This window comes from Pinus tabuliformis, chromosome Q, assembly GCF_031772625.1.
Source record: "Pinus tabuliformis cultivar Carrire ecotype Pingquan chromosome Q, CPIR1, whole genome shotgun sequence".
In the NCBI taxonomy this organism is placed as follows: Eukaryota; Viridiplantae; Streptophyta; class Pinopsida; order Pinales; family Pinaceae; genus Pinus; species Pinus tabuliformis.
The window spans coordinates 1264772402-1264844490 of NC_142296.1; the positions used below are offsets into that span (position 1 = coordinate 1264772402).

The following is a 72089-nucleotide window of genomic DNA, read 5'->3' on the forward strand; positions in this document are numbered from 1 at the left end:
CAAGGAGATTCAAGCATAGAGCAAGAACATATATTCTTTCAACATGGGTCTACTTTAATGTAGTCAACCTCAATTGCGGCTTCACTTTGCCTGTATTTGAGCCCAGATTTTGCAATTTCTTTGGTCGCCACACCACTGCTCGACTAGGTAAGTATCATTTGCTTCCACTACCAAAAACAACTAGACTACCATATCACTAGAGGATTGGGTTCGATGAATGAACCTGCCTATTTGTCACCTGGGTGGTGAGCTACAGAGCCCGGGAGTGAGTTTTCTGCCTTGTTTTGGTGAGCTACAGGCATCGAGTCGAGCCCAAGAGTGAGTAATGCACCTTGTTCTGGTGACCAGGTGAGCTGCAGGGGAGTGTCGGGTCGAATTGGCTAGGGAGCAGCCCGTGGTTATTTCCGAATTCTCATTGGGAAGGTGCATTAACTCCTGGTGGCAAGACGACGATGGACTCCACAATTCTTGTTAGACGTGGACTTTAATGCGGAGGGTGGTGGAGCTCGGCGGAGCTCGCGGAGGGTGGAGAAGGGCGGAGAAATTACCGGAACCTGAGGTTTTTCCGGGCGGTGACAGAAACCGGGCAATTCCTCTGCCTGGGTAGACTACTCCCATATTATTAACCACCTCACTCAAATTCAATAAATAAATAAAATTGAAAAATAATATCAGTTTATTTTTATTTTTCTTTAATAAAAAATTAAATAAAAGTAAATAAATAAAATCAGTAATATGATGTCTACTTGAACATTTCAAAATTATTTATTATGACATAAAGGTATTACTTGAACATTTCAGAATAAAAATTATTAATTTGGATATAAATACTTTATATCAATTAAAAGAAACATTTCCTAACTCAGATGAGCACAGCGTGGAGTCAACCCTGGTTCAAAATATGGAGTCGAAGAATTTAAGACCTCTGAGGATCAATAGGGATCTTACATGTCATCATGTTCTTGAATTCAAGAAAATCCAAGAGCCCGTTGGAATCCGAATCATATGTACATATCATCTTCTGGCAGTTTTCTAAATTTTCCCCCTCCATGAATCCCAGATTACAGAGCACCCGTTGAAGCTCAGTGGAGGATATGAAGCCGTCCTTATTGATATCATAGACCTTGAAAGCCTCCGTCAAATCCTTACACCCATCGCCACTGCCCAATTCATCTTCTGATCTCATATCGTCGAGAAGAAACTGACAAAGCCCAACAAATTCATCAAATGTTAAGCTACCCTCTTCGCTCTGAGACATTTGTGCAACCACACATTTTAAGTCTTCTTCTGAAATATCGATTCCGATCCGACTCAGGGAGCGATACATCTTAGTTACAGTCAGCCTGTCGTCGCAATTTTCATCGATCGTTTCATACAGTCTGTGAATTTCGTCGATATCAATAGAAAGTGCCATTAATGCTGTAAATTATCCGGAGGAGGTATTGCGAGAAGTAATGAAAATTGCAATGCCAGAATTCCCAATATATAGGAGAAAACTGATCATTATTTCATAGGCGATATCGGCTCTTGGGCTCTCTTTCGAGGTAACTTGGGAGCAATAACAATCTCATTATGCTTCTAGTGACCATTGACGGCATTAGGAAAACTGGGGAAATGAAATTATGAAGAACCTCCTGGAAATTATTCCACTACCCGAGTTTTATTTGGTAACCCGATTTTTGAAGGTTTAATATAGGAAGAGGAAAAGTGTATCCAAGCCATGGGAAAATTGATGCAAGAAATGGAAATATATGAATAAAATTAGAGAATCTCCAAGAAAAATTATAAGGATTGACAAAAGAGAGAGCCTCGTATTATGAGGTATATTTCATTAAGGACACAGATTGAGAAGATACATAGATTGACCAGATACCACCTCTATCAAGATCTTGCAATATATGGGAGTTACGACCGAACCTCACCAACTATATCCATGTCGGATCCTGTGACTCTATCCTTTCCTCTCTTCAAATAGTGTGGAAAAAAAATAATGCTAGAACCGAAATCGAGGAAATAAGGAGTAAGCATAGTCTAGTTAACTTAATGAGATATTATTAGACTATGCTTACTCTTACATAGTCGAGATCTCGGAGTGAGGAACCTCAAATTAAAGATCTATCAAGTCTTTGTAGGATCTTAAATTGGAGCATATGTAGAACCTCTCATTGATTCCCACGACCCTACTACCCGGTCAATTTTCTTTTACTTCATTCCATATTCTCCCAGCTGATATCAAATTTTAATCTGTTGTATGAATTGAGTGTTCAATTTCATTGGGAAAAAGCCATTTATTCTCCAACAATGTCTTTGTAATTTGATCCAATAACATTCTGTTAGATAGGAACAGATTTGATAAATATTGATAACTCTCGAATAGAGTATTATAAAGAAAAGATTCATTAGATAATAACCTATTGGTTCCGAGCCATCTTTGGCGATGAATTAACGATTGGAAGCGGTCAACCCTTTCTCTCGAATTTTCAGTCAACCAACGGTTATATGAATATATAGGAAAATATGGCTGCATACGTTCCAATTGGATACCAATCGCTTGAATGCGTTTGAAATGCTCGATATGTCTATGTCTAAGAGACAATGGTTTCCACCAATTCATGACCAAAACCGAATTGATCGTGGATTTTGAATCATATCTACGAAAAAAACTTTGGATACTTTTTTTAGGGAAAAAATCAGCGATAATAGGTATTGAAAAATCAGTACATGACATTTTGATGAATCTAAAAGAAATTTTATTTAGAAGTGACTCGTACGGAATCCGAGAAGCTTCTATTTATATTGTTGGACCCAAAAACGTAACTGCTCAAGATATCATATTACCACCTTCTGTGAAAATAATTGATACTACATAACATATAGCTAGACTTACTAAATCAATTACTTCTGATATCAGGTTAGAAATTGAAAAAAATCGTGGATATATTATACATAGTCCAAATAATTATCAGGACGGAATTTTTCCTATAGATGTTGTTTTTATGCATGTTCGCGATGCGAATTATAGTATTCATTCCTATGGGAGCGGAAATGAAATACGAGAAGTCCTTTTCCTAGAAGTATGGACGAATGGGGGGTTAACTCCTAGGGAGGCACTTTACGAAGCTTCTCGAAATTTGATCGACTTATTTATTCCCTTCCTGCATGGAGAGGAACAGAACATCAATGGAATGAACAATAAAAAAGGGTCTAATATGCTTCCCTTCCCCCTTTCGCACGTATTGATTGATACGGGGGAAACGAAAGAAAAAATAGCATTTCAACTTATTTTCATTGACCAATTAGAGTTACCCCCCAAAACCTATAACTCCCTCAGAAGAGCCAATATACATACATTATTGGACTTCTTAAATTACAGTCGAGAAGATTTAATGAGAATTGAACACTTCGGGAAGGAATCTGTCAAACAGGTATTGGAAGTTCTAGAATTTTTTTTTGCAATTGATCCACCCATGAATTAGTTTCGGGTTCATAAAATGGTTGGTTTCATTTCATCTCTTCATTTCCTTTACCCAAGTTCTTTTGGAGAGTCATGAGAATCTTTGACATATCTCTCTTTCGTGGAATATTCGAAAGAAATATCTGACAAGATGGGTATATCTAGGGAGATATAATTTGTCTTAAGGCAACTACTCCCTAGATATATGAATAAAAAAATTGAAATATTTTTATATTCGACAGTTGGATCAAATTGGATTGGAAAATACCTAAAGTTAAAGATTCATCAATAGGCAACGCTGCCCCAATACCTAACCAAAGGGCTACTGCAGTACCGATCAAGGATACTGTTGTAGCTACTGGACGACAAAATGGATTCTGAAATTGATTCACATTCTCTAGAAAAGGCACCGTCAATGATCCCGCAGATACTAAGCCCATTAAAAGGACACCTAATAATTTGTTAGGTACTGTACGAAGTATTCGGAATACAGGGAAAAAATACCATTCGGGCAATATCTCCAAAGGAGTTGCAAATGGATTGCTGGTTCACCAATCATTGATGGTTCTAGAACCGCTAAACCTATTGTACATGCAATAGTACCTAAAATTACTACTAGAAAAATATATGAAAGATCATTGGGCCAAGCGGGCTCTCCATAATAATTATGTCCCATACCTTTAGCTAATTTAGCCCTTAATACAGGATCATTTAGGTCAGGTTTCTTTGTTATTGGGATAAGTAGATCTTTATGGATCTATCCCTCGAAAGAACCGGACATGCCAATTTTTATCATCCGGCTCGAACAATAACTGGAGGAAGTATATATCACTTATTTTTCCCGTGATGGAAGACGGATTGGAAAAATAGGAACTAATAATGTCTATGATCATCCATCATTGGTCATTTTATTATTCCAGTTAAATGCTCATGACCCAAGTAAGCTCACAAATTCGATCATGATCGATATGCCTTTTGGACCATCTTAGTCCTTGTAATTTGTGTTTATCACCATGAATAGACCTCAAAAGTTTTTTAGCATACAAGGTATTGACTTATTATTGATCCGGCCTCTCTCCTTCCTTAGATCCCTTCTTTCCAATAGTTTTCCCATAGAAATGGATGCAAGGGAAATGGATGCATTTTCACACTATGAAAAGGAGAAGTAAAGTCATATAGTCCAATTACTGAATATATGAAAATATTTTCCCATTGTCCGGATCTCACGAAGCCCTTCCTGATTCGGATTCGATCATAGAAAGAAATCTCTTGGAACGGAACAAACTGACCAATGCCTTTCCACCCAGGTGCTAAACTTCCTATTTCTAATAAGGAAATTGGGACAGAGGCACATTTTATCAGAAATATTTATGTGGTAGATCGGAGAAAGTATCTGCATGGCCTAATCAATAGTTCAAGTCACACACTCCCATAATCCATCTTCTCCGTCTGAGAATCTACTCCAATTATTTGTTTGTATTGGATGAATAATACTCCAAAATCGAAAGGAGAAATCCGAGGACCATATTTTCTATGGATATTTCCATTTTTGAATAAGAAATATTCCTGGCGATGATATATTACTGTCGTTATTCGGAACAATAAGTTATGAATAGTTATTTTCAATCTATCTTTCCTCTCTATAAAGGACCTGGAATACCCTGCTTACGGATCATTAGAAAGTGCATTGGCATAAATACAACAGTAAGAAGGGGTAATATGAAAGTGTGTAAACTATAAAAACGAGTCAAGGTAGATTGACCCACACTAACACTTCCGCGTAATAATTCTACCAGAGGAGATCCTATTATAGGAATAGCCTCAGGCACACCAGTCACAATTTTCACTGCCCAATAACCAATTTGATCCCAGGGCAAAGAATAACCAGTTAAACCAAAAGATACGGTCAACACAGCCAAAATTACACCTGTGACCCAAGTTAATTCACGGGGTTTTTTGAATCCACCTGAGAGATAAACACGGAATACGTGCAAGATCATCATTAGAACCATCATACTTGCCAACCATCGATGAATTGATCGGATTAACCAACCAAAGTGAACTTCGGTCATTAGGTATTGAACAGAGGCAAAAGCTTCTGTAACAGTCGGATGATAGTAAAAAGTCATAGCAAAACCAGTAGCTACTTGTACTAAAAAACAAGTAAGTGTGATCCCCCCTAGACAATAAAATATATTGACATGAGGAGGAACATATTTACTGGTGATATCATCCGCAATCGCCTGAATCTCGAGACGCTCTTCGAACCGATCGTATACTTTATTGAGATAGGTAAACTGAAATTCCCCCTCTGAAAACCGTACATGAGAATTTCCCTTCATACGGCTTGAACAAGAACACGCAAATGCTTTTGGACACGAATAAATAAATTTGGGAAAAGAGATACTTGAGGGTTCGTTGCCTGATCGGCTAGAGAAATGAAGATCATTCGAAACAATCCAGCATTTCTATTAGAAGACTCTATAGTGCCAAAATTTCAAAAAGTGCCAAAATTTCAAGTCGGCTCATCCCTATGATAAATCACTATAGGCCCTTTGAACGATCTTTTACCCTATTCGTGTGATCAGTTCCCTAGAAAAGAACTAATATAGACGATTTATAGGAATTATCTTGTCGAGATCTCAATAGATGAATCAATCCAAACCTCAGATTTCAATTAGACCCCGATGATTTTATCAAATCCCCAAAAGGTTCTCTGGGTAATAACCTTTTCAACGGGAGAACGCTCCTTTGCTGACATTATTACTAGTATTAGATACTGGCTTATCCATAGCATTACCATACCTTCTCTATTCATTGCAGGTTGGTTATTTGTAAGCACGGGTTTGGCTTATGATGTGTTTGGGAGCCCCCGACCAAATGAGTATTTCACAGAAAGTCGATAAGAGGTTCCATTAGTAACTGGCCGTTTCGATCCATTAGAGCAACTCGATGAATTTACTAGATCTTTTTAGGAGGCACTAATGACTATAGATAGAACTTATCCAATTTTTACAGTTAGATGGTTGGCCGTTCACGGGCTAGCTATCCCTACAGTTTTTTTTCTTGGGATCAATATCGGCAATGCAGTTCATCCAACGATAAACTCTATACTAAAGGAAGAGGAAGTATGTAGATATGACACGACCGAACCCGAACGACCAAAATGTTGAATTGAATCGTACCAGTCTCTACTGGGGGTTGCTACTAATTTTTGTACTTGCTGTTCCATTCTCCAATTATTTTTTCAATTAGGAACAATGATAATATTCTCACTCCATTCGAAGAGGTCCAATACGCATAATTATCTATGCTATGACTATTTATGTCTCGAGTATGACCACTTAAGAAAATGTGAAAGGGAGTAAGAGAAATGGCCGATACCACTGGAAGGATCCCTTTGGTTGATAGGTACTGTAACTGGTATTATCGTGATTGGTCTACTGGGTGTCTTTTTCTATGGTTCATATTCCAGATTAGGGTCATCCCTATAGTAGGAGAAACCTCTGAAATAGTGCAATTCTGGCCACGTTAACATAAGGACTCAACAATTGTCTGCTGGGATAATGGATCTTCAACTCTCTGGATTTTTTCCCTAACTTCTTCCCCGATTTGTTCCTTATCCACTCTACCAGAATCAGACGTGTCATAATAATATTTAGGATAAGCGGGTATTTCTTTTCTTTTAAAAAAGAAAAGAGAATGTACATTCGGTTGTATCCTCTTCCATATCATAATTTTCCGTCTTTTAGCACGTATGGATCCTTGGATTAAGTTCCGACGATAATCTGCCTCGGCAGAATAATGGTTTTGAACTACTCCTATTCGTCTTTGCCCAATATCAAAGGTCATTGTATCTTTGACCTTTCTTGAAAGAATCCTATTCGATGATAATAGAACTCGGTCTACATCATCATATTCACTTATCATCAAACCAGATGACCATCAAGGCACATGTTTCCGAATTTCTCTAATTTGGAGAGGTTTATTTAATAGTATTTCCTTGTAAAGGGCAATAAAATCTTTCTTTTCCATTGAATAACACTTATCACGAGGTATACCCACGCGAGACATTCGTAGTATTGTCCACTCATATTGCGCCAAACACTCGAAAAGGAAACACAAATTCTCGTAAACGAAAAGATATTCCTTCTTAAACAGACAAAGAATCAAATCCATTCTTATGATACCTGCGGGCGAAGGTTTTATAAGACGGTCAAATCGGGTGTAAACATAAACTAAAAAGTTTGTGTAGATCGGTCCATAACATCTAGCTACTTGCAGTGGGACATATATAATGGATGATCTCAAGGCTAATCCCAACCAATATGGTGGATTGATTTCTGGGATCTGGATCAGATAAGAGAAAATTTTCAATCTAAATCTATTTAAAGCATATTTGGGTTGAGGAGTTCCGGGATTAGAGGATATAGTGACCGGGACAAGCGAACGAACAGTATATGTAGGTAAGGGCTCCCAGGGTAGTGGAAAGCTTTCGTGTTCCAATTCCTGCCAAAGATAAGAGATATGGTACCCATACCCAAGTGGATCATTCGGGAATCCCTCTTTAGGGTCTCTCATAAATATCTCTATGAAATCCGAAAGATTCGAAATGATCGAATCGTTCAGCATTTGGGGGGACTCAAATTGGTTTATTGTTCCACGGAATGCCCCATTAAGGAATGGATCATACATTTCAGTAAAAGAATCCCCCTTAGAATTGGAGAATTTCACTCTCCTTTCTATAACATTTTCAGCGGGAGATCCATGGCTTAGAGCTTTCACTCGATCCGAAAATTCATTCCCTAAAGAATCTCTTTTTCTTTTCACGGTATGATTCCATCTATAATAAGGATCCTCAGATGAGCAAGAAGTATATAAAAAATCTCTATATCCACCGACGAGCTTTTCCCCAAGGACCAATACACTAGGTAAAAACGTAAAAGAGATTATTTATTTTCCATCACTTGATTATGCACCAAAAAATTATTGAGAGACTTCGGTCCTCACAGGACCTAGGCGAGTAAATGGGCTATTTCCAATATATCGTATCGGTTGATAAACCCTATTATGATCAAAGCACATAATGGGCCATGGTTGCTGCCGGAAAATTATGATATGGAAGAGGATACAACCGAATGTACATACCCTTTTCTTTTTGAAAAGAAAAGAAATACCTGCTTATCCTAAAGATTATTATGACACATCCGATTCTGGTAGAGTGGATAAGGAACAAATCGGGGAAGAAGTTAGGGAAAAAATCCAGAGAGTCGAAGATCCATTATCCCAGCAGACAATTGCTGAGTCCTTATGTTTAACGTGGCCAGAATTGCACTATTTCAGAGGTTTATTATTAATGGCTCAATCAAATATTAGAAAAAGTATTATATTACCATCACTTATTATAGCCAAAAATATGGGTCGTATTTTATTATTTCAAGTCCCCGAATTTTACAAAGATTGGGAAGAAATGAGGAGAGAAATGCATGTCATATGTGCTTCTGATGGTACCGAATTGTCTAAAACAACATTCCCAGACAAATGGGAAACACAAGGTATGCAGATAAAGCTTCTATTTCCTTTTCGTTTGAAGCCTTGGCATAGATCCAAACCCCAATCTGCAAAAATATTGCGTTGGAGTTATTTAACGACCTTTGGATTAGAAACTGACATACCTTTCGGTGATCCAAACTCAAAGCTAGGAATTTTTTCCAAATTTTTAAAACCCATCTTCAAAAAAGTGAAGAGACGATTGATGGGATCTACAGGAATAAGACGCGTTCCACGAGTTGGATATATAGACAAGAGTGAACTTAATGACCGGATACAAAATAAATTACTAAGTGAGACTACCCCTATGGGTAGTGCAAATGATTCATCCAAAGTTAATGATCAATTTGGATATGAAACCTAAACAATTAATGTGAAATATCAAGATGATTGGATGACCACAATGAAAGAGCGGATTGAATCTATCGCGATCATAAATAGCTCTCCTATAACTGGAATGTCTCTGGTGGATTCATAGATTCATACCGGATCGAAGGGAAGTTTTAACATATTGGGATCAACATTAAAAAAACGATTGGTTCAGATTCGACGAATACCTGGTTTATTTCGAAATAAAAGTGTACAATTAATCTGAAAAAGGTTCTATTCAATGAATTTTTTTATCAAAAGAATGGACCGAGATCTCTTAACAAGTTTTATTAATTTCATTGCGTCAAATATCAAATTTTGGATTCAATCCGCTTGGATTCGATCCACGAGGAATATAACAACAATTTACGGACGAATATTCATTATCAATAAAGATATTTCAAGAATCATTAGAGGTAAAATTACCAACTACTATTCAATCAACGAAAAAATACAAGATTTTGAAATTCGTCCTGATCAAAACATGTTCTCAATGTCCCAAGCATATATATTTCACAAGATATGGCAGATAAGGGCATTAGATATACAAAGAATATTGGATCACGAAAAACCACAAGATCTGAAAGAGAATGACTGGAAACAATGGTTGAGATGTTTTGACCGGTACAATTTATCCCCACAGATATGGTCTAGGATAAACCCAAATAAATGTAGAAATATAGTAAATAAGCAATGTACGTGTTATGAAGAACGATTCGTTCCTTATGAACAACAAGAAGATTCTATATTTGCGACTGTGATGGAACCTTTTTTGGGACTACTTCGGAAAATGAACAAACGTTACAGATACTAACCCAAAAAACTCAACAGTTACACCTACTTGTTCAACACTATACTTTGATTCTGCCCTCCTAAAAGGAACATCGGCTTTCACAATTCCTTCTTTGTCCACCAGAACTACTGGAAATGTTTCGAAAAAGGTAGGCATACGACGTACAGAAAGCTCATTTCCCTCCTTATCTTTGAAGATAGGGTGTCCTAACCAACCAACAGCTATTCCATCTCCATTTTCCATTGCACCTGCTTTGAATAACCCCCCCTTAGCTGGATTATTACCAATGTAATCATAAAAAGCGAGTTTCTCGGGAATTTTGGACCACGCTTCTGATAGGCTTAAATTTTCGGCCAGACCGGCACGAACCCGTCGATCTATTTCTTGTTGGAAGTATCCCTGATCCCACTAGTAACGAGTGGGACCGAATAATTCAACCGGAGTAGTTGCGGAGCCATACCACATGGTCCCAACAATAATGAAAGCTGCAAAAAACACAGCAACAATACTGCTGGATAGGACCGTTTCAATATTCCCCATGCGTAATCCTACGTATAAACGTTGGGGAGGATGAACACTGAGATGGAATAGACTTGCTAATATACCCAAAATACCTGCTGCTATATGATGAGAGAGTAAAATTTCTTTCTCGTTCTAACATAGAATGCATTACATTAAAATAATCATCTCCTAGAGGAGCATGCATAATGGCATGGACATTTTTGAATGAACTAGCTACTCGTAGAGTTCCAATATGAGCAGGACCAGCATACATCCAATGGGCTAATTTCATAAATTGAACCTTATCTCAATCTTTGGAGGAAAAAAGCAAAGTTTCATCATTGGATGACAAATGGGAAATTCATAGAAAATTGCAATCTTCACCATGTAATAGTGCACCTACACGTCTCCATCTACGTTGTTCTTCGACTGGAAGGCCTAGAGCCAACTATCGAGACTTTGGATTGTCCGGACACATACTCCGTGAGATGGCCCACGCATGTTTATTGCCCGGGATAAAAAAAATCGAGTTGGTAGGAAAAGAAAAAAAGTAATTGAAGTTTCTTGTGATAATGGGATATAGTACCCCTATCCCTATATAGGGATAGGGGTACTATATCCCATTATTGTTTTGTGTACCCATTCTGATTATGATATAAATCAATGGTGCGAAGTCGAGTAGTCTGGTAGCTCGCAAGGCTCATAACCTTGAGGTCACGGGTTCAAATCCTGTCTCCACCAGACTAGAACATACAAAGTATTTTGGTTCGGAAAGGATTGCTCTCTCACTTATCAATTTATAATTGTATTATAAGTGAGGAAAAGAAACGATCAATACATGAACTATTCTTTTTCATATTCCATGTGAAGGGCGGGTAGCGGGGATCGAACCCGCATCTTCTCCTTGCCAAAAGCTCTATTGCTATTTCTGAGGGTAATCCACATTGGTACAATGATAGAAAGGGACCCACCACAATAACGGAACGACCTGAATAATCAACTCGTTTGCCTAGTAAATTTTCACGAAATCTTCCCTCTTTGCCTTCGATCACATATGAGAACGATTTATAAGGCCTATTATGACTGTCTCTCATTGGTTTTCCGCAGATACCATTATCGAGAAGTGCATCTACGGCTTCCTGGATCAATTTTGTTTGATAAATAACAAATGACTCAGATCCACTTCTTGCTAATAAATTTGTAAGAGTATTATTCCGATTGATAACTCTTCGATAAAGTTCATTTAGATCTGACGAGGTAATAAGTCCACCTTCACCTAATTGAACGATTGGCCTCGGTTCGGGAGGAAGAACTGGTAATAGGCATAAGACCATCCATTTTGGTTCTATATTTGTTCGAAGAAAATGTTTAGCCAATTTCATGCGTCCAACTAGAAAATCCTTTCTTCTTCTAATTTTTTCATCCTCCCATCTATCCACAGTAGATTCTTGGTTCTCTTCCAATCTATTCCATTTCAATTCCACCAAGTTCTTCCATTCCATATGTGAACGATCTATAATCATTTGCAGATCCAGACCCATTATTTGTTTCCCGATAGCATCTCCCCCAGTAGCTATTTCTCTCTCTTTAAATGTTCCAGAACCCTGAGGAAAGAGGTAATAAGGACGAGCAGAGAGGTAATGAGGAATAATCTCTCTCCAGGATTGAATCTCATAATCGAATGTACCCTGTGATCTCAATAAAGTTGGTTTGTTAGCTATGGGCCTAGCAAGAAAAAGATTTGGATAGGTTATTCTAAGATTTCCCCCCCCCCCCCCCCCCCCCCCCTTAAGGATCGGACGTGAAAGTTTCCTCTCATCCGGCTCAAGTAACTAAAAAAATAGATGCAAAAAACTCTTTTTCGCTCTGAAGAGAGATCGCTACTCTCTGCTCAAGTTCCAAGAGAAATTGAGTATTCCTTTATGTTATGATTCTACAACATAGATATGGAATTATTGAGCAGTCTCCTCCCTTTCGAACAATCCTTTTCTTCTTGAAAGACCTTCAATTAGGGATTTACTTGTCTTTATCTCGTTCCATTTGATCCTTTAGGTTCCTGCTTGCTTTGCTTTACTTCGATGGTTACAATACTATAACCCAAAAAGAACAAAATTTCGTAAACAACATAGGGGAAGAATGAAAGGAGTATCTTACTGCGGCAATCTCATTTGTTTCGGTAGATTCGCTCTTCAAGCACTTGAACCCACTTGGATCACATCTGGGCAGATAGAAGCCGGATGAAGAACGATTAATCGTTATGCCCATCGTGGCGGAAAAATATGGGTACGTATATTTCCCAACAAACCTATTACAATGAGACCTGCAGAAACACGTATGGGTTCCGGGAAAGGATCTCCCGAATCTGGGTATCTGTCATCAAACCAGGTCAAATACTTTATGAAATGGGCGGAGTATCCGAAACCGTCGCTAAAGCAGCTGCTAGAATAGCTGCATACAAAATGCCTATACGTACTCAATTTGTTACTACTTAACCCAACCCATCCATACAGAATCAAAGAGTTATTTTTGGTGGAAGAAGATTACTAGTTCGTAAGAACTCTTCCTTTTTTTTCATGTTATCTGCCGAGGTAAAAAATATTTTGGAGGAAAAATGATTCAGTCTCAAACTTATTTGAATATAGCGGATAACAGTGGAGCCCGAAAAATAATGTGTATTCGAGTTCTAGGAGCAAGTAATCGTAAATGCGCTCATATAGGTGATGTTATCATTGCTATAATTAAAGAAGCAGTACCTAACATGCCCCTGGAAAAATCGGAAGTAGTTAGAGCCGTAGTTATACGCACCTGTAAAGAATTTGAACGTGACAATGGAATGATGATACGATCTGATGACAATGTAGTCGTTGTCATTGATCAGGAAGGAAATCCAAAAGGAACTCTAGTTTTTGGTCCGGTTGCTCAGGAATTGAGACAATTGAATTTCACGAAAATAGTTTCATTGGCTCCCGAAGTATTATAAGTACTGATAGATCTTGTAAGAATCTTTGACTTAAGGTTCATCAAATGGTACATGGATCAATTAAATTCATTGCACCTCAGGCATATTCCTCAAAGAAGATCGAAAATGCCTTTTATATCGAGACCAGGAATTCCTAAGAATTCGTTCGTCATGGGTAATGATACTATTACCAATCTAAGAGGCCTCCAACACAAAATGCCCGAACAATGGCGAAGGAGACCTTGGTAAGCACAATTTAAGGGTTACATCTTATTATTCCTTCATAAGCTAGTGATTTGATTAGACAACTTGAATTGCATACCAAAAATATGGGTTTCACTTTATTAAAAAAAGGGGTTCCATTGGTTCGTGGATTGGGGAAGTGGATTAAGGAATAAAATCCATATTGAAATTAAAGGAAACCAAAGCATGGAAGTCTTGGTTACATTAGAGTAACTACAATGCACAAAGAATATTTAAAATTCATTGAATTAAAAGAGTGTACATGGAAGGAGGGGGTCATAACCACCGTTACAATAAGAAGTGCACCAAAAAGGATTGCAATGCTAAGATGTCCACTAAGTAAAATTCTTTTAAGAAGTTGCAAATACAATCTATTAGTAGGGGAGAATTTAAAGTATTAGTAGCCACTAATGATGTGAATTGATATACAAACATTTTCCATTTGTCATACTCATGTATCAAAGATAGATGAAGGGGAGGATGTGTGGCTATTCATTCCTTTTTTATATCAACAACTAATGCATTCCCAAGTTTTAACTAAGGTTTAAAACTTTGGGAGTTCATGTATCATTGATCTTTCTTTGCATTAATTTGATGACATGGGTTGTTGGAGTATACCATTGTGGAGATGTGGGAATGGAAGGAGTTTGAAGGTGAGGCCTTGCCATCAAGCCTTTATAAAATAATATATAATAATATAGGTAACACATGAATTAAATGATTAGTGAGATGGGTGAGCGATAAAGAGATTTAAGGAAGAAAATATTAATCAATCACATGATTATTTAATTAAATCTTAAATTTTGGTTGGTTGATAGTTTAGAATATTAATGGTGAAAGGCATTTATCAGAGGGAATCATAAAGGAATTGTTGAGAATCACATTTTGATTTTGGGAAAGAAAGGAAGAAGAAACTAGAGAGCTTGAGAAGAAAACCAAACATTGAGTGATAGGTGCTATAATTTCCTTTTTCTTTTGTAAACCCAATTGAGACATCTTTTGTAAACCCCACTAAGACTTAGATTGGTGTGTAATTTTAAATTCTCGAAGAGATAATTTGGCCCAAAGATTATATTTTCTTAAGTGCACTTTGTGCATTGTTTTTAAATGCTTTGAATTTTTAATTATTGCTTTGTTAAGCCACCCATTGTTTGTTTGCTTTATTTGCATGTTGTGTCCTTCCATTTCAATTTTTGTGTGCTTTTAGAAATTAGATTTGTGATGATGGTGTGTTGCATCACTTTGGACCTATTGAAGTGGGTCTTGATTTATGCATGCAAGAGAGAAGAATAATCTCAACAACGAAAGCTTGTTGGGTAGAATTCTTATGGAAAGAAAATAGTTCTAACAAAAGGAAATTGTTAGGTAGAGTTATGAGAAGAGAAATTGTACTAGTAAAGAAAAAAAATAGTAGACAAAAGAAGGGTAGAAATACCATCACAGGCTCAAGAATAATATAAAGGAATTGCAAATCAGATTACCAAGATGTTGAGGGCCATGTTGATGAGGATGGATGCCTAGAAAGTAACTCAAAGAAGAGGATCTACAACAAATATTCATAATGTGAGTGATCATGGCTAGCGCCTTGAATGTCCACACGCAGTTGAAAAAATTGAAGCTCTAGGGGAGAGAGTTATAAAGTCTTTAATATAATGAGAGTTAGATCAAAGATAGCAATCATATTTAAGGAGCATAAACCTAGAAATAGTCATTAGGTGAGTTAGGAAGATGGAGAAATTATTAAATTTAAACTAATTAGAAACCCCAAAAGAGTGAAGTATGCACACACCAATCTAAAAGGGAATACATATATGCGATGGTAAAATTTGAAATTGGATAAACAAATCAAGAAAAAAACAAAATTAGATCATGGGAGAGGATGCTTGCCAAGCTAAAGGGTAAATTCATTACAATGAATTACACTTTAAACATCTTTCTGAAGTTGCAAAATCAAGAGAAAAATATATAAGAATGAAATAATATATTTAATTATTACATTAGTTCTCCATTAATTTGAGCAAAGTGGTGAGGTGATGAGGTTGTTACTCGGTACATTACATATTTAGAATGGCAAACTATTTTTCACATTATGGGTGAATTTGGGAAGCTTCTGGCGTAGTCATGAATTCTGGGAAGTTTGCAGTATATACATTGGATCAGAGTCGACATTGGTAATGGACATAGCGAACCTTTTTGGGGTTTTATCCCTATCTTTGAGTGATGGTTTTTGATATCTGGGTTTTTTCATCCAACCAAACAGATACGCCTTAAGTGACTGGAAATGGCTGGAGATGAAATGTGAAAATAGGATGGCAGCGACTTAAGTGACTGGAAATGGCTGGCGCTGAAATTTGATAAAAAATGGCAACCTGGTGTAACAGATGGCTATCTTTGGGTGGTAGATTGGTGCTTAAGGCAATTCGATATATTGGATGCAGATTATATGCCTACCAGCGACTGCCATTTGCTAGATCAAACCTATCATGGCTAACTTCCTTTAGGAGGGTACAGGGGATAAGAAAATCTCATAAAAATTTGAAGTTCTTTCCAGATAGGTGTCAGCAGGCGGGTGGGGAATTATTGACTTCGACATATTCAATTGGGCTCTGTTGATAAAAAATATGTGGAGGGCAGTCAGCGTGGAGGGTATTTGGCATGTAAAGAGAAAATACATGAAGCAATATTCTCTGATATCCTGGATTCGAGCAAGTGCACCTGTTGAAAAGGAGGCATCTATGTCTTAAAGGAGTTTGATGAAAGTAATCCCCTGGTTCATGAGTAAACTCATCTGAGATGGGTTGTAGGTAATGGAGAGCTAGCCGAGATTGGTTTGGCTGCCATCATCGGTATGCAGAGAACAAATTAAATCTGTTTATCTGGTTTTTTCATTAAAAAGAATATTAAAAAAAATCAATTTTAATTTTTTATTATTATCATTTAAAATTAATAAAAACTAAAACATATTATTTATTTATTCTCTGAATTGGCAGTTAGGTTTGTGATATGGTGTAGCGAAATGATACTGAATGTGTCTTATTTTCAAGTCTTCCATAACTTATAAGGGTGCATCTTTGAATATAGTCTGACAACCACCTTAGTCATGGCAGTCTAATAGCACTACCTCATTATGTAATTTTATATCATAAAGATCATATATATAATTAAAATAGCGTTCAATAAATGAATAAAATAGAGAAAGGATACCACGTTCTTATCTTTCTATATCTGATATTTGGGATGTCAGTTATTTTCATTTTTTTCTTTTCAAGAATTGAATAGAAGTAGATAAATAAAACCAGTAATATCAGATCTACTCGAACATTTCAAAATTATTAATTAATTATGATATAAATAATTTATATCGATAAGAAGAAAATTTCCAAATTCAGATGAGCACAGAGTGGAGTCAACCCTGGCTCAAAATATGGAGCCGAAGACTCTAAGATCTCTGAGGATCAACAGGGATCTTACATGTCATCATGTTCTTGAATTCAAGAAAATCCAAGAGCCCATTGGAATCCGAATCATATGTACATATCATATTCTGGCAGTTTTCTAGATTTCCCCCCTCCATGAATCCCAGATTACAGAGCACCCGTTGAAGCTCAGTGGAGGATATGAAGCCGTCCTTATTGACATCATAGACCTTGAAAGCCTCCATCAAATCCTCACACCCATCGCCATTGCCCAATTCATCTTCTGATCTCGTATCGTCCCGAAGAAACTGACAGAGCCCAACAAATTCATCAAATGTTAAGCTACCGTCTTCGCTCTGAGACATTTGTGCAACCACACATTTTAAGTCTTCTTCTGAAATATCGATCCCAATCCGACTCAGCGAGCGATACATCTCAGTTACAGTGACCCTGCCGTCGCAATTTTCATCGATCGTTTCATACACTCTGCGAATTTCGTCGATATCAATAGAAAGTGCCATTAATGCTGTAAATTATCCGCAGCAGCTACTGCGAGAAGTAATGAAAAATGAAATGCCAGATTTCCCAATATATAGGAGAAAACTGATCATTATTTCATAGGCGATATCGGCTCCTGGGCTCTCCTTCGAGGTAACTTGGGAGCAATAACAACCTCATTATGCTTCTAGTGACCATTGACGGCGTTACGAAAATTGGGGAACTGAAATTATGAAGAAGCTTCTGGAAATTATGATGAAGCTTCTGGCCGGATCCTGCGCCGTCGATCAGATGTTAGGGTTCTGACGGTCTACCAAATCGTGTGGAATGGAGACAGTGAGAAGAAAGAAGATTCTGGGAAACTCAGCAATGAAAAGTCAGGCAGAAGTCAGCGACTCTGCACGAGGATGGCCGCTGGTGGAGCCCAAAAGAGTAAAGGCAAAAACGGATGGATCCCAAATTTCAGCAACTCCACGCAGGCATGCACGCTTCGACCAGGCGTTCGCGCGGACATGTGCGCAATAACAATCTCATTCCGCTTCCGCGTTAGGGAAATTGGAGAAATGAAATTATGGAGAACCTTCTGGATCGATCGCGCGCTGCTTTCGCCCACGGTCACACTGTCACTGTAATTTATATCAAAGATTTTGTAAGCCTTTCTTCTAAATATGAATATTTGCTGTAGATCCTACTCTTTGAGTCACTTTCTAGGCATCCATCCTAATTAACATGGCCCCAGGTAATTTGATTTGCAACTCATCTATATTATTCATTAGTCTAGGTTGGTATTTAGATTTTTTTCGTGCGTTATATTGTTCTTTACTCATACAATTTCTCTTCTCATAATTTTACTTAACAACTTCTTTTTCCTAGAATTATTTTCGTTTTATAAGAATTTTATCTATCAAGCTCTTGTTGAGATTGTTCTTCTCTTTTGCATGCATAAATCAAGACCTGCTTCAACACTGAAGTGATGCACCACAGTATGATCACAAATCTAATTTGTAAAAGCATACAAAAAAACCTCAACATAAAAATGCAACATAAAATTATAGAACAAATTTACTCTAGCAAAAAAAAACCTCAAAAAACATTGAAATGAACTAGAAGTGTTGATGGTTTTTTAGATTTTATAAAAGTAGCATTAAAAACCAATTTTTTTACAAAAGACACCCTAAAAACAAAAACTATTGCTGGAATAACGTCTTTTTTTAAGGTAAATTTTCAACATTTTTAAATAATGATAAAATACCATGACTTCTAAAATCTTACTAAAAAATGTTGAACATTTACTTTAAAAGAACATTATTCGAGCATAAACACTTCGTTTTTTGGAGTTGAGGTAATAGTTCTCATTTCATTAATAACTTTGTTCTATAATTTCCTTTTTCTTTTGTAAACCCAACTGAGACTTAAATTCGTGGGTAGTTTTAATATCTTGAAGAGGTAATTTGGCTCAAAGTTTATACTTTCTTTAAGTGCACTTTATGCATTGTTTGTAAATACTTTAAATTTTTAATTAATGTTTTGCTAAGCAGCCCATTGTATGTTTGCTTTATTTGCATGTTGCATCCTTCCATTTCAATTTTTGTGTGCTTTTAGAAATTAGATTTGTGACCATACTGTGTTGCATCACTTTGGTGTTGAAGCGGGTCTTGATTTATGCATGTAAGAGAGAAGAACAATCTCAACAACGAGAGTTTGTTGGGTAGAATTCTTAAGGAAAGAAAATAGTTCTAGCAAAAGGAAGTTGTTAGATAGATTTATGGGAAGAGAAATTGTATTGGTAAAGAACAATATAACACACAAAAGAAGGGTGAAATACCAACATAGGCTGATGAATAATATAGAAGAGTTGTAAATCAAATTACCTAGATGTTGAAGGCCATGTTAAAGAAGATAGATACTTAAGAAATAACTCAAAGAAAAAGATGTAGAACAGATATTCATAATGTGAGCAATGATGGCTAGCGCTTTAAATGTCCATGAAGCAATTGGAAAATTTGAAATTCTAAACGAGAGACTTATAAAGTGTTTGATATAAATGAGAGTTAGACCAAAGATAGAAATCACTACCTATTTAGTGAGCATAAACTTAGAAGAAGTTAGAAGTCATCCCATGAGTTAGGGAGATAGAGAAATTATTTGATTTAAACTAATTGAAACCCTAAGAAGTGAAACATGCACACACCAAGCTAAACGGGAATGCATATATGTGATGGTAAAACGGGAATGCATATATGTGATGGTAAAATTTGAAATTAGAAAAACCAAGAAGGAAAAAAAAAAAACAAAATTAGATCATGGGACAAGATGCTTGCCTAGTATTGCAATGGATTACACTTTAAACATCTTTATGAAGTTGTTGCAAAATCTAAGAGAAAAATATATAAAAATGAAAGAATACATTTAAATTTTTAATCATTACATTAGTTCTCCATTATATTTGAGCAAAGTGATGAGAGTGATTAGGTTGTTACTAGGTATATAAATGGTCCCTGTTATGTTATGCAAGATGAGTAAGTAATTAAGATATAAATACTTTATATTAATGAGCAGGAACATTTTCAAATTCATATGAGTACAAGGTAGCGTTAACCCTCGTTCACAATATGGAGCCGAAATCCCTAAGATCTCTGACGATCAACATGGATCTTACAGGTCATCATGTTCTTGAATTCAAGAAAGTCCAATAGCCCGTTGGAGTCCGAATCATATGTACATATCATCTTCTGGCAGTTTTCTAGATTTTCCCCTTCCATGAATCCCAGATTACAGAGCACCCGCTGAAGCTCGGCGGAGGATATGAAGCCGTCGTTATTGATATCATAGACCTTGAAAGCCTCCATCAAATCCTCATACCCATCCCCATTGCCCAGTTCATCTTCTGATCTGGTATCGTCCAGAAGAAAGTGACAGAGCCCAACAAATTCATCAAATGTTAAGCTGCCGTCTCCGCTCTGAGACATTGGTGCAACCACACATTTTAACTCTTCTTCTGAAATATCGATCCCGATCCGATTCAGGGAGCGATTCATTTCATTTACAGTCACCCTGCCGTCGCAATTTTCATCGATCGTTTCATACACTCTGCGAAGTTCATCGATATCAATAGAAAGCGCCATTAATGCAAAAAATTATTCGGAGCAGGTACTGCTAGAAGTAATGCAAAATGTAATGCAGGTTTCCAAATATATAGGAGAAAACTGATCATTATTTCATAGGCAATATCGGCTCCTGGGCTCTCTTTCGAGGTACCTTGGGAGCAATAACAATCTCATTCCGTTTCTGGTGACCATTGACGGCTTTAGGAAAAATGGGGAAATGAAATTATGAGGAACCATTCTGTATGGATCGCCCGCTGCTTTTGCCCACTGTTTCGCCGTCAGAGTAACGGATGTTGGGCTCTGACTGTCTACCCAACCGTGTGGAATGGAGACGGTGAGACGAAGGAAGATTCTGGGAAACACAGCAATGGAAGTAACAAAGAAGTCAGCGGCTCTGCACGAGGATGGACGCTGGTGGAGTCCAAGAGGAGGGAAACTCTTATTTCCACTTCTATAGCAAATTTAATGCAGCCTGACATGCAAGGGGAATAGGGGTGCCTTGCTGGTAACATGCCAAAGTCAACTTTGAAGGAAATATAAATGCAAGGTAACTCTTATTCCGCTTGCATGTCATGGTGCATTAACTTTGCTATAGAGGTGGAAATAGGAGTTTCCCAAGAGGAGAAAGGAAACAACAGATAGATCCCAAATGTCAGCAACTCCACGTAGGCATGCACACTTCGTGGATCCAAGACCAGGCGTGCGTGCGGACATGTAGGGACTCGGGAGTATTATCATAATGCAATCTAAATATTGCCCTATTCTAACTGTGGTAGTTTTTTTTTCATTTTTTTTTTATTTTTCTCCTGAACCTGGCAAAATCTATCAAACTCAGGTGTCAAACCAACAGTGAGGACAGCCATCTCTGGCTATCCGCGAATGTCAGTTTGACTCATCATTGTTATCAAGGAAAACCACGCCACTTGTAATAACCCGCTGGTGGTCTGTAAGGGAGCAGGGTTTCACTCTTCCCAGATGCCTCTAGGTCTTGGGCTATTACCCTGTAACCCGTTGGTGGTCTGTAAGGGAGCAGGGTTTCACTCTTCCCAGATGCCTCTAGGTCTTGGGCTATTACCCTATTTCCTTACGTCCGAGGAACACTGGCTCTTAGCCAAGCAGAAGCAGTTTTACGGCATACTCCAGGCCGAAATTTTTTATTACTGTAGTCTAACGATTATGTTTTTTTTTTGTCTTGAAAACTATGAAAATTTTGATTATATTTGAAAAACTCTGACAATTTTGGTTATATTTGAAAAAATCTTACGGGGATTTTTGTAAATTCAAGTAAAAGTCGTCAAATTTTAGGTGTTTTCGGAGTTTTTGATGGTGCTAAATCTATTTCCACCATCAAAAACATGATTCAAACACTTTCTCTACAAAAAATTTTGAATTTTTTTTGCCCGCCACTTAATGTTGTCTGGGCAATCCCTCCCCCTCTGTAGTGGACTCCGTTTTTTTCCTTCCGGTTGAATTTGTCTTTCATGGAATTATAAGTGTGAGTTATGATTTCTCCATAATTTGAGTATCTTAGAGATTATAAGTGTGAGTTATGATTTCTCCGTAATTTGAATGGTTTAGAGAATTTTTTTGGGCACTGATTCTATTGTTAAATATTACAAGAATAATGAATTCTCCATAATTTAAGTGTTTTAGAAGTTTTTTTAAATCACTAATTTTGATTGTTAAATTTATTTAATTTCCGAATTTAGGCCTCTGTGATCCATAAGTATAACACTGACAATTTTTCGGTAATAATTGGTTTCAAATGTGGTTATTATTGAACGATTCTAGTATTATAATTATGGATCACAAAGGCTTAAATTGGAAAATTACTACCCATTGCGATTAAAGTTCATGACGATGAACCACATTGATTAGTTACTATTTAGATGTGTGGTTATTACCGAAAAATTATTATTATTAAATTTATTTAAATTAAGGAATTTAAATATATAAATATTTTTAAAATTACAATTTTATAAGAATTATATCACTAAATTTAAAAGGGAAATAAATGTTAATTAAACTTTATATCACTCTATACGTGATTTTCAATAGAGGATGTCTTTATTTTTTATATATATTTTTTTTCATAAAATGAAAAAATAACACTTTTCTATTAATCTTTTTTACTTAGCATACAGTTTGACATATGGCATTCTAAGTGATAGTAGTGCCTTTGACTCCATGTTACAAGATTGTTTGTTTCATTTAGGTTGGGTTATTATAACATTGCTATATAAATAAGGGAAATATAACATTTTGTGTGTGTTAAAATAAGGGAGTATTAAGGGGCGGACCATCGGGTTTATAGAGTATTTTTATTTACAATTTAGAGGAAAAGTGGTCATATTAGTGAAATTATAATAATGAAAAAAATGGTAAATTGGGGTTGGAAAGCTTACTATAGGCTTGACAAAAATTGTAAATAACAATCTTTGAATATGAGATTAAAAAAACTCATCTTTGAGACCATTAATACTTCTATTAATTTATATGGATGTGAGGTTTGGAGATGCAATATCTCTAGAGAGTCATGGACAAAGATCAAGTATATCCAAAATAATTTTAAAGTCTATAATCTCAAAGAAAAAAATGCACCCTACCCCATCCTCATAGAAGTAGAGCATGCCTATGACTATTGAAAATTACTTAAAGTGAGATGTTATCAAACTCATTTTTTGTTTGACAAGCAACTACAACTAATATAGATCCATCTTAACTCCATGTCTATCATCCACTAAGGAATCCCTCAAGGTGAAATCAATTATTTTCAATTTAAATTTGTTTGATAAATAACTACAACCAATATAAATCGACCCTAACTCCATATCTATCATCCACTAAGGAATTCCTCGAGATGAAATCAAGTATTTTCAATTTAAAACAGGGTTTTATCTTAAGAGATTTGATTCTCTTGGCACATGATAGATCCAAAATTAAGATGAATCTATATTGGTATATAATGTAGTAATTATAAATGTAAGGGCATAGCTCAAAGAAAAAACATTATTCAACAATAGAGTTATAAGACATTTCAAAAGTTACAAATTAAATTTAGCCAACATTTTTAATAAGAGTAATAATTCATTCTTGTCTTTGCTAAGGTGGATGGATTGATGTTACCATAGAAGGGTTCTATCCTCATGGAATTTGAGTTTGCACACCACTCTAGAATGGTTTTTGAACCACATCGTTTTGCATTAGTCATTGAGCATATTTATTTGTTAGAGACATACACCACATGCTACACATTCTGTATTTTATGTATATTAATATTGCAAATTGATTATGATGATGGGGAAGACAAAGAATAAGGAGAAGGTCCAAGAGTTCAATCTCAAAAAATGAGAACTCAATGTGAATAGTGAGAGGTTGCTCAAAGATGTTTAATGTAATTGAGCTCATCATTCAAAAAATATTTTTTCAACTATGTTTGGAAAATAGTGGGAATGCCACTACCCAAGTTTTTACATTTTGGTGACCTAATTTTTGAAGGATTAGTTTAGGAAGAGGAAAAGTGTATCCAAGCCATGGGAAAATTAATGTAGAAATGGCAATATATAAGGAAAATTTACAAAAGCTCCAAGAAAGGAATAGGTATTGACAAAAAAGAGAGGCCTCCAACACAAAATGTCCAAACAATGGCAAAGGAGACCTTGGTAAGCACTTTTTTAAGGGATAAATCTTATTGTTCCTTCATAAACCAATGATTTGATTAGACAAATTGAATTGCGTACCAAAAATATGGGTTTCACTTTATTAAAAAAAAATGGGTTTCATTGATTTGTGGATTGGGCAAATGGATTAAGGAATAAAAGCATGCATGTCTCAGAAATCCAAAGTCTTGGTTACATTAAGGTAACCAAAAAGCATAAGGAATATTAAAAATTCATTGAATTGAGAGAGTATACAATGAAGGAGGGGGTCCAAACCACCATTACAATAAGAAGTGCACAAAAAGGATTGCAGTGCCAAGATATTCACTAAGTGAAAATCTATTCCAACTTTGTTGCAAAGTCAATCTATTAGTAAAGGAAAATCTAAATATCACTAGCCACTAATAATGTGTGAACTTAATTGATACAGAAACATATGCCATTGGCCATACTCATGGATCAAAGTTGATCAAAGAGAGATGAAGGAGAGGATGTGTGGGCCATTCATTCTCTTCCCATATAAACCACCAATGAACAACTTTGGGAGTTCATGAACCATTGATATTTCTTTGCATTTGATGACATGGGTTGTTGGAGTATACCATTGTGGAGATGTGGGAATGGAAGGAGTTTGGAGGTGAGGGTCTTGCCCTCAAGCCTTTATAAATAAGATATAATAATATATGTAACACACAAATTAAATAATTTGTGAGATGGATGTGCAATAAAGAGATTTAAGGAAGAAAATATTGATGAATCAATCACGTGATTATTTAATTTAGTATTAAATTTTGGTTGGTTGATAGTTTAGAATATTAATGGTGAAAAGGATATTATTAGAGGGAATCACAAAGGCATTGTTGGGGAATAACATGTTGATTTTAGGGAAAGGAGGAAGAGAAGTTAGAGAGGTTGAGAAGAAAAGAAGACATTGAGTGAGTAAGTGCTATAATTTTTTTTTTTTTTTTTAATAAACCCAAAAGAGACTTAGATTGGCGGGTAGTTTTAATATCTTGAAGAGATAATTTGGCCCAAAGTTTATATTTTCTTAAGTACATTTTGTGCATTGTTTGTAAATGCTTTGAATTTTTAATTATTGCTTTGTTAACCCGCCCATTGTATGATTGTTTTATTTGCATGTTGCATCCTTTTCCATTTCAACTTTGTTATGCTTTTAGAAATTAGATTGTGAACATAGTATGTTGCATCAATTTGACATTGAAGTGGGTCTTGATTTATGCATGCAAGAGAGAAGAACAATCTCAACAACGAAAGCTTATCGAGTAGAATTATTTTTATGGAAAGAAACTAGTTCTAACAAAAGGAAGTTGTTGTGCAGAGTTATACGAAGAGAAATTGTATTGGTAAAGAACAATATAGCACACAAAAGAAGGGTAGAAATACCAATATAGGCATCCATCCATTCATAGCCATGTTAATGAGGATGGATGCCTAAGAAGTGACTCAAAGAGTCCGAGTCTACAACAAATATTCATAATGTGAGTGATGATGGATAAGGCCTTGAATGTACATAGCTGTTGAAAAAATTGAAGTTCCAAGGGAAAGGGTTATGAAGTCTTTAATATAAATGAGAGTTACATCAAAAATAAAAACCACTACTTACTCTGGGATATAAACTTAGAAGAACTCATTCATGAAATGGATTGAGGGAGATGAAAAAAATTATTTGATTTAAAATAATTAGCGATCCCAAGAGAGTGAAACATGCATGCACACGACTAAAAAGAAATGTATATATGTGATGGTAAAATTTGAAATGAGATAAACAAAGAAAGAAAAAGGACAAAATTAGATCATGGGTCAAGATGCATGCTCAGCTAAAGGGTAAATTCATTGCAATGGATTACACTTTAAACATCTTTATGCAGTTGCAAAATCTTAGAGAAAAATATATAAATATGAAATCCATACATTTAATTATTACATTATCCAAGAGAAATATATATAAGAATGAAAGAATACACTTAATTATTACATTTTTGCTCCGTTAGATTTGAGCAAAGTTGTGAGGGTGGAAATTCAATTCAATGAGAATAAACATTTCCAAATTCAGATGAGCAGAGAGTAGAGTTAATCCTGGTTCACAATATGGAGCCGAAGACTCTAAGACCTCTGAGGATCAACAGGGACCTTACAGATCATCATATTCTTGAATTCAAGAAAGTCCAGTAGCCCGTTGGAGTCCGAATCATATGTACATATCATCTTCTGGCAGTTTTCCAGATTTCCCCCCTCCATGAATCCCAGATTACAGAGCACCCGTTGAAGCTCGGTGGAGGATATGAAGCCGTCATTATTCATATCATAGACCTTGAAAGCTTCCATTAAATCCTCACACCCATCCCCATTACTCAATTCATCTTCTAATCTGGTATCCTCAAGAAGAAACTGATACAGTCCAACAAATTCATCAAATGTCAAGGTACCGTCTGCGCTCTGAGATATTGGTGCAACCAGACATTTTAAGTCTTCTTCTGAAATATCGATTCCGATCCGACACAGGGAGCGATTCATTTCATTTACAGTCAGCCTGCCGTCGCAATTTTCATCGATCGTTTCATATAGTCTGCGAAGCTCGTCGATTTCAATAGAAAGCGCCATTAATGCTGTAAATTATCCGGAGCAGCTATTGCGAGAAGTAATGAAAAATGCAATGCCAGATTTCCCAATATATAGGAAAAGGCCCATCATTATATCATGCGCGATATGGGCTCCTGGGCTCTTCTTCGAGGTAACATGGGCGCAATAGCAAACTCATTCCGCTTCTTGTGGCCATTGACGGCGTTAGGAAAACTGGGGAAATGAAATTATGAAGAAGCTTCTGGTATGGGTTGCGCGCTGCTTTCGCTCAAGTGGGGGGCGTCGCAGCGATAGGTCCAGCTAACCGTGTTGAATGGAGATGTGTGACGTAAGAAGATTCTGAGAAACACACAAATGGAAGTCACGCAGAAGCCAGCGGCTCCGCACAAGGAAGGGCACTGGTGGAGCCCAAGAGAGTAAAGGAAAGAACGGATGGGTTCCAAACGTCAGCAACTGTACGCAGGCATGGACGCTTCGTGGATCCCAGCACGACGTTCGTGCCACATGTCGGAGTATTACCGTAATACAATGACTTATCATATTTTAAACTAGCTTAATATTCAGTCTTCTAAAGAGGCGGAGGAATTTGGCAACAAATATCCGCATGTTATAAGATATTAATTGAGCTGCTGTTGTATAGGTTTATTGTTGGATTTTTTCGAGGCTAAAATTGAATGGTGGGCATATACAAGCCCTACTCAATTAATGCTCTATAATAGAGTATTTATTTTCGGTCAAGGAATTGCGTAAAATCTAGGGAAATTGGAATCCAAGGAAACAAATTTCAAAAAATCTTGTAAACGCAGTATTTGAATCATTTTTTTGATGGTGGAAATAGATTCAGCACCATCAAAAACCTCTAGGGCACCTAAAACTTTGTTTTTGATGGTGGAAATGGATTCAACACCATCAAAAACCTCTCGGGCACCTAAAACCTTGAAATTTGACAACGGTAACTTGAATTTACAAAAATCCCTACCAGATTTTATCAAAATATGACAGGAATTTCCATGACTTTCATCACCTTTTTTCAAGGAAAACCAAGCCACATATAATTACTCATTAGTAATCTGTTACAAAAATCCCTACCAGATTTTATCAAAATATGACCGGAATTTCCATGACTTTCATCACCTTTTTTCAAGGAAAACCAAGCCACATATAATTACTCATTAGTAATCTGTAAGGAGTCAGTGTTTCGCTCTTGCCATAGGCCTCTAGGTTTTGCGCTATTAACTTGTATCCTTAAATGTAAGGAAGACATTCCGAATTTCTCGATAGTTGAAGTTAGTTCACAGCAAAGGCTGTTAAACCCTCTACTTTGAAAGAAATCTATGCCGCATAAACCAAAATTGAATGATCATGCAAACTCTTAGCCAAGCAAAAGCAATTTATGACACAATTATATATATATATTTCAATGAATTAGGGTTAAAATTTGTTTTAAATTTATTGTAATTGTAAATTTAAATCTTATTAGGTTATGTTTAAATTTTATTGTGGGGTTGGAAATGAAATTCACCTTTAACCAAATTAAACTATTAAAAGGATGTTCAATTTTCATTGATCCTAATGATAACATCTCACATATGGGGAAATTACATCTAGTTCTAACACAACCACACTAATAAATATAGTTAATAAACACTATATATCAACAACATTTATTACTAATATTAAAAAATATTAACATTAATAATTTTATTATTATTTATAAATTATATATTATCAAGATCATTTTTATTATGTAGCATTTTAAATTAAGAAAAAATAAATAATATTAATATTAATAATTAAAATTAATATTAATATTAATATTAATATTAATATGAAAAATTAAAAATTAAAATATTAATAATTATTAATAAAAAATTAATAATAATTAAATATTAAATATTAATAATTAATATCTTGAGGTTAAATTTATATAAATTAAAAGTTCAAAATAGATTGAATTCTTTAAAATGGTTTAAGAAATCTAAATTTATACATAAAAAATATATTTTAAATAATAATCTTTACTTCACATTGCTAACATCCCATTCCAGCAAATAAAGTGAAAACGTAGACTTAACGTCATACCATATTTGATTTTTAATTGATTGTATTTTCACGATGTGGTAATTCATAAATTCTAACTTCTTTGATTTTCAATGCGTCGTGTTTAGACGATGTGGTAATTCATGAATCCTAACTTTTAGGATTTGATCATCGTCAAATATATGATGGTTTCAGTTGTGGATTTGAGTTACTGTTTGAGTTATTAAAGAAATGTGTAATTTAATTATATATATATATATATTATTAAATAATATATATATATTTTAAAATTGAAAAAGAAAAATCTTATTATATGGATAAGTGTTTTTTACATTAAAAATCTTTCAATGAGTGATATGGAGATTTCGATTAGTGTTTAGTTATTTCAACATTAAGCATAAATTAAATATTTTATTCTTAATTATAATTAAATATAAAAAAAAGTAATTGTCTTTAGAGCAATTTTATTATCTAGTATGAGAGAGATGTATATTTTTTTGTGATTAATATATAATTGACTTATAGTATTATAGTGTTAAAGAGTAGTGTTTTTTACTCTATATATTAAAAGATTGTTTTTTCTATTCATGTTGGGTTCATATAACATTTTAGCTATGTTAAAATAAAGAAATTATTAAGAAGTTGACCACCCACCAATGATATAAATTAAAGGAACTATTAAAAGGAGTACATTGGGATAACATCCCTATTTACAACTTGGAGCAAGTTCTTTTATATAGCTAGAATTATAATATTAAAAAAATGATAAATGGAGAGTGGAAATTTTACTATGGGTTTGAAAACAATTGTAAATAACAATATTTGAATATGTGATTAACAATCTTCTTTTTGATACTCTTGTTACTCCTATTATTTTATATGGATGTGAGGTTTGGAAATGCACTATCTCCAAGGAGGCATGGAAAAAGATAGAGAAAATCCAAGAGAATTTGATAACTTATAATCTCAAAATGAAAGGAAATACATCCTACCCTATATTTTTCATAAAATGGATGTGAGGTTTGGAAATGCACTATCTCTAGGGAGGCATGGAAAAAGATAGAGAAAATCCAAAAGAATTTTACAGCTTATAATCTCAAAATTAAAGGAAATACACCCTACCCTATATTTTTCATAAAAGTTAACCTTTCCCACATTGAGAGCATGGTCACAACTAGATACTTGATGTCTAAGAACAAGTTAAAAATCATGGAAGACAAGAGGCTTCCTAAAATTACTCTAAAAATCTAACCAAGACCAAGTTTGACTCAAGTAGGCATGGCATAATGATACATAGTCTTGCCTAAACAATCAAGGAATAAAGGAAGATATCATTTTGTAGAACAAAAATAATATTAAAAATATTACTACATCAAAATTTAAGGGGAAATTGTGGTGTCATATAGAATTAGAGGAAAAATGAAACTAAGATATTATAAGGACGTGATCAATCCTAATCCAGAAGATAAACACTGTCTCTATATCTTTCCTAGTGTAAAGAATAAAATAAACATTTTAAAAATAAAAATGAATTCTCATGAGATCTATGGTGAAATTGAGCATTAATCAATTGCCAAAACATTGTGGGATGAGAGAGTCTATCACCTTTGTGACACGAGAGGGTTGAAGATGGAAAACACTTTCTCCTAAAATATCCAACATATACATAAATTAAATCTTACTTTCAAAAAAATTGTAACACTTGGCTCAGCCAACCTTCCTAACTTTTTAAGTTAGAAAAAGTTAGCAAAACCATTATGATCTTATAACACATCTCTTAATGTTTTTTGAGCACACAAGTAAAATTCTAAATAATCTTAAGTAGTTTCTTTCTTTCTTAAAACTTTATAAGTCAAATTTGGTCCTATCAGACATTAATCATCATCATATTTTAAAAAAATATCAAATTAAAAAATTACAATGATAACCATAAATAAAATATTTTGATTCTCTCTAAGTAAAATAATAATATAATAATATATATGATGGTTAAAAACATGTTTTTCTTTCCAAAAGATTATTTACTTTTAATTTATATATATTTACTTTTTTTAACCTATTAGATTGTTGCAAACCTTTATTTCAAGGTAAACTATAACATAGCAACTTCATCTTTTATTTAGAGTAACATGGAATTTTTATCCCATATATATATTTTTAAAGTTTTCTAAACCTTTTTAGTATTAAATAATATCTTTTAAGGTTATCCGAGTATGATAGGTGGCAGGTGTTATTGTAAGGAAATTTTCAAGGAAACATTGTAGGTATAGAAGAGATTCCCCAAGGTTCGTAGTATCTTCTACTTTACGGGGTTACTCTTTGCTGTATTATATCTTTCCAATTCAACATAATACGATAAAACCTTGCTTGCTTGGATAATTTCTCGAATTTGCTTCCAATCGAATACCATAACACCTTGCTTGATTGGATAATTTCTTGAAATTATCAATAAATTCTTCCTCTTTGAATTTGGGTTTATTGTTATTTTTTGCTTTCTATTTTAGGTATTTGTTCTTTACTTTTTCAAGCTTGCTTTCTTTTCAACTTTTAGTTTTTGTTTTCTTGTTGTACTAAGAAGCCTTTTATTCCAAAAGAAAAGTTAGTTAAGTATTTTAAAATAACATCCCTTAGTTAGTCATATAAAACTTAGTCCATAGTTAGGTTGAAATAGAAGATTTGATTGTTCTTTTAAGATAAATATTTTGTAGTACATCAAGTATATATTAATTCATCGAGTTTTAGGTTGGTCTACTATTGGGAAATCACACCAGAGTTAAAAATCTCAATCTTTTCAAAAGAGTATAGGACATATTTATGCTTTTTGATATAAAAACTAAAAACTAGGCCACGTAAGCTAATTACAAACTAAAGATACAAACAAAGAGAATGAAGGAACAGATAAAAAGACATTGGTCAAAGAGATTTGTCGTACTTAGCTATGGTCCAACCTTCTTGCTTGAGGGGAGAGTCTTCAAAGGATTTCCATGAGGAGCAAATCTGCGAAGCTGATGAGACACATCCTTAATTCAATAACTTATTTTTAATTTTATTTCCAGTCCTTCTTATGTGATTAGGGATGATCATCGAAATGGCAGGAAAGAGTGATGCTACTAGTATGAGTAGTCTTTCAAGTATCCAACTATGATATATTTTGCTGATTTGGGTACCATGTAGGATCTTGCAGATCATGTTTATAATGAGTTAAGAATGTCCCTCCACCATAATTTTTGTATAGCCTTGAGTTTGGGCAATCAATATTCCCTCTTCCAGGGATTTCATTTATACTGCATTGTTACTGTTATATACCATAAATATTGAATAAATGTAGAGAGGGGATCCCAAATGATCCCTGAAGATACCTCCATGGATCACCTTGCATGGGTTACCTTTTGAAGCACCATAAAAAAATGAGCTTTTGAAAATTAGGGGAGGATGGAATCGGCATTATAGCAGGGCAAAGAGAGGGGGAAATCACGAATCTCGAAGTAGGGAAACAAATCTAAAGTAGCAATGTCTCATTGCCTGAGGTCTGTCGGTCTTGATCTGATCAAAACTTCATTGCAAGTTATTCCTTTACATTCTTTTGAATTGTGATCTAAAGAGAGTCATGAGGGAGGGAGGAATTCTTGAATATGTGACAATTCCTCTATTTGCAAAAAGCCCAAAGGAGTAGGCATGGAAGGAGTGTCTAGATGTGATTCAAGATAAGATTATTAGAAGATTGAGCCCTCTAATTGTTAATGGCGTGAGGGATATTAGATAGATCATAGTCTGGTCTCTTCATGCTAACTTCTAGATTGATCCATAGATGATGGGACATGGGAAACTATTGAAGAGGTGCTCCACATTTTCAACTTCTTGAAGTCATAAAGAATAGTGGGAGGGGCCCATATGCTCATGTTTTTGAATGTTGTCCCAGGTTAAGGGTTTCCCTTGAACTAGGAGCCATAGGAAGATGGAAACTTTTGGCCATAAATTTCTCTATTATATGAATCTCTAGATGGAATTATTTAGCAATTATTTGAAACCTTGTTCTAGGCTATAAGCCTCAAAGATGAAAAAGGAACAAATTCGTTCGTAATAACATCACATTTTATTAGCCAAGTTGGATATGAGGATGAATCTCTGTTGAAACTTCTACCAAAATTTTGACCAAGTCTCCTCCTTGGGCTTGGGATTCCATTCCCTAATAATTAACCATTGTCTCCATATTTGATATGAATTAGAGGCATCCCAATAGTCCTTGACTTTGTGAAGGACCTGGGACGTCATGTGGAGGCATAGATCCCTTAAGTCATTTCGGCCTTTGGAATTTTAGGAGATGTCACCATGAGTCCTCCCAAAACATGGATACTTTCCCATCAAAAATTTCCAAAAAGTAGTGTTGTATCAAATGCATTTCTTTTTTTGGCTAGATTGCAAATGGAGGAGATTTCTTGGGAGAAGGGAATTCTTATGAGTTCCTAATATGAATGCGATTTACATATTTTCTCATCTAGATACATTTTCAAAGGTCTTCACCTCCTTGGAGCCAATGCCACTAGATCTTGGCTCCAAAAACTATAGCTAAAATTGAAGGATCTCTTAGCCCCATACCTCCCTTTAGTTTGGGTCTATAGATCTTATACCAAGCTACAAGTGTCCATTAGTTTTCCAATTTTTCTCCTTCCCATAGGAAATATTTCCACAAGATCTTGATTGAGTTAAGAATGGAGGAGGAAGCGATAATAGTAGAGCATAAATATATGGGAAAAGACTATAGAGGCGACTTGAGGAGGACTAGTCTTCTTGCCAAGTTTTGTGATCAGAAGGTCTAGCTAGTTGATCCGGATTGGATAATTATATTGTTTTTCATCCATATCGATACATTTGGAGTGGAAAATGTGAAGGAATCAACTCACAAGACCATTTTTACCTGTAGGACCCAATTTGCTAAAACGGGGTATGAAACCTTATGGGAGTGTTTTGAGGCATCAAATGACACTTTTCGGGTTAAAACTTTTCCACTTTAGCGGAACACCATTTCATGCTATTATACACACATAGGTATTTCCAATGGTGCAAGAAGCGCGCCAATTAGAGTCTATATGCAAAATTTATGCCACTCAGAAGTTGACCTTATTGTTTTCATACCTATAGTTCATGAGGATGTTGCACCAACCCCCATTATTCATGGAAAATGGTCTATCCTGTAGAAATTCCCACTGTAGATCAACAGATTATGCAATATATTAAAACACAATATAAGATCTACTTCCACAACACTTTGTGGAAGCTTAATCGAATTGAGCAAGATCAAGAGAACACATATAACTGAGAATAAGAAATCAATCACACATATCACAGAAGAAATATCACAGGGAAAGCCTCAGCGTAAAACCCCAACTCTGTATTATCATACAAGTGGAAATCTTGTTCAAGTTACAAAAAGAATCAGCTCTCAAGCTATCTTGCTCTCTCTGCAATCAAACAATACAACTCACAATTTGAATAGACAATGTATATGTCCTGCTCAAGCCCTCCAAGCCTCATATTTCCTTGCGCAATTTTTCTTGGGGTCCAATGATAGCACATGTGTGAATTGGCCTCATCACACTCACTAAACCTGAAGAAGTAACTGTGCAATCCTCAAGGAAATAATTCCTTTTGCATGCAAGAGATATTCACAATGGAATATTCTAGCAATTGATAGTACACTGCCCCTCCCTCTGATATCAACTGGGTCTCTGTCTGAACTGACATGCATGAGTTATTTATGAGAGAATACTCAGTTATCTGAAGTGCAGTAGTTACATGCATGCAAGCATTAACTAACTGAACTTACATTAATTCAACAAGCTGTTTGAATTAATCTAACTGGACTTGACTTAGTTAACTAAGTCAACTAATTACAACTCATCCTTATCTCTTTAACTAATGGATAACTTCCTCAATTAATGGAGAAATTGTTGCATGTCCCCACATAGACTTCAAGTTTAATTTTCCTTAACTAATTAGCTCAATATGAATTAATTAATTAATTTACAAACTACTGCTAAGATCAAATTCGAATTTTACTTCACTATTTTAGTTTAGGGACTGAGTAAAATAGGAAGGTATCCCAAAATGCTATTTATAGAATGCTATTTTTAGCACTTCCATTTTTCCATACATTGTTTCTAAGATCAACACTGGTTAAACCGCTATTTATAGCAGTGCTATTTTTAGCAATTCTATTTTTAACATTTCTTGTTGCTATTTTCAACACTCTCTCTCAACAAGAAAGGGATTATCAATAACCCCAATCCTGTCTCTGTGGAACTCGAACTTGCATCTTGACAATGCCTTAGTCAAGATATCTGCATCATGTTCCTCGGTCGAAACATACAACAACAACATGATCCTCTTGACCACACAGTCTCGAAGTGTGTAGATATCGAACCTTCTTCATTTGAGGAGGCAACGCAGTAACTAGTCTAGGTTGATGCAATGGTAGAGGAGTACGACTCTATCATTTAGAACAGTGTGTGGGATGTTGTCCCAAGACCTCAGGGTAAGTCAGTGGTGAGTTCCAGATGGCTTTACAAGGTAAAGCAGGCAGCTAATGGCAGTGTTGAGAAACATAAGGCAAGGTTTGTTACCCGGGGTTTCTCACAGGTTGAGGGGATTAACTACGATGAGACTTTTTCTCCTGTAGAAAGGTAGTCATCGATTAAATCGATGTTGGCACTATCAGATCAGATGGGGTGGAAGATCCACCAGATGGATGTGAAGACAACATTCCTCAATGGGAAGATTGAGGAGGAGGTGTACATTGAGCAGCCATAAGGTTTTGAAACCTTCGATCGTGAGTCGCATGTGTGCAGACTCAAGAGGGCTCTGTATGGGCTGAAGAAAGCACCCCGTGCTTGGTACACTAGGATCAACAACTATTTCACCAGTTTGGGCTTCACCAAGAGTGAAGCAGATACGAACCTTTACCGCATCATGGTAGAAGGTAAACCATTAATCATTGTTCTTTATGTTGATGATCTGATTTTGACAGGTGATGATCAGTTGATACAATCTTGCAAGGAGGACCTTGCAAGAGAGTTCGAGATGAAGGACATGGGCCTTATGCACTACTTTCTAAGCATGGAGGTGTGGCAGAAAGATGGGGAAGTATTTGTGTCTCAAGGCAAGTATGCCAATGAGATACTCAGGTGCTTTCACATGGAGAAGTGCAAGCCCATCTAAACTCCTCTAGCTGGGAACTAGAGGAAGGAGGCTGCTACTTTAGGTGAGGTAGTAGCTGCTACTGTTTATCGGCAGCTGGTGGGTTCACTTATGTATGTGGTGAACACACGACCCAAATTATGCTTTGCGGTGAAGTAGTTGAGTCAAGCTATGGTTCAACCTACCAAGCTGTTTTGGAAGGCAGTGAAGCATGTGCTGAGATACCTCAGAGGCACATCTTAGTTCATATTGTGGTATAGACGAACAGAGGGAGTGAATCTTCATGGCTTCACAGATGCGGATTGGATAGGGAGTCCATCAGACTGGAAGAGCACTTCTAGAGGAATCTTCAACCTTGATTCAAATGCAGTTTCCTGGTACAACAAGAAACAGAGATTAGTTGCACTTAGCTCACCAGAGGCTGAATACATGGCTGCTAGTCAAGCTGCATGTGAGGCCATTTGGATGTGGAAGATTCTAGTGAGATTGTTTGGTCAAATGATGGATCCTACAGTGATCTATTGCAATAACCAGAGTTGTATCAAACTCTCGGAGAATCGAGTTTCTCATGACAGGTCCAAGCACATAGATATCCAGTATCACATATAAATTCCCACTGTAGATCAACAGATTATGCAATATACTAAAACACAATACAATATCTACTTCTACAGCACTTTGCAGAAGCTTAATCGAATTGAGTAAGATCAAGAGAACACATATAACTGAGAATCACATAACACAAAAGAAATATCACGGGGAAAGCCTCAGCCTAAAACCCCAACTCTGTATTATCATACAAGTGGAAATCTTGTTCAAGTTACAAAAAGAATCAGCTCTCAAGCTATCCTTCTCTCTTTGAAATCAAATAATACAACTCACAGACTGAACACACATTGTATATGTCCTCCTCAAGTCCTCCAAGCCTCCTATTTCCTTGCGCAATTTTTCTTGGGGTCCAATGTTGTCACATGTGTGAATTTGCCTCATCACACTCACTAAACCTGAAGAAGTAACTGCACAATCCTCAAGGAAAGAATTCCTTCTGCATGCAAGGAATATTCACAATAGAATATTATAGCAACTGATAGTACACTGCCCCTCCATCTGATCTCAACTGGGTCTCTGTCTGAACTGACATGCATGAGTTATTTATGAGAGAATACTCAATTATCTGAAGTGCAGTAGTTACATGCATGCAAGCATAACTGAACTTACATTAATTCAACAATCTGTTTGAATTAATCTAACTGGACTTGACTCAGTTAACTAAGTCAACTAATTACAACTCAATATTACAACTCATCCTTATCTCTTTAACTAATGGATAAATTCCTCAATTAATGGAGAAACTGTTGCATGTCCCCACATAGACTTCAAGTTTGATTTTCCTTAACTAATTAACTCAAGATGAATTAATTAATTAATTTACAAACTGCTGCTAAGATCAAATTCGAATTTTACTTCACAATTTTAGTTTAGGGGCTGAGTAAAATAGGAAGGTATCCCGAAATGCTATTTATAGAATGCTATTTTTAGCACTTCCATTTTTCTATCCATTGTTGCTAAGATCAACACTGGCTGAACTGTTATTTATAACAATGCTATTTTTAACAATTCTATTTTTAGCATTTCTTGTTGCTATTTTCAACATATCCACATGATTATGATGTAAAAGACTCTAGAATATTCTATATTGTAACTTTGGTTAAGAGTTGATGTAGTCAAAATTAACCACTAGTAGACTATCAGGTTGTGTTATAACCGGGCCACTAGGAGGAAGATGCATTCCATTCTTTTGAGAGCATTTTGTTCCATAGTTGAGAAAAGATAACCATGAGAGATATGAGGTAAAACACACATATAGGATTTGTGAACTGTAGCATCCCACAGGCCACATGCATTACTTCTTTGTACCTGCAGCGATATTTCCAGACTAAGAAAGAGAGCGAAGCGACCTCACCTTGCATTTGGGTTTTCTCCCGAAAGGGTTTCCTAGTGAGCATATGTGGTGTTTTTTGTGTATGTGTGTGTGCTTATTTTGTCATTCTCTTATTTATTCATAATTTCCATTCCCAAGCATGCATTAATTACAATTAAATCTACGGATTTTAAAGTTTTAATAAAATTATAATAGTGTAGAACCTCAGATTTTTAATATAATATTATCAGATCTGTTGTGACAAACTGTCCTGTGGAATATCCATGGCAGTTTATGGATCATTTGGAATCATATCAGGTTTCCTTCGGTATTTTGTGGAGATTGTAGGGATCTAGATTGGTGGGGTCGAAAATCGTAAAACCTTAATCGTGGCTGATGAATATATAAACGAACCTCGTGATATTGCAACGATGAGGTTTTCACGACTCGAATAACAAGTTGCAGATATAAACGGAAATGTAAACCTCCTCATGGTGTCCCTAACCAATAATTTGGGTATGTTTGGAAAATATGGGGATCGATCACTCGAGAAGACATAGGGAACCAACTGAAGAAAGAACCCAAAAAAAATCAACCCGGTTTGAGTGCTGTGAATCAATCCTTATTCAAAATGGAAGCAAAATTCAATATCAATTCGTACCACGACGAGATTGATGCTCTGAATTTGAACCATTGGTTGCAGCAACTGGAATTTTACTTCACCGTCCATCAGATTGAGGAAGGGCAAAAGATCTCATTCGGGCAATTGAAATTAGAGGGCCATGCACTAACTTGGTGGGAGAGGCACATGGAAACCCTGAGGTTGGAGGGAGAACTTCCAGTGACTGAGTGGGAGGATTTTAAAACCCTCATTAATTCACAACTTTATCCCACTAGGTGCATGGAGGACTAGTGGATCCGATGGCATTACTTGTTGGCTTAAGGGGGTCTGACCCAGGTTCAAAGTGATTGACGCCAACCAAAAAAACCCTAACTGTTGGCCCTTTTGAAAAAAACCTATGTAGCATAGGCTGCAGCCTCACCCCAAGCAGTATTAGGGGATGCTAGAACCAGGTTTTTGCATCCAAAGGCTTGTGTGATGGTCTTCCTACAATTCTTATAGCTTAGATATGACCTTACACAGACCTGTTCCTTCCGACTGCCAGCTACTGCAACTCTATTGAAATGACCTTTAGAGCTTCGTGAGGGTACTTGATTGTACTTAAAAAGCATAAAAGAGATAGATTTACTACTTTCGTGCAATAAACTAGTTATTTTGCAACCTTTATAACCTAGATTTGCCTTCACTCAAATCTATACTTTTCGATCAATTAACTACTAGAGATTTATCTAATACTTCACGTAGGTATTTAACTACTCTTATCATGCATAAATATTATAGATCCCACAGTTTCGCACAGTAAATACACTTTAATTCATAGGAAACAGACCACAGAGTGAAGATTCATAATTTAAATGAAAGTAAATAGACAAGGCACATATGCATAGAATTTCTCAAATAGTCTTTATTAAGATATAACATTCAGTTACAGACTCTTTCCGTCCTGTGAACTCAATTGCAGACTTACCAAGGTCTCCACGCACTCAGCTGCAGGAGCCTTCCCCTTTCGCCTAAGTACAAGAAACAAATTTTCCTGTCTTAGCACCTTGCCCTTACAATGGTTCTGTATCAAAAGTTATCTTCTAAGACTCACTAAGACTCAACTATATATAGCCTTTTCATTACAATACCATGGTCCGTGGCCCATGGGTGAGTCTCAAAACCGACCTATCACCGACCTATCACCGACCTATCACCTACCCATACAAGGGACTAATGCCCCTTTGACTCTTACTTAGCTTCGTGCTCTGATTACTCATTTCGCGGAGATTTTACATTCTTTTACAAAAACTATTACAAAAATGTCAAAATTGACCCTAGGGGCCTTATCCCAACATGCCCCCAACACAAATATGGTGACTTGCCCTCGAGTCACTCAGCTAGCTTCTCCACTTTGTGGCGACTTCGTTGAACTCCATCATCAGTAATCCAAGGTCCACAATGCTCTGTACTGCAGTTTGCTTCACTTCTTCGACCAACTTCTCTATAGTTGGCCCCTCCATTGTGAGGCGCATGGTCCTCTGTGTCTGTTGGAACGTCTTCAGCTTCACTTGGATAGCCAGAGTAACCTGGCTTGCTTCCTCTATCCATGATTGAAGTCGAGCCTTCAAAACTTGTTCTTTGTGCTGCAACTCCTCAACCCGTGCCTGTAGCACCTTCATTTCCAGTAAGCACGTGAAGTGCTGGATTGGTGCCAACGTGTGCGCAGTCACCTTGATCTCGTCAACCTTCTTATGTGCCTCTCTGACCTCTGTACCCAATCTCTGCAAATTTGAGTCCTCCTGCAAAGTGGTCCATAACTCCATCGCATGTTCAAAGATAGAATTGCAGCTTGTTACTGCACTATCCAAGGTAGCCATATGTTCCCTGATGGCTGCATTGCGCTACTCCCTGACCTCTAGTGGAGTATTCAACTGCAATTCCAATTGCAATTCTGAGATCTTCATCTGAAAATCCAAAGTAACTCGACCTACCTCTTCCTTGGACTGTTACACTGTAACGATCAATTTTCGAACCTTTGCTGACGTAGTCGCATCCTTTGGGATGTGTAGCTCTGGTACTAAGTTACACACTTGTGTAATGGCTGCTTCTAGGCCCTGGATTCGCACTTCAAGCTCTTCTTTTTCCTTAAGAGCTTGAACCTTCTCGGTGAAGATCTGTTCATTATTTGTTTTCACTTCACTTATCACCGATAACGCGCAATGTTCTCTGATCCAAAGCTCATCCAAGACCCCATGATGTAGCACGTGGAGGGTCTGAAGTGGAAGCACGACGAAATTCATACCCACGCCTTTGATCTTTCCAAGCTGGGCGTTGTCTTCCTCTGACTTTGCACGCAATGTTCCTTCTGGAAAGGAAATGACTCTGAGGTCTAAAGTCCGTTTTGGTTCCATGGCACTCACGCTCACTTGCTGGAGGCTCACTTGAACACTACTCGCTTGTCCAACGCTTGCCTGATTTCTACTTGTTTGAATATGCAACTCGCCCAGATCCTTTTGGACGCTCGCCAGTGTCTGTGTCTATTATTGCTCAAGTTGAGTCCACAACTCTGTCGTTGTATCTCTGACCTTATCCCCAATTTCATCAAGGTCCCCTTTTGTGAGGACCATTGGGTCAATGCGTGCTTGCTTATCTAATTTGTGCTTTTTCATTGGTTCAGAAGTTGTCTCCTTTTGTCACTTCAACAACCTGAAGGGAGTGCTCTGTGCGTCACCCCTGCCTCCTTCATGCTCAGACTGCTCCTTCTCTTCAGTATGCTGGGAAGTCGATGCTTCAACTTCCACTGTGTTCATTGTGTCAGCGTGCTCTTTCTCAACACGCTCTTTCTCGTCACACTCTTTTTCAGCAGCTGCCTTAGTAGAAGTTGCCTTAGCGACAACAGCTTTTTTCTTTTGACTGGCCTTCTCTCGTGCTACTGATTGCTATGCTTCTTTCTTCTTCTGCTTAGTTGTTGTCAAGGAGCTCTCTCCTCCTCTACTGGTTCCTGCTCCAAGGTTTGTGGGCTTCCTCCCACCACTCTGTTCACCATAGTCCCACAATTTCCTGCACATCAGCCTCCGTAACTATGGAAACTTGTACCATGTCTTCTTAGGGTCTCGCCCCGCCCAGATAGATACATTATGGAAGTTAGCCTTAAATTCCGTGAAGGCCCACAACTGCTCAAACAAGGTTGGAGATAACCTTGGCCTCTGACTTATCACTGTGCGGAGGTCCATCTTGACCAATATCCAGAAAACCTTAGACTCCATGATCCTCTCTGGATCCTTCATCGCCCATAGCGAAGCAAACTTCGCTACCTCTAGTAAATATTCTTCCTCTGGGGGGAAATGACTATCCTCCGACAGTCGCCATGCTACTAATACAATGAGCAATAGGAGCCAGGCATAGTGAAATGCCTTTCTCTCCTCCCGTGCTTTGTGACAGTTTACTAGGAATTCCTTGCAAAGATACTACACCTAGTTATACTGTACCCCCTTTGTGCATTGCGCAGCCAGTGAAATTACAGGCACCAAAACCTCATCTACATGAAATTTTCTCATGATCTTCTCGGCTAAAATTTGAGCGGAAAACTACACCGCTTGGTCTGTAATTAAGCGGATGGAGTAATCACGCGACTTCTTGACTAGCCCAAACTCAGTTTTCATTTTATCTGCAAGAAACAATGTAAACTTTGAAACGGGAACTGATACTGTTACCCGTTTTGTAGAGGTGGCAAAAAAATGACCCGATTTTCAAAAGTGTTGATGCAGAATACACATGTTTTTTTAAGAACATGGTTTTTGGAACTTTAATTTTTTTCATGTGCATTAAGTTTTAGAATGGTAGTGATTTTCATCCTGATTTTAAAAAGTGAGTATTCTGCATCACACCCTTTTTTTAAAAGACCTATTTTTTGACTTTAAATTTTCTAGTGTGTGAAATGTAAAAAATTATTTTCTAAATTTGATAGTTTTTGAAGTCGTCATTGTATTCATATTTTCTTGTTCTCTATCTTAATTTTTTTTTTTTTTTAGTGGGATTTTTATTGTTTTGCATTTTTAAATTAGAAAGTCGATAGTTTGAATTTTAGATAATCTACATATTTAGACATCCTTAATTAATTTTTCAATCCACATGAAATAATTGTTTCTAAAAAACAACATTTTTTAACAATGGACATAAAAAATAACCATTTTTAACATAAATATAACAAAAAAACTAAACGTTTTGATAATTTTTTGCTAGAATTAACATGTCAAAATCACAATTTTTATACAAAAATATTAACTAAAAATGGTCAAATAATAGTTTTTTTTATGAATTTCATGTCAAAAAGATAATAATAACTACTTTTTTTTCAAAAAAAAATGATTAACTTAAAAATCAATGCAAAAATCACATATTACCAATATTGAACGTATAACAACCCTAATTGAATGTTTATTCTTCTCATAAAATGTCAAAGTCAAAACATTGCAAAGCTTGAGTTACAAGCATAACTTAAATTTAATCAAGAATGTCACGTAATCCAAACTCTTCGTCCTCTAGAGTTTCATCATTGTCCACTTCCACAATATTTTTTGTTTCATTTTGCTCATTTTGCTCATTTTCCTCTTCTAATGGGTCTTTCATGTCTGCAAATCCCCCAATATGTGTCTTTCCATACATTCCATGTAATGGTGGTTGGGGTTCCTTTGCCTTTTTTGCCACACGTGATTCACTAAAGTCCCCTTTCTTCAACCCAATTTCTTGCATTGCATCTGGAAGAAATTGAAGAGCATTAATTCTTTGCTGAATGAAATTGCATTGTAATGGATCTTTCTCAATTGCAATGCAATTTCTTCCTTTTTGAAGGCAGCATGCTAGTGTTGTACCTAATTATCAAGCACAAAAAAATAATGAAGTAAATTAGTACAATGACATATTAATTAAAAAAAAGAACATATTGAAATTCAATTCCATGTGGCAAAACGTACCTGAGCCAGAAAATAAATCCAGAACCCAATCTCCTTCATTTGAACATATGTCTATAAGATAGTTAATCAATAATTGTGGTTTCTGATAAATGTTAACTATCTCTCCTTTCATTTCTTTGTCTTCATATGTTAGTTTTCTCACAACAGCATCATAAGTCAGTATTTGGCTATGACTCTTTTTGTCCACCCGATTACAAATCATAGACATATGGCTATCATCTTTTGCCCAACTATCAATATGAATGAACTCACAGTCATTTATAAATTGTTGATCTTCATTGTCAAGAAGATTTGAATTTTGCCTGTAACATAAAATAGTAAAAGTTCAATTAACTTGTACATAAATTAATTTTTCAACATTAATCAAATATACCTTTAAACATCTTACCATGTAAGCTGCATCCTTGAATTTGTTTTCCCCTTGAAGCTTGACAATAACATTGCCAATTGTGTGTCTGAATGAAATGTCACAAATCTCCATAATGGTGATGACGTCACTTCCTTAAATCCCGCCACCACTTTATTAAAAGCTTGATAAGTATAAGGGTCAATATCATAGCAAATGTTTGGAATATTGAAACCATGGGGAATATCTGCAATAACCAGGGCATAATCCCTTTTTGGTACGAGTTTCGCAATGTCTTCACAGTCGCCTTGTATTACTTGATATTGAATAGTGTCTAGCCCATTCCAAATGAAATGATTAAGAGCTGGATCAAGTTCAACATTCTTAATACGTTGCTTTCTCAGTTTTTCAATCTTTATTTTTTCAATAAAAGTCTTGAAACTGTCTGGTGCTCCATTATCTTCTTTCTTCATCTTTTACCAAACAAACAAATGTATGTGTAAGTTTTAAATTAAAAATAGTACACAGATGATTAAAACTGAATGTATAAATCAAGTTACCTTTTTAAATGCAAGATAAAAAGCTTTCAATGTTGATGTAGAACTTGAATCTGGATAGTTGCGTACAACATCATCCCAACTATCTTCATTCAACAATTTAACCATTTGTTCCTGAATTTTCATGTAAACTTTGTGACTGCATAGATAAAGTAAGAAAAAGTTAATATACTGATATGTATAACAAATACTACCAATAACAACATGTTTTATTTAAAAGATAACTATAATCCTGGAAATAAGTAAAAATAATTCAGCAAACTTACTTTTGAAATTCTTCAGACATTTCTTCCAATGATAATTCCCCCGACTTCACACGAGATAATATTGTTTTGACAATTTTTTCATCTTTCACTCCTTGCATCGCCCTCCAAGGCGTGATGGTCATATCGTCTGGAAGTTGCTTCAGTTCAGGCGCTGATTTATTGTTGCTACATATCAATGGCTTAGACTTTCTGACCCTCTGGTTTTTAATGCGAATGTCTTCCCACATGCTAAAAATGTCATCAATCAAATTCCAAATATCTCCAGTTCTAAATGCCAATTGGAAAATGTTATCAACACCTCTGAATAAATCGCTAGATCTGTCAGGATGTCAGGCATTTCATCTTCCTGAACACATCTTCTGATCACACAATCTAGCCCTGTTTTGAACAATTCATTAGAAATCCATGAATACTTGGAACTCTCCTGAATGATTTTCCTTTTCTCATTAGGAAATAATTGTGGAGGTAGCTTCCCTGTAACCAAATAGTTAGCAATATCTACATACCAAGGAGTTTTAGTAGTTACTGCAAACAGATATTCATCTGGAAACTTATCCTCTACGGGAGAATCTTCGTTAGTATTTTGGATTCTAGACAAGAAATCAGCTACTGTATTTTGTTTTCCTGGTCTATCTAACACATTAATATTGAATTCTTGTAAAAGTAAAAGCCATCTTGTGACTCTGCCATTAGTAACAGGTTTGTTCATGAGATATCTAATTGCAGAATGATCAGTATGGACAAAAGTTTCATAGCCAGTTATGTAATGTCTAAACTTATTAATTGCATGAACAACGACTAAGAACTCTTTTTCAGTCACAGTATAATTTAACTCAGTGGGAGTCAAATTTTTACTGGTGTAATAAATGGCATAAGGAACTAAATCCTTTTGACCCAACACAGCTCCTAGAGCTGTATCTGAAGCATCTGTAGAAATATGGAAAGGAAGTTTCCAATTTGGCCCTCTCAGAATGGGTGCTTTAGATATTCTTGTTTTTAGAGTTTCAAATGCAGATTGACAGTCAGAATCCAACTTGAATTCACAGTCTTTTGTAAGTAATTTGAAGAGCGGAGATGCTATCTTGGTGAAGTTTTCAATAAATCTTCTATAATATCCAGTAAACCCAAGAAAACTTCTAACATATTTTTGACAATTTGGAATAGGTAACTTGGAGATGACTTCAACTTTTGATCTATCAACTTTAATTTCATCTCCTGAAATATGATGTCCTAAAACAATCCCTTAAGTAAACATCATAAAGCATTTTTCATGACTTAATGAAAGATTTGTTTCCTTACATCTTATAAGGACTTTTTCCAAATTTTCTAATGCCTCTTCAAATGAATTACCATAAACTGTAAAATCATCCATATAGACCTCTACACAATCATGAATTAGATCAGAAAAGATTCCTAATACTGCCCTTTGAAATGTTGCAGGTGCATTACATAATCCAAAAGGAAGTACTCGGTAAGCAAAAGTTCCCCATGGATAGGTAAATGTGGTCTTGTCCTGATCTTCAGGTGCTACCTGAATTTGATTGTAACCACTAAAACCATCCAAAAATGAGAAGTACTTTTTACCTGCTAAAGTATCTAATACTTGATCAATAAAGGGTAAAGGAAAGTGATCCTTCAAAGTTGCTTTGTTTAATTCCCTGTAATCAATGCAAACCCTCCATTTACCATTCTTTTTAGGTACTATAACCAAAGGGGAAACCCACCAGCTATCTGAAATGGGGTAAATGAAGTTTACATTAAGTAACTTTTGGAGCTCTTCTTTCACTATCTCCCTAAGGTTTGGATTCATCCTTCTTTGAGGTTGTCTGATTGGTTTACTGTTTTCCTCAATGTAGATGTGATGAATGCAAGTCTTAGGGTCAATACCTTTCATATCGGTATACTCCCATGCAAATGCAGTAGAATGTTTTTGAAAGATTTTGGTTAGCTCCCCTTGTTGTGATTTTTCCAAGTTTCTGTTGATATTCAATGTTTTTCCTGGAAAAATCTCAATGGCAGAACTACCAAACTCTTCCATAGAGAAAAGAGACATTTGTCTAGATGATAGACACTCAATGTCAGAATCCAACTGAAATTGTGTGGAGTCATATTCTGAAGATGGTTCAAAATTTTCTAATGTGTTCAGAATTTGACTATCTTCAGTAACCTCAGAAATGGTAAAGACAGGTTGTATAGTATCTTCATCATCAATCCACTCATTATCCCCTATTTCTGTAATTGCTTTTGCTGGAGGATACAGATTGAACTTCTTTGTCGAATTACCATCAGAAATATACATATCCCTAGACCTACAACTTATGAAAGCATCAGCTGTGGCTAGCCAAGGTCTTCCTAAAATAAGAGGATGTCCTCCTAGATTACTCTTGGGAGTTAAAATCATGAAATCCACTGGATATTCCCAAGAGTCTAGGGAGACTGGAATGTCTTCTAATACACCATCTGGTTTAATAATTGATCGATCTACCAATTGCAATAAAGTAGGTGTAAAAAGAAGATTAGGAAGTTTTAGCTGTTCCATAGTCTGTCTACTCATAATGTTAATATCAGCCCCTAAATCAATCAAAGTATTTGGTATTTCTACCCCATTGATATGTGTTTTGACAATTGGACTACCAGGGTCTACATATTTCTGCATAGTAATTTTTCCCATCATGATATCTGCAATTTTTCCTACCAGGTGGATCCTTCTGGTATCTCTTGGTTTCCTTCCTGGTCTTTTAAGGCTCAACTCCTTTATTGTTTTTGCTAGAATAGGAATTTCCTTAATGGCTTGTAACAAGGGAATCTTGATACAGACATTCTTCAATTCATCTAGAAAATTATAGTCAGGCAACCAAATTTGTTTTTCCACTCCTTTGTCAATTTGTAATCTTTCAGGAAAAGGAGGTGTGGATAAAGATGCAGGTTGCTCAACTATGGGAGTTGTGGGGGTTAATTCTTTTTCTTTTTCTTTTTGAGTGTTTGGGTTTTGAAGAGATGCTTCAGAACCCTTATTGGCTTCAAGAGATTCTTCCTCAAAAATGCTTTGCTTTTGATCATTTATAGAAGGCTTATCTGAGACTATACCTGATCTGAGTTGTACTTCATTTGAGAGGAACAATCATATAGGTAGGAAATGGTTGACCTTCCAACATGTAAACATTTTGAGGATTTTTATTATTGGGGTTTGGCAATGGCTGAGAAGGAAGTTGATTTGACTTCTGTTGGAATGGAAGCAAGAGTTGAGAATTTGGATTCTGTTGAGAAGGTTGTTGTTGTTGAAATGGCAATGATAGTTGTGGATTTTGATTTGGAAGTTATGGAGCTTGTTGGTTTTGAAAAGATGGAGGATATTGGTAAAATTGAGCAAATCTCCCATAAGGATTTTGCATACCTTGTACCCATGATTGAAAAGGATTTTGAGGTTGGGACCAAGGTTGTTGCCAAGGATTCCAATTTGGTGGGGGTTGAAAATTCATAGAGTTGTTAAACCCTTGATTTTGTTGCCCCTGCCAAGGTCTCCTTGCAACAAAACAGAGAGATTCGAGTGTATTTGGATCTTCTTGAAAGACAGCTTTGAGCCCAGGAATTGAAGGACAATCCTTGGTCTCATGATTCTCTAAACAAATTACACATGTCTCTACAACTTTTGCATCCAAGGGACATTCCCTTAGAGCATGTTTCTTTCTACACTTTGGGCAAAAGATGACCAAAGCCTCAGCTTCTGCTTTTTGCTTATTGTGAATCTTAAGGGTTTCTAATTGTTCACTAAGACTTCCTAAGATATCAGTTTTAAATTCATCAAGCATATTGCCAATCTCAGCCCTACTTACTGATCCAGTTGCAGATTTGTTTGCTCTGATGAGAGAAGGATCTCTAGGCCCTTTTTGAGTTTTAGACTTCCCCCTTGAGAGATGGACACATAGTTCTGCTATATCATTGAGTGAAAGTTGAGATATATCTCCCTTTCCCATCATGTTCAAAATATCTATCCATTCATCTCTAATGGCTTTCAGTAGAAGGGCTTTTAAGGTCTCCTCATCTAAGTTTTTCATTTTTGCTCTTTTCAAATTGTATTGAAATCTTTCAAGCAAATCCTCCAAATTTTCATCTTCTTTTTGCATCATTTTGAATACCTCATCCTTGTGATTGGTGGGCATACAATAGTCCAGGTACCTATCCAAAAATGTTTGTTTCATATCATTCCAAGACCTAATGGACTGAGTGAGTAATCCCATGAACCACTTCAAGGCTGCTCCTTTCAATGTTGAAGGGAACAGTTTGAGTTTTTGAGAGTCTTCCAGATAGTCATAAGTTCGACAAACGACTTCAAACTCAAATAGAAATGTTTCAGGGTCTTCATTCCTCATCCCATGGAAGTTTGGGAGGACAGATGGTGAGATGTTTTTCATGGTGGCTCGGGAGTCCTCATCGACTATAGGAAATCCGAATGAGTTATCTCCATCCCTATTTCCCCCAATGTTACCTCGACCTCCTCCATTGTTTCCTCCTCCTCCTCCTCTTCTACCTCTACCTCTACCAAATCCAGGTGCTCCTTCTTCTGTCATGGTAGTCTCCTCGGAGACTTCAGAGTTTTCCGATTCCTCTACTAAGGGTGAATGAGAAGGAATTTCTCCCTCTTCTTCAGATGATTCTTCTTCTTCAATTACAATTTGTCCTCCTATGGAAGGAAGAAAAGGGTCCCTTTCTAATTCAGATTCGATAGATGGTGTGGGAGAGTCAACTATTGCCTCTTGAATTCCAGGAATCCTAGGGCTAGGAGTGTAAGTTGGAGATGATGGAGGTGTCTCTTGTCTATTCCTTGAAGTAGATGGACTTGTAAAAATCAAACTCTTGGCTCTAGCTAAAAACCTTCCCCTAGAATCTCTTGCTCTATGCATGTCATTTTTTATTTTTCTTCAAGTCGGGGTAATAGTTCTCTTTCTGATCTTCCAGGTCACTCTAGGTGCAAGAAGAGAGCATACCCAAGAAACTATTAAACCAATAACTTTCTCTTTTCTGATCCTCCAGGTGACTCTAGGTGCAAGAGGAGAGCATACTTTGAGAGGTTATTAATTTTCCTTCCTTGAAATTTTCTTGTTTTTTTTTTTAAGAATTGGCTACCTAATTTCACTTCCCCGGCAACGGCGCCAAAATGTTTGGTCAATTTAGTGATGTCTAAATTGCAACTTTTAAATGTCAACCTGGGGCTCGTAAGCTGATGAAGTGAGGTGTACTATATGTACTTAGGTAATTGTTTTCTTAATCTTTTGTCGTTTTTATCTTTTTAGTTTGTTTTTGATTGTATCTTTCCTAGATGTGATGTGATGGAGATGTAATAAAGTGAGTGAATGTGGGTGATTGTGATGATTTCTAAGTGATTTCTTGAAACTTAAAGAGTATTCTAAAAGGAAACTTGAACAATAACTGAAAGAAAAACAAAGCTTAAAATCAAATAAAGGACTAATGGCATTGGCCCAGTATCTCTGCTGCTGATGAAAATAAAAATGAAATCTATATTAACTCAATGAAAAGCAAGAACAACTACTTTATACTACTTTACACTATTTTAACTCTTCATTAAAATCTAATTAATGTGAAATCTAAGTGAGACAAATCACACCATTTTAACCTTTTCTTAATCATGTGAGAACAATTATGAACATGTCAGCAATGTGAGTCTTAAAGCAAAATAAACCAAGCTGCACTAAGTGATATTTTGGCTCTCAATAAAGATATTTGATTATGGAAAAAGAACCATCAATAGATGAACAACTTGATAAATACTAAGCAGAAAGTAAAGTGCAAGTTAAAGAAATGATACTAACGAAAATCAAACTGCAGAAAAATAAAGGTCAGCAGCCTAGAAAAGATGATCACACATGCCACTAGTTGTATAAAGAAAAGAAAGAAAACTATCCCGGGCTCGCCTAAGAAACTTGCATAACACACTGATCAGTCATGAACAAAAGTGCAGAAATGTAAATCAACAGAATTCAAAGTTTATGTACAGCTATTATACATGTTGAAAACGCAACAATTAAAAGACATCTGTACAGCTATTATACATGAAACAAGAAAAAAAGAAATGCTGGAAATTAAAAGTAAAACTACTGTACAGTGGCTGCCGCAAACAGGGGCCCTCTGCCTACTTTAGCCAATCCAAAAAGCAGTTACACGCTTAGAAACAGAACAGTCTTCTCATGTATTAATCATCAAAATGTCAAGTACAGTGGGGAGCTCAAAATTACAAAATGATTACAGCAATGACTAACTATCCAGCGTTCAAAGACGCTTTATTTATAACAGAGGAAAGCAAACTAACTTAACGAAAACTAAGCTATTCAAGCAGCTGTGTATAAACACGTAATCTGGCTGCGTCCTCGGATTTAGGCAACGGTCATTGTGGGCATTCAATCTTCTGTTGGATTCGTGTTTCCCACTGTCTTCGTGGCTGAGGAAGATGCCACCTGTTCTTCACGTGCTCCAAAACAGAACACGCAGAGCCGTGCCACCGCTAATGACTTCTGTTTGACCGTATTTGCCTCCTCGTTGACCACGGGTTTTTATGACCAGTTTGGGTGAGCTGGAAGGATACATACCATGTCCTTGGTTCCACGAACTTGCCCATGTGGCTCTTCTTCCCTGAGGACACCTGGAACATATCATTTAATAAAACAGCTGCGGAATCCGGGGTTGGCTGCGGAAACCGGGATCAGCTGCGGAAACCCTGTGTGAGCTGCGGAAACGCAACACTTTGAACCAAAATTCTAAACCAACAACAGTCATTAGCATAATTAGAAAACCATGTAAAAAGTCCTAAAATACAATGATTTGAGCAATTTGATGGAGGGAATGAGTGGTAAAAGAAGGAAATGAATAGGAAAAGGAGGTTGAGAGGATGTGTGAAGAAGTGCAGGTTTGAGGCTCAACACAGATCACAAAAGTCTAGGTTTCGAAGTGATGTGACATGGTTATGTTGATATACATGTCTCTTTTATATGGATGGATACGACCATACCGTGAGTTGTCATATGTGATCCTTCTTATTATTGGATGGCTACAACCATACCTTGGTTTCATTATGATCCTCTTTAACGGATGGCTGCGCCCATGCCTGGATCCATTTACATGATCATTCTCTAGATGACTACATCCATACCATAATTCATGTATCATTTCATAGAGTTTTCAGTTATGTATATGTATCTATACTTTCTTGTAGGTTTTCTGACAATAGACTACGGTTCCTCGCACTAATTCATAAAGCGTTTCATCCCTCACTCTAGTTCGGCCTTCACGCTTTAGGGGGCATCTGTTACACAACATTTTGTCATTGTCCCTGTACTTCACGTTCCTTGATCCTGGAGGACATCTACAGTGAACCCTACATGCTTTCCCTTCCTGAAGAAACCCCCATTGTGTCCCTCTTCATGAGCAGAACAATTCCCTTTTGCACCATTTCCACAAAAACTTTTGTTTTTCCTAGTTTACAAGACCGACGCTAATGGACCTTGTCCCCCTCGCGCCGATATGCAGGTATTAACACTGTCCCTGGCGTCAAACGGAGCGACTGAGCTTTGTTCCAGTCACGTCGATCCTCTTATGGGAAGTTTTTTAAATAAGGAGCTGAAGCTTCTAGATCTAGAAGCTTCGTAACGGAAGTTTGGTAAATGGTTTGGCCGAATAAGGTCGAGGATGGTTGTAATCTCTTCTTGATTCAATATATATGCAACTATTGATTGATTTCCTACATGATGTGTCATCTTACATGTTCATGGCCTAATGTTTCTTGACTTGTTAAGTAGGTTGAATTACAATTTGTCTATTATCACGGTTGTTGTTTGTTGTTGTTTACTTGTTTCAGGTGTTTGAAGAAGGAAATGACAGATAACTGGAGCGAGCAAGCAAGGACATCATCAAACTTGATAAGCGTACTAAGCAGTAGGCCCCCTTAATTGGTTCTAACCTAAAGAAATCTCCCATAGAATGTATTAGTTTTGGCCAGACTGATTATCGGGCTAGAGGAATTTGTTTGTGTCTGTACTTATAATTTTACTTCACCATAGGAGGCTAGGTATCCCAAATCATGACGATGGCAATCACTGCTACTCCCAACACCACAACTAGCTTGCAAGTTTGAGCAAGTAGTTGATGACCACATAGACGAATACACTGGTGGAAAAACCCATGGAGATGGAATATACCCAATCAGATACATACCCCTTTGTGGCAGCATCTATGATGATCCAGATACCCCAATTAGGATGAATATCCCAATGCAAAAGCGTAGGCCACAGAAAAAATGAATGAGTGTTGCAGAATAATCCTGAGTAGAGGTATTACCATGGAAATTGCAGTGAAAATCTTATGCAAGAGCAACGTCCATAGGGCTCTCCATATGCCACCCTTTCTCTATACAATGTCGATCACTATACCCTCGATCACTAAGTGAAGATGGCAACCGGATGTTGAGGATGCTCCTTCTTTTAAACTTCCAACTTTATCCATATCCCTATTCATTTTCCAATTTTGATTAACAAACATAATCATATAGTCTGTAGACATTGTCACAAGGTATTTGATGATGGATAACATGAATACAAATGGGCATTCCTTGTCACTCAATTTATCAAATGTCTCATTAGAATTGCTCAAGAAATGCATGACAGTAGTTCCCATGAACACCTCTCTCGCGAATTGAGTTCCCAACATTAGAAAAATATCATTCTATTTGCAGAAATAGGGAGAAATTCTCCTTGCAAAAGTCCCCACAAATACAATTATCAAACACCAAAATTTCATGATAATCAAACTTATCGCTCTCAAACTGGGCTTATGATCACCATGATCATGATCATCATCACCATGTGCCATTATGTGATAAGGAAGTAAGCAACTTATTGATAACAACACTTCAAGGAAAATCTATTTGGACTTAGAGAAAGGTCTAAGAGTAGCCATGATAGTGTTAGTAACTCCAAATCTAGTGACAAAATGCAAGTGTGGATAGGGTTTCTGGAGTGTGCTAAGCGGAAAAATGAGCATAAATCTTGAACAAAGATTTTTAGACCAAAGAACAACATGCATAGTAACACCCAAACTAGTAGGAGGTTTCTGCATGTGAAACAGATACAAGGATGGTTGGATACTAGATTGATGTTCTAGAAAAGTAGAGGAATTTCTAAGTGAGAATAACCAGCGTTGATACCACTGTTGGACTATGTAAACCAAAATGAAATATAAATATGAATACTTTATTACTCAAATAGTACACGTATTAATACATTGTGTGGCCATGTCATTTCAAACAAAAAAACACATCTCCTTAAACTAGATGGTATAATACCCCGGATGCGGGTGATCTGTAAGGCATTAACTATGATGGGACGGAGGAGGGCACAGCATGGAAGGCACCTGTCCAGCATGCTCGGCGGACAGAATATCAGGTGGGAGGTTATGAACCCGCAGGTGGTAAACATTATGGTTGTTTGTTTGTTTGGTCTTGGCATTAAATCGCTGTCCAGTTTCGCCTGCACTGGAGGATTTCTGCTTGCAACGATCTTGATTGCCATAGTAATGGCGGGTGAGGAACGAGGGGGTGGCACTCGCGTATTTAATAGCTTCAGCTTCAGCAACATGCTACTGTGTTTGAGTCTGCTTGGGACGATTCAGAGTTTTGATACAGATTGGGCTTGGGGGGGGTCATGCTCCGGCTGCTGTCTTCGGATTGTGCCTGAGGCAGGGCTCACGGTGCGTAATTTCCCCTCAGCTGTTGGCCGCATCCCCTGTGGTGTTCGTGGAATTCTCATTGCTGGTCGTGGAATTTCCACTGAAGGAGATTTCAACTTTGTTGTTCGTGCTTTTCTGTCCGCTATGCCGAGACCCCACCAGCGCATGCTCAGCCGCAGAGGCTCCTGCCGGGGCAACCCTTCGCGCCCTTCTGCTGGGTCTGGCTCCATGGGGCAAGCTCCTCCTCCTCTGGGAACAGAGAGCATTCTGAGACCAAGTCAATACCTGGACCCAAACTCTCCAGACTCCTCCAATTCGCCGTCCTTTGGCTCAGCTATATTCTCGTTCAATTGTTCTCTCAATCGCCCTCGGATTACGGCTCATGTCTCTGTTCTCTTCTTAGAAGAAGCCCAAGAAGAGGGCGAGCCTAGTGCCCCTATGCCTCACTCAGAGGAAGATCAAAATCTCAACTCTCCGAGGCCTTCTACTGATATGCAACACGGGACATCTCAGCCAGCCAGCGCCATCAATATAGTGCCAGTTGCTCATGCTCAGCCGGACAGGCAGGAACCGGAAGAGGGATGGTGCAGGATTGTGGAGGAGCCACCCGACGAGTAAACTTGTGTTTCAGCTGTCCATCAGTTTTTGAAGCCCAGTGGAAAGGAGGAAAGGTTCTTTCTGGCTCTGTTTGTCAAGCTTTCTCTATGTTCTTGTGTCGGGTCTATTGTCTAGTTTCTGTTGTGTCGGGACTATTGTCTAGTGTCTGTTGTTTGTATCTCTCTGATTCCCCTGCGCGGGATATCACGTTCAAATTCCCAGTTTTTGACTTAGTCATGCTCAAACGGCCTATCTCTCAGGCATGATGGCTTTCTTTGCTCAATCGATGTAACAATACTCTCTTTTTGTATATAATAGATTAATCATACTTAGCAAAAAAAAAACTAGATGGTATAATATACCTTTTAACAAAAACATAAACATATATTAAAAATAAAAAAAACACATCAATGGCACTATCAATCTTGAAATTGAAATTACAAAATTCTCTATTTGACCTAAACTAGATTGTATAATATACCTTTCAACAAAAACATAAACATATATTAAAAATGCAAAACACATCAATAATACTATAATATTGAAATTGAAATTACAAAATTCTCTATTTCTCCTAAAAGTTTAGAAGAAATTACAAAACTCTCTCTTTCGAGATTAATTTAACCAATCACATTTCAAAATTCATTTACCAAACACCGTAAGACATAGACATACGATTTATATGATATAATATAAACCGAGATATTATAAATTTATAATATAATAATGAAATTGAAATTACAAAATTCATTCTCTATTTCTCTTGAACGTTTAGGAGAAATTACAAAACTCTCTCTTTCGAGATTAATTTAACCAGTCACATTTCAAAATTCATTTACCAAACACCGTAAGGCATTGACATACGATTTATATGGTATAATATACACCAAGATATTATAAATTTATGAAATATTAAGACTTTTGCAGACTTATATTTCACATTTTGAAAGCATAACCTTGCTTTTTAAGTTGAAATCCCTGTTCAAGGGGTGTTTTATAATTTGATCTATTATTGTTTTTTATTTTGCTTTTCACTTGATGTGCAATTTTTTTGTGAGTCAATACACAATTGACTGTCACATTTAAAAAATAAGACCAATATTACAATTTAGTGCTAAGAAAACGTATAATTCATTTTATGGTGAATTAATATGTGGTATTTAAAAAAAATATTTTAGTATTAGTTATTATGACACATACATATATAACTAGAATAGATCTATGTTGACTCTAGGTACATGTTGATTTTATAAGAACACATATTTGTGTTAAAACTAGATCTATCTAGTATTAAAAGTGATTATATATACCAATTTTTATTTTTATTTTTATTGTTTATAATTATATAAATTCTCAAACAATATTAGATAAATTTATGATTATAATGATTATAATAATAATTACTATTATTATTATATTGAAATTTATGTTAATTTGATTTGGGATATTTTATAAGCGATTATATATATACCCAAAAAAAAATATAATTATATAAATTCTCAAAAGTATTAGATAAATAATAATAATAATAATAATTATTATTATAATTATATTGAAATTTATGTTAATTTGATTTGGGATATTTTATGAGATTGTTTACTTCTTAAAAGATGGTTTCATACCTCTATTTATAAAATTCGAATATAAAACCTACCAAACTATAAATATATGGTTGGAAAACCTATTTGAAAATTGTACAAAATATTATATAGCATCTTATCACCAAACTATAAACCTATAATTGGAAAACTTATTTGAAAATTGTACAAAATATTATATAGGATCTTATCACCGAACCGAACTATAAATATATAGTTGGAAAACTTATTTGAAAAATGTACAAAATATTATATGGCATCTTATCATTGTGGAGAGACTTCTAACGAAAACACCTCAAATTTAAATACTATGGACCTGCGAAGATCAACAGGAGCCACAGTGACCTTAGAGGCCATCATATTCTTGAATTCAAGAAAGTCCAAGAGCCCGTCGGAGTCTGAATCATATGTGCATATCATCTAGAAAGAAGTGGTTAGTTGGTAACGTCTCAGTTAAGTGTTTTCCGTTCTTGTGCACAACTATATGATTTTTAAAGTGTTGGTTTTTTAGGTTGAAATTGTAATTTCTATATAAAGGTTTAATTAGTTGTCTTGAATTTGGATTAGTAATTTTGTTTAATAATTGATTATTAAAATTTAGTTTTATTTATTTATTATTATTTGAATTTATAATGTTTTATAAGATAATATCTATTTTTAATAATTAAATTTGTGTAAATTGTAATTTCATTTTAAAAAAAATTATTAATGTTATTATTAATATTAGTTTCCAGGGATAGTTTAATTAGTTTAGTTTTTGATATCAAGTATTTTTCCAATTACAAGATTATATGGTCAAATCTCTTGGATGTCCTTGGGTTAAAACTGATCAAATAACTTTAGGGTGCCTGGATTATTAATAATTAGATGAAGATAATTTAACATCCGGAATTTAAGTTTTGTTAATTATTATTATTATTATTTATTTATTTATTTGGAAGGGGATTGGTTGAAGTCTTATTATGGGCTGTTTAATAACTTCAATTTCTATTAGTTGCTAATTTTAATTTTTAGTTTTATTTCTTTTTTATTTTTATTTTTATTTCTTTATCTCTATTATTTTCATTTTCATTACTTATAATTTTTCCTTTATATTTTCAATTTAACATAACTTATTATTATATTAAAAACAGATTTTAATAAATTTAATTATAAAAATTATATACATTAATAAAAAATAAAACACACAAATGTAATTATATATAAAAATGAAACATTTAATCTATATGTTAATAACATTAGTTAATCATATTTTTTAATTTCTATACATTTAATAATGCAATATTTTATCAATTATTTTATTTTTGAGTTTATTGTTTTTTAATATAATCAAATTATATTTAAATTAAATGAAAGATACTAACTATTATGTAAATTTGGTTAAATATTATAAATTTATTTTTCTTTTTTCTTTTTTCTCGGTGGTTCACGAGTACTATTGGTCATTGGGTAGGCGCTATGTCAACATTAACGAGTACCATTGGTCATTGGGTAGCCGCTATGTCAACATTAATTCTGGGCAGATCGACTGCTATGTCAACATTAATTATGGGCAGATCGACCCTGAAGGGGGATCACATCCCCTCGATCCCCTCGGCCTATGTATTGGCCTGACCCTAAAAGCTTTCGGGTAGAATTGACCTTGTGATGGGTAGCCGCTATGTCAACATTAATCACATCCCCTCGATCCCCTCGGCCTATGTATTGGCCTGACCCTAAAAGCTTTTGGGTAGAATCGACCTTGTGATAGGTAGCCGCTATGTCAACATTAATTCTGGGCAGATCGACCCCGAAGGGGGGGATCACATCCCCTCGATCCCCTCGGCCTATGTATTGGCCTGACCCTAAAAGCTTTCGGGTAGAATCGACCTTGTGACCTCCCGTATGGCGAGGCATTGATTTGACCAATTGACCTATTCTTTGAGACTAAATATTATAAATTTATCATATTTATATATAAAAAAATATCATATTAATTTATAAAATTTATTTATAAAACAAACCTTTTTTAAAACTATTTTTTTATAATATTAAAAATCATTTATTTTTTATAAATTTAAAACAATTGATTTTAATTTTTCGTGAACGATTTCACTCCATCAGTTTTAATTGATTTAATAATTTATTTTTTTCCTTCTTTTCCATACCCAAGGCTTCCACGAAATACAGCTAAAATAGAATCCATTTGGCGTGTAATTTCGTCGAACATAGAATCCATTTAGCGCGTAATTTTGTTGAACATGTGAGTAACGTCTCTGTCGGGGAGATTATATGGAAGATAATATGTATTTATTGACTTGACATCTTCGCTTGGGTGAGGTAAGAGCACATGCCTTGACAAGGTGGAATTTTATGGCAACTGTGTGGAAGTCCTGGTTACCGGGTGCAAGCCTCGGAAGTGATGATTGATGCTATGTGATTCGTTCTCCACATTTCACTAGTTTCAATCCCACTTCTTCACCCCTGTGAGCATCACCCAATGCAATGAGTGCTAAGTGAACTATTCAAAAATCATGAGAAATTAGTCAGTTACGACTACCTCTCATGGAAATGGTCATACGTGAATGATCTTACTTAACGCAGTTGAATCCCAAAATGATACTAATATAATGCACTGCGTAAATCCCCCATACTTAAATTCAAAAAGAGTCAAGGGATCTCTACTTGAATGGTTCATGAGGCACAATACTTGCTAAGGTTTTGCAAATGGGGTAGCAAGCTAAGTGGGCTTGATTGTGGGGAAAAACTCCACAGTTAAGCGCGCTTGAGCCAGAGGAGTTCTGGGATGGGTGACCTCCTGGGAAGTCCTGGTTACCGGGTGCAAGCCTCGGAAGTGATGATTGATGCTATGTGATTCGTTCTCCACATTTCACTAGTTTCAATCCCACTTCTTCACCCCTGTGAGCATCACCCGATGCAATGAGTGCTAAGTGAACTATTCAAAAATCATGAGAAATTAGTCAGTTACGACTACCTCTCATGGAAATGGTCATACGTGAATGATCTTACTTAACGCAGTTGAATCCCAAAATGATACTAATATAATGCACTGCGTAAATCCCCCATACTTAAATTCAAAAAGAGTCAAGGGATCTCTACTTGAATGGTTCATGAGGCACAATACTTGCTAAGGTTTTGCAAATGGGGTAGCAAGCTAAGTGGGCTTGATTGTGGGGAAAAACTCCACAGTTAAGCGCGCTTGAGCCAGAGGAGTTCTGGGATGGGTGACCTCCTGGGAAGTCCTGGTTACCGGGTGCAAGCCTCGGAAGTGATGATTGATGCTATGTGATTCGTTCTCCACATTTCACTAGTTTCAATCCCACTTCTTCACCCCTGTGAGCATCACCCGATGCAATGAGTTCTAAGTGAACTATTCAAAAATCATGAGAAATTAGTCAGTTACGACTACCTCTCATGGAAATGGTCATACGTGAATGATCTTACTTAACGCAGTTGAATCCCAAAATGATACTAATATATAATATATTTAGAAAATTATTTACTTAGAAATTAAGATAATATTTCTATATTGACTTTATATATATAATGTATTTTTGTGGGGATGTAAAAAAATATCGAGAAAAATAATTATTATTATTTCAAAATCAAAATATGAGGTTGTTGTTATTAGAGTAATATAATGGGTTATTAAGATTTTTAGGTATAATTAAGAGAATATTTATCAAAGGTTAATAATGTAGTGTTATATGTTTAATTTTGGAAATATGAGGAGAAAGGTTTTTTATTAGTTTTTGGGTATTTTTCTAAATGGTGGGTCGAAGCTTATTAAGCATAAATGATTGTTGATTTTACTAGATTCAAGATGGTCTTAATTCAACTTATAGTACAATAGCTAAAAGTTCAATTTTTTAAAAGAGTAGAAGAAATATTTATGCTTGTTGATACAAAAACTAAAAACTAGGTCATATAGGCCATTACAGACTCAAAGATATAGACAAAAAGCATCAAGGAATAGATAGAAAGAGACCGGTTAGGGAGATTTGTCCTACTTAGTTATGCTTCAACATTCTTGCTTGAGGGGAGAGTCTTCAAAGGATTTTCATGAAGAGATCCGTGAAGTTGATGAGACAATCCCTGATTGACTAACTTATCTGCAATTTTATTTCTTCTTATGTGATTAGGGATGATCATCAAAATGGAAGGAAGGAGTGATACTACTCATATGAGTAATCTTTCAAGTCTCTAACTACAAGATATTTTTCTGATTTGGGTGCCATGTAGGATCTCGCGGATCATGTTTATAATGAGTTGAGAATGCCCCTCCACCATAAGTTTTGTGTAGCCTTGATTTTGGGAAATCAATAGTACCTCTTTGATGGTTTTCAATTATTTTTCATTGTTACTTTTATATCCCATAAACCCTCAATAAATGTAGATAGGGGATCCCAAATGATCCTTGGAGGTACCTCTACATCTTGCCTTTCCTGGGTTATCTTTTGAACCACCATCAAAATTGAGCTTTAGAAAATTTAGGGGAGGGTGGCTCTGGGAGGAGGGAATATGCATTGTAGCAAGGGTGAAGAGATGGGGCAATGTGACTCTTGGAGTAGAGAAGCAACTCTAAAGTAGAAAAGTATCATTGCCTAAGGTCTGCCGGCCTTGATCTAATCAAGACTTCGTGGGAATTGGTTCCTCTACATTCTTTTGAATTGTGATATAAAGAGTGTCATGATGGAGGGAGTGATTCTTGAATATGTGATGATTCCTCTCTTTGCAAATAACCCAAAGGAGTAGGTCTGGAAGGATATTTTAGATGTGATTCAAGATAGGATTATTAAAAGCTTGAGCCCTCCAATTGTTAATGGTGTGAGGGATATTAGATAGATCATGGCCGGATCACTTCATTCTAGCTTCTAGATCGCTCCATAAATGATTGGGACAGGGAAACTATAGAAGTGGTGCTCCACATTTTCATCTTCATAAAGGCACAAATAATAGAAGGAGGGGCCTATATTCTTTTGTTTCTAAATATTTTCCTAGGTTAAGGTTTTCCCTTGAATTAGGAGCCATAGGAAGATGGAAACTTTCTTCCATAGATTTCTTTGTTAGATGCATCTCTTGTTGAAAAGTGTGCAACAAGAAATGCTTGTTGAGAATGCAACAAGATGATGAAGCTTAGTGGAAAGGAGTCGCCTTCACTAAGTGGGCCCACAGGAAAATTATGGCGCAAAGTCTATTTTTAGACATATGGATCATGTCTATGAGTTGCAAGATGCTGTTTATGGATGATTGGTCATGTTGGGAAAAATAGATGGACTTCTATTTTTGGTTCACAACGGAGTGATCAGAGTCTATTTTTAGACTGCCAGGCTAAAAATAGAAACAGTCAAATATTATTAGCCCTTAGTAATATTTGGGCTCTAAACATTATCTTATTCTCTTGGAGCACTTCAGTTCAAGCTACGGATGTGGCACATGCAGCTGACAAAAGGAATCACGTGGTTTCTTATGTGTTAGTTGAGCTATTGCATGGAGGACTTCAGTTAGAACTCATGCATGTGAGTTCTGTGGAGTTGGATGTGGAGTTGTTGGAGTTGTGTTCAGTTTGACTTAGTTGAACTAGTTGTATTTAGTCTAACTAAAGAATACACTAGTGATGAGTTGTGTGAATTAAATATTAATTAATTCACTAATTATTAACTCATAAAGAAACTAAAGAATACATCAGTTAACTCAGTGCATGGATAGTTCAACGGAGACAGGTGTTAGAGGTAAGTGAAAGGGTGAGTTGTGACTATCAGTTGTGCATGAGATTTGCACATGCATGGATTGAGTAATGCCAATGACGATTGCGCAGTGTGGGCCAATACCAAGGAAATTGTAGCTTGTGCTCACGTGATTTTCACTTTGGATTGTGCAGTGGAGGCAGGCAAAGCAATGGGGGAGATTTGGAGATCAGATCTGAGTTGTATTGTGTGTAACAGGTGGAGATAGTACTGAGATACTTGTGAGGAGTATTGTACTATATAATGTTACATGTTCTCAATCATTAATATACAGATAGTGTGGGGTTTTCAGCTGTAAGCTTTCCCCGGGTTACATACTATGTTAATGTGTGCATGCGATTGATGTTTCATTGTTTCTGAATACTGCAAAATTGATGATCAACGTAGAGGAGATTATGTATTGTGCATGTATTCCACAATAGTGTATAATCGAGATAATCTATGTGAATAACTGTTTATTATTCAAAATTTCTACATGGTATCAGAGCTGTTGATCATCAGATCTACTATTCAGGAAGTGTTTACATCTTATTTCTTCAGGCAGAGTCTGTAATCAGGCTAGGTAGCCTCTGGATTCATCCTTCCTTTGGAAGGTGAAATATCCAGTAAAAGCCCATACAGTCAATCTCTGTACGAGAAATACTTTGTTCTCACGAATCTTAGATTCGAAGCGGTTGAGTTTTGAGCTGGTGGAATGGCGCTCAAGGATAAACTCAGAAACATCAAAGTTGAGAATGGAGATGCCACAGATTGTCTGCAGAAGAAGAAAAATAAGCAAGCTGTTGGATCTGCAGCAGGAGAGGCCTTAGCCTCGCCATTTGAGCTGGATTTTTCGCTGATCGCATGCTTGGTATCAAGTGTGATGGGATCGATATGGTTCTTGGACAGTGGTGCGTCTTCTCACATGACAGGAGATCGAGATTTGTTTTCTGATCTGGATGAGAAAGATCTTGGAGTGCACATCGGGATGGGCAATGATGGTAGATACAGTGCGACCGGTATCGGTACCATTTCCTTTGAGAGGGAGTCTGGTAAACCCTTTAGATTGAAGGAAGTGATGCATGTTCCAGGATTGAATAAGAATCTTATCTCTATGGCGATGTTAGAAGACAAGGGATATGATGTTGTCTTCAGCGAGGGAAAGGCTTTCCTGCACAGCAAGAAACCTGGAGAAACCCGGAAGATAGGGGTTCGAGTGAGGAACCTTTATCAGTTGCATGTAGATGCATGCAAAGCCTTGAGCAGTGAGGCAAATGATGGAGACTTGGTGGTTGAGAGGGAGGGTATATTAACTCTCAACATGCAGAGCCAGAAGAAGTCTCAGACGATTGTGGAGGAGCCACGATTGGTGCAGCAGCTTCAGGAGGTTGTGGAGCAGCCACAATAAGGGAAGCTGAGAGGAGATCGAGTAGAGACATCTACTCATGCAGAGACCTCTAATAGGGGGAAAATTCGATCCAGGTGGGCTGAGGGATCGCATGCAACCATACCTCCAGGTAGGAGGTGGGGTGATGTGGATTGATCGTCCTAAGGAGGAAGGGCAGGATCCTTGAGGTACCCAACCTCTTGGATGAGACCTTGCTACGGGAGCCCCGATGTGGAGTAGCAGGAACTGACTGATTGGGTAGAGACAGATGCGGATGGAGCGGCAGAGAGAGAGACAGTGTAGGGAATCCCAGGACAGCGCATAGCATGCAGGCTGCAACAATGCGAGAGGCACAAGTGTTTTGCACAGTGCTAGGTGGCACAGAGAGGTGTGCAATGGTGTGAGATGCATGGAGATGTTGCAGTAGCGCAGATGTCAGAGAGGGAGCACTTGTCAGCAGCAGGTAGAGCTTCAGAATCAGAGTATGTTCCTAGCCCAACAGAGTGGTCAGTTGGGAGTGTTTTTGTTCCAAGTGTTGTTGGAGCAAAGTGGACCGGGAAAATGTGTTGCATGCAGAACATTCCAGAGTTACAGGATCGGGTTTGAGAGGAAGCCTTTCTTGTTGAGAGGGAGTGTTGAAAAGTGTGCAACAAGAAATGCTTGTTGAGAATGCAACAAGATGATGGAGCTTAGTGGAAAGGAGTCGCCTTCACTAAGTGGGCCCGCAGGCAAATTATGGCGCAAAGTCTATTTTTAGACTATGTCTATTTTTAGACATATGGATCATGTCTATGAGTTGCAGGATGCTGTTTATGGATGATTGGTCATGTTGGGAAAAATAGATGGACTTCTATTTTTGGTTCACAGCGGAGTGATCAGAGTCTATTTTTAGACTGCCAGGCTAAAAATAGAAACAGTCAAATATTATGAGGCCTTAGTAATATTTGGGCTCTAAACATTATCTTATTCTCTTGGAGCACTTCAGTTCGAGCTACGGATGTGGCACATGCAGCTGAAAAAAGGAATCACGTGGTTTCTTATGTGTTAGTTGAGTTATTGCATGGAGGACTTCAGTTAGAACTCATGCATGTGAGTTCTGTGGAGTTGGATGTGGAGTTGTTGGAGTTGTGTTCAGTTTGACTTAGTTGAACTAGTTGTATTTAGTCTAACTAAAGAATACACTAGTGATGAGTTGTGTGAATTAAATATTAATTAATTCACTAATTATTAACTCATAAAGAAACTAAAGAATACATCAGTTAACTCAGTGCATGGACAGTTCAACAGAGACAGGTGTTAGAGGTAAGTGAAAGGGTGAGTTGTGACTATCAGTTGTGCATGAGATTTGCACATGCATGGATTGAGTAATGCCAATGAGGATTGCACAGTGTGTGCCAATACCAAGGCAATTGTAGCTTGTGCTCACGTGATTTTCACTTTGGATTGTGCAGTGGAGGCAGGCAAAGCAACGGGGGAGATTTGGAGATTAGATCTGAGCTGTATTGTGTGTAAGAGGTGGAGATAGTACTAAGATACTTGTGAGGAGTATTGTACTATGTAATGTTACATGTTCTCAATCATTAATATACAGATAGTGTGGGGTTTTCAACTGTAAGCTTTCCCCGGGTTACATACTGTGTTAACGTGTGCATGCGATTGATGTTTCATTGTTTCTGAATACTGTAAAATTGATGATCAACGTAGAAGAGATTATGTATTGTGCATGTATTCCACAATAGTGTATAATCGGGATAATCTATGTGAATAAGTGTTTATTATTCAAAATTTCTACATCTCTAGATGGAATCATTTGGAAATTCTTTGAAACCCGCTTCCAAGCTATAACCCTCATGGATGAAAAAGGAACCGCTTGGTCCATAATCCCAATACAGTTTATTGGCTAAGTTGGATATCATGATAAGTCTTTTCTGAAGCTTCTTCCAAAAATTTGACCAAGTATCCTCCCCGAGTTTGGGGTTCCATTCCCTCATACTTAATCTTAACCATTGTCTCCATGTTTGATACAAGTTAGATGCATCCCAATAGTCTTTGACTTTGAAACGGACTGGGGATTTCATGTGGAGACATAGATCCCATAAGTCATTTAATACTTTGGAATTTTGGGAGCTGTTACCATGAGTCCTCCCAAAACATAACTCTCTATCCATCAAAAATTTCCTAGAGTAGTTTTGTATCAAATGCATTTATTTTTTGCTAGATCGTAAATGGATGAGCCTGCTTGGGAGAAGGGAATTATTATGAGCTCATTAATAGGAATTTTATTTACATATTTTATCATCTAGATGCATTTCTTGGATTCAACATCACCGAATCTTGGCCCCTAGAATTATAACTAAACTTGAAGGATCTCTTAACCATAGACCCCTTAATTTGGGCATGTGGATTTTATCCCGAGCTACAAGTGTCCATTTTTTTCCTATATTTTTCTCCTTCCCATGGGAAAGACTACTGCATGATCTTGATTGAGTTAAGGATGGATAAGTAAGCCATAAGAGTAAAGCATAAATATATGGGCAAATCCTATAGAACCAACGTGAGGAAGACTAGTCTTATTGCCAAGTTTTGTGATTGGAAGGTCTAGTTGGTTAACTTGTTGGGGAATTTGATGATAAGATCTTCTTATAAATTGAGTTTGAGGGAACTATCCACTGGTGGTGCTCCTCGGTACTTTGCTTGAAATTTATTGATTTGGAAACCAAGTATCTTTGCAACATGTTTCTGCACAACCAAAGGTGTATTAAAGGAAAAGAAAATTAGATTTAGCTAACTTTATTTCATTTACTTTCAGCCTCTCATCCCAATTTTCGTTGACAATCTCAATTAGTATATGAATTTCATCAATATCTATGGAAAACACCATTTTTACTGTAAAGTGTCTTGAAAAAATAGTGCAAACCAGATAGAAAAAATATATGAAAAGGTGATCACTTTATATCGTTTCTAGCTCTGCTTTGAGGTGACAAGAGATAAAGAAAATATGAATTTGATTCCAGATGAAACTAGAAAAGTGTGGAAATGGAATTACTGAGAGGCTTCTGGATGAAATTTCTCCCTGTAGGTTAGGCCACGGTCGGTGACACGTGTGGCGATAAATGGAAGCACTCGTCAATAGCTTTGACAATTCAAATATACAAAACAATCCAATCCCTGTGGATCATGACAGTTGCTTGAAAATATAAGATAATCACAAGATTCAAGATTCCAGGATGAAGAATCTTACAATTCAAAATTTGAAGATATAGATAACCTTTACTAACCCAGAAAACCAATTCAAAATTTGGAGATATAGATAACCTTTACTAACCCATAAATTTTGTGGGCATTGGAAAGGCAGTGAGTAAAGTTGAATAAATTAGTATAGTAATATAGATTAAATAGTTGGTAAATGTTGATAAATATTAAAATATTCACTTTTTATAATTTAAATTATTAAAATTAAAAAAAATCATAAAACATAGCTGATTTATAATTTTATTCAAAATGATAATAATAATTATTATTTTTAATGATAAAAAGTATTCAAATATAAGTTAAATATATATACATTTAAAAAACAAAAATATATAATAAGATTGTTAACCATAGAAATTCTTAATTTGTAAATAGGCTATACTAAATGTCCAAAAAATCATAACTCATTTTATATGACACTAGTTTATATGATTTATTGTTATTTTCTTTTCAATTAATGATTTTAATTAAAAGCTCAAAAAAACATAACTAGTTTGGAAATAAATATCAACCTTTGATTTGTGTATACGACTAATAAATTTATGGAATATTCTATGAAGGTTGAATCCCTATTATCAACTTCTTATTTTTTGTATGAAAAATAACTTATATTTCCCAAGTGAAAATATGCACATTGCGAAGACCTTAATGGCGCCATCTTGGCCTAATCTTAAACTTCTGTCGAAAATAGACACATGTTCCAGGTAATCAATATCCACAACCCTTTTGGTTCTCTTTATATTTGTCTAGCTTCATTGGTCAAAAGTAACATGTTTCCATCATCTAAGCTATGCATCTGAAAATTCTACTTCTTTATGCCCGAAACTCTATGACTATACCTTCTAGTGCTTTATCATTAAGCTTTTCAATGATATCAAGAGCTCTTCATGATACCTATAATGCATATTTGGAGAGGCGATCTGCAATAGTGTTCAATTCCATTAAAGTGTGTTTTTCTTTGAAACACTCCATATTATTAGCCTTACTTTCAACTTCTCTTAAGGTGTGATATAGACGGGACCTCTTATCACAATCTTGTTGTTGATCCAGTCTATGGTTATTTGGGAGTCACCAAAAATATGAAGTTTTGGCACCTCAAAATAGTTAGCCACATATAGTAGTGCCCAAAATGATTTTTTTCCCTTTATATTCAAACCCCTTCCCAGGAAATATCGAATACGTTTAACAGGATGGATCTTTATATAAAGAATAACATTGGGTCCACATAATGTAGGATTACCCTAGCTAACTCCATCGAAGTAGCCCTAGGCCATATCCTCCTTCAATGGAGGCATGGAAGGAGTTCTGGGTTTTTATTTTGGAATCTCTTTGTGCACGTTCACCCGAGACTTGATCACAAACATAACTGCCTCATTTGGGATATTTTTGTCTTGGAAGATCGCCATGTTCCTTACCCAGTAAATGGAGTAAACCCATATCGTTGGGAAGGCAAAGTAATTCTAGACCGATACATCCTAAGACCATTCTTTGACATTCTCAACAAGGGAAGCTTTGTTCCATGATGTGGTGTGTGGTGAGTATTTAGTTAAGACCATGCTCCAAAATAAAAAATAAAAAACATATGGACAATTGATGAACAATTGTGAAACCATTTCATCGTAATTTATGCACAATGGACAACAATTGAGATATGTCCATCTACTCTTCATCAGTTGGCCCTTGTGAGTAGTTTATTTGACAAAGATAACCATAATTATAGTTTACTCTTTAATGGGCATTTGTGTTTACACAAGAGTTTGTACCACCAAACAAATTCCCTTTTGACCGTTGCATCAAATTGGGAGTGATAGCCTATTTTAGCTGTATATTCCCCTGAGGTTGGGTTCTTTGACCATGCCAATATGTTGTTGTCTTCACTATTGATTCTGATAATAGCCGAGGCAAGTAAGCTGTCATAAATTTTCCACTCCTAGGCTTCAATATTATTTAAATCCAAATTCTTTGTCAACATCCAACCTTGGCCCATGCCTGAACATCCTTGTTCCTAACATCAAATAGTGAAAAAAACACCCATTTAATTTTAAGAGATGATTAGATGGTTTGAAAGCATATATTGGTCCCCTATGCCAATTCATGGATTTGTCCCAATACAAATGTTTTTTCCACTTCCAAAATTCCATGCAACCCAACTACCTATAATAGGAAAGGCATCACAAAGGGCTTTCCAAATTATGGAAGAGGAGAGATGAAAATTTCTGGTGTAATGGATACATTCTAACTATGATTTCCCTTTGAAATTTTTGATCTTCATAGTCTGTCCCTATATAGATCTATTGTTCAAAATCCTCCAAAGGCTCCTGGATGCTAACAATTTGCAAAAAAGATTTAATTTTTTTATGCCCCAATCCCCCATCATTTTGCGTTGTGCAATCATCCTCCAATTAACTGATGGGATACCATTTGGCTACCTGTTTCCTTCCCACAAAATTGGTGGCATACTTTATTGATTCTATTTCTAATATATTTTGTAATGGATGTAATTGATGCCCAATCGATAAAATTATTTCCACTTTATCAGTATCGGTCTCCCCATTCTAGATACGAGTCGATAACCCATATGGATATCTTGGCTTCAACCTTTCGAATCAAACATAAACAATCTTTTCTTTTATAAGCATTTGTCATAATATATAAACCTAAGTACTTCAAACCATCTTGTATTTCTAATATTTGAAAAGAGAAAAAACAAACCAAATATTCTTTAAAAACATGAGAGATATTATTATGGAGGATCGTTGACTTCTTCACATTTGTTTTCATTCCTCTGATTAAGTTGAATTTTTATAGGATACATTTCAGAACACCAATATATAGAATCGATCCATACACAAAAAGGAGAATGTCGTCAGCAAAAAGAAGGCAAGAGATGTGAACCTACAATGACATTTTCACCCCCTTCAGATTTCATGCAGTTATGGCTTGTTGAATCAACTTGTTGAGCACTTCCATGAATAATAAGAATATGAGGGTAGACTGTGGGAAAGCCTACCTTAAACCACATGAAGCATTGAAAAATATTGACGTATACACATTTATTAATATTGCAAAGTTGACAGTGGAGATGCAAGCCATCATCCAATTGACTAACTGTAGATTGAACCCTGACTAAATCCAACATAGATGAATGTAAGTCCAATTCACCTTGTCACATGATTTTGATAGTTATAACTTCATAGCTATGGTAAGGACCTTCTTATTTTTGGTGAAGTGCATGGGCTATTGTGCTATAGACGTTGCGTCATGAATCTAATAGTTTTGGAGGAATCAAAATTACTCTTCTGAAATGATATCACTTAGTATTGGCTTAATTCTTAAAGAAATGATCTTCATAATCAACTTGTACATTACATTACAACAAGAAATAGGTCTGTAATCATTGAAGGATCGACACTCCTGTTTTCTGGGAATCAGGTATATAAGAGTCGAATTGAGAGCCTCGTGCATACATCCTTCCTTATATGATTCCTTTATTACTTTAAGAATTTTAAACTTCAGAAAGTCATAAAATCCTAAATTTGATCGTGAAAAAATATGGGCCTGAACTCTTTCCATTTTGAATTTGGGTAAGAGCACCCAAGACCTATCCTTTAGATACCTCCTCCCTCAATGTATCATTCATGTCCTATGTGATGGATTGTGGGAAAATCTGCAGGACTTCCAAAGTCTCCAAAATTGGCTAAACGTTAGGTTCTATAAAAAGAGATTTAAAATGGTGCACACTGAGATCCACCTGGTCTTTAAATAAACTTTCCATATTCCCTTTTCCATCCTCTATTTTCCATATGGGGTTTGTTTTCTTTCACATGTCAACAAACTAATGGAAAAACTTGGTATTCACATTTCCCTCATGGATCCATATTTATCTACTCTTCTAGTGCTAGATATATTCCTCTCAAGCAAGAAGTTCTCTGTTTGAATTTTCTAATGATTTCAATTCTTCCAACTCCACTTCTTAGAAGATGCTTGAAGCACTTAAAGAGTATAAGCAAGCAGTATTTGATTCAAAGTTTCTCAAGGATGACTCCTATTTGTGTTTCATTTCTTTGCACCATGGATTAATTTTTCTTTTCAAGTGTTTCAAGCTATTGGATAACTACACCATACATGGAGAATCTCCACCCTCTCTCACGTGGATCCATGAGTCTTTGAACAATTTTGAGAAATCCTCCTCTATCCATGACACATTGAATCTGAAGGGTGCAACATGTTTTGGATCCCAGGATTCGATTCTTAGTAATATTGGATAACGATTTGAAATCCCACCCACATAAAGCCATGAATTGATGATGAAATTATTCATCCAACGAGATTATGAAATCAGGAATAAACCTCATTATTTTGAAACTGTGTTAACATCAGATCTCTTTTTTCTCCACCTTTGTAGGAGTTTTAGTGGACTTATGTCCACAAGGTTGGAATTTTAAAAAAGGTGGCATAAACAACCTTCTAACAAATCTCATTTTTTATTAGAACCCTATACTTCACAATTCGACATAGTGAGATTAAGGTTACCTCCTAGAACTAGAGGGTGTTGTGATAGAATTCCAGTATCTCTAATGGATTCTTAGAAGGGTCTTCTCTTGGTATATGGACTATATATATCAAAACATTCCAGGACATATTCAAGGGTTTAACTTCAAGTTGAGTTGAAATTTCTCCTAGATAGATCGAAGATGAAATGGAATTCTTCTTTGGACTCCATCGAATGAATATTCTTTGAGAGAT

The 72089-nt window shown here is 36.1% G+C and overlaps 4 pseudogenes; all 4 read right to left on the reverse strand.

Annotated features, from left to right (window-relative positions):
- Positions 1-883: 883 nt before the first annotated feature.
- Positions 884-1414, reverse strand: LOC149224413 (calmodulin-like protein 3 pseudogene; annotated as a pseudogene).
- A 15819-nt stretch (positions 1415-17233) lies between these two features.
- Positions 17234-17832, reverse strand: LOC149224414 (calmodulin-like protein 3 pseudogene; annotated as a pseudogene).
- A 2442-nt stretch (positions 17833-20274) lies between these two features.
- On the reverse strand, positions 20275-21081 carry LOC149224415 (calmodulin-like protein 2 pseudogene; annotated as a pseudogene).
- Positions 21082-26491: 5410 nt separating this feature from the next.
- LOC149224416 (calmodulin-like protein 3 pseudogene) lies at positions 26492-27370 on the reverse strand (annotated as a pseudogene).
- Positions 27371-72089: the final 44719 nt, after the last annotated feature.